This window comes from Cryptomeria japonica, chromosome 5 (genome assembly GCF_030272615.1).
Source record: "Cryptomeria japonica chromosome 5, Sugi_1.0, whole genome shotgun sequence".
NCBI lineage: Eukaryota > Viridiplantae > Streptophyta > Pinopsida > Cupressales > Cupressaceae > Cryptomeria > Cryptomeria japonica.
Window position 1 is genome coordinate 223683997 of NC_081409.1, and position 64188 is coordinate 223748184.

At 35.5% G+C, this 64188-nt stretch overlaps 2 protein-coding genes across 2 annotated transcripts; both read left to right on the top strand.

Moving 5' to 3' along the window:
• Positions 1 to 890: 890 nt before the first annotated feature.
• Positions 891 to 9311, top strand: LOC131031054 (glycine-rich protein DOT1-like). Its single transcript, XM_057962070.2, has 2 exons — positions 891 to 1124; positions 9093 to 9311. Exons 1-2 carry the CDS (start codon positions 891 to 893, stop codon positions 9309 to 9311), a joined length of 453 nt encoding a protein of 150 aa, XP_057818053.2.
• A 1800-nt stretch (positions 9312 to 11111) lies between these two features.
• LOC131031055 (ethylene-responsive transcription factor RAP2-3) lies at positions 11112 to 12360 on the top strand. The gene has a single exon (XM_057962071.2). It carries the CDS (start codon positions 11324 to 11326, stop codon positions 12020 to 12022), a length of 699 nt encoding a protein of 232 aa, XP_057818054.1. The 5' UTR covers positions 11112 to 11323; the 3' UTR covers positions 12023 to 12360.
• The last annotated feature ends 51828 nt before the right edge of the window (positions 12361 to 64188 follow it).

Here is a 64188-nt window from a genome sequence, read left to right on the forward strand (position 1 = left end):
TACTTCCATGCTTTAATCTTCCATGAAGCATAATTATGAGGAGTTAAAAGTGGAAATTTAGGAGAACCCATAGCACCAAAATGAAAAAACACAAGATAAAGAGAGGCAAAATCACATAAGACACCCCCCAAATTACTCAATCAAGAAACACACCCCCCCCCCCCCAAAAAAAAAAGGGTGATTTGCCACTCTATACTTAGTGTGTATACAATGGGCCACTTGCAAAACAAGGCAAGGACTTTTGATTTCAATCTTACAACTGTCTCAAATAGGCTATAAGAGACTCCAACAAATACTGCAAGTGATCTAATCTGAGATCCAAGCGAAATACAAGTACCAAAGAGGCCAAAAATGACCAAATACCAAAAGTATAATTTCTACTCAAAATCACTGCAAACTAATGGCAGATTATGAAAGTAGATAAAAAATTATGCACTTTCCAAAAAAATGAAACCTCAAAAGGAGGTTGTATGACCCCAAACGAAGCCTCTGAAGTTGCAAAATCGAGGATTAGATAGGTACAATCATGAGAATCTGCAAATTCTGAAAAATCCATCCATCAAAATCAGGAAATTCCTCCACCAGTGTGAAGAGTACAAAATTCTAGCCCATTTCAAAAACAATTGCACCAAAAAAGGAGCAAAAATGAGCAAGATATGGTCTTCCAAAGTTGGACTACGAAATCAAAAAGCCCAATGAGAGGGTTAAAAAAATTTCAAAATATTGCTGACATGGTGCTGATGTCAGCAAATGACGGGCTTAAATTTGACGCGCGTCTGGTCGAAAAAAAAACTTCACCTCCACCCCTGCACGACGTTCATACCATATGAACATGTCGACGTGTCAAGTTGCAAATGAATCCGTACTGTACAGAAATGTTGATATGGCATATGACGCATAGCTTACATGGCGGTCGAGGTGGGGGCAACGTGGGTGGCCGGAGAGGAGACTGCAGAAGAAAATTCACCAACTGCTGTGAAGTGCTAAGAGGCTGGGAGGGAGGTGGAGTCAATGGCGGTCAAAGCAAGGGTCAGAGCAGCGAACAGGGTTGGGCCGCCAGTGGTGCCGGAAGTAACTCGGTGGACGGGGAGGTTGCCGTCGCCGGGAGTCGTGAGCCGGTGCAGGTACAGTTGGCAGCGGTTGGAAGGACAAGCGGCCGAAATGAAGACCACGGATGGCGGTGCAGACCACGAACGACGACGGGGTTGCAGGCCCTGCAAAATGACATAGGCGAGACAGAGTATGGGGGGGGGGGGGTCTGCGGACCCCCAAAAAAACTTTTAGATTTTTTATTTTTAAATAAAATTTTACAATAACAAAAAAACTGCAATTTTTTTTTTTTAATTATAAAATGAAAATATATTTAATCCGCAGATTTTTTTATTTATTTGTGTCATACCGAAATAGGCAAAAAGTTTCTCCCTCACGCAAAATCCAATTTTCACCAAAATAGGCCGAGTTTATACTCAAAATTCATGGAAACGACCTCCTGGACTCAATCATGATGTCCAAATCATCGTAAGACGTACCAAAAAAGAGCAACACCCCATATCTGAAAATTGAAGCCTTCAAAAATGACTAATCAAAGATGCTCAACTTGCTTTTATACCATGTGAGATTTTGCCAAGATCAAAAGCTCAATGAAAAGTACAATAGAGAGACACAATAGATGATAGGAATAAACTGTATTCTATCAAGATGAAAATACTGATCAACTGGATCATCAAAAATTACATACAATGAATATGAGCCTGCTTATATAGGCAAGGCTATATGGATATGTGAGCACACAAACATGACATGTGGCTCAATAAGAAATAAGGGTAGGTAGGAGAAATGATTAAATATTCCACATGAGGTGGATCACCCACTGAAGGTGGAATGTAACAACAAAATAAGACCACAAAAAGGTGGAAATTCTCCTACACACACTATCCTAATGTGGCACAAACACCCAAGTGTCTCATACCCAAACTACTATAAAATGCATTATTTTTAAGTAAACTTAAGTAAGGTATAATAATATCCAACATGAATAATTATTTACACCAACAAATCACCTTTTTCTAACTAGCTAGTCAGCCCACTCTTTTTGAAATCACATTTTTCTAAAAAATTGATCAATTATCTGAACTATTCAATCAAATCAGTTATTGAGTCAATCAAATTCAGTCAAATTAAGTAATCATCTCCAACCAACTTGTCTCATGAATTCTCAACTTTTGATCAACTTTGTTGTCAAATCAATCTCAACCATCAATTCAAATCCAAAAAATCTATAAAATCAACATCAATTTCCTGATATCAATAACCACATCCTTTGAATTCTTGTGCTTACATTTTGTAGGTACCATGGGACTCTAAGAGCCACTAGCATCTCATGCATCGAGGAGGAGAAGAGCAATAGAAGTGGCATGCTTGCATTTGACATGGAGTTTTATTTATTGATTTGATTTGTTCATTTGATTGTTGAATTCATTTGTATACTTTTATTGTGTTACGATTGGATTAGTGATAGATTAAGTTAGTGATTTCTTAATAATCTATTACATTATGATTTCCCCCAATTTTAGTCGTATGCATAGACCAGTGTGAACATAGTTATCTTTCCTTGTTGTAAATATTAGTATCATTTCCTCCTTCCTCCATTTTGGCTTGTATATCTTTAAGACTAGCAAAGATATACTTGTTTCTATGAAAGATGTTACTAAAAGAAAATCTTATTCCACCCTTTAAACTTCTCTTTTATCTTTTTTAATTTTTGAGTTAAATAATAAATAGGGGTACCATTACAAGACATATTCCACCAATTTTCAACTAAACCTCTAAACTTTGGGCAAAAGGTCCACATAATTTCATTCCTAAAAGGAAAAAGGCGTTTCATAGCATTGTCTTCCTAGCAAACAAGAAGAGCATTATGATCTGAGCCAGAAGAGCCAATAAGGATAGCTTAGCCATAATATCCCAATTACTTGATATCAGGAATCTATCCAGTTTTACAATGAATTAAATGATCTCCCTTGTTTTCTATTGGACCAAGTAAAATGACACCCTAGCAAATCAATATCAATTATGCCAATAGAGGAAATAAAATCAACAAAATGTGTCATGCTATCAGTGAAATCCTCCAAACATCCTAACTGTTTAGAGGGAAACATTAGGGAATTAAAATTTCCTCCAAGTATACAACAATCATTTTGTATACCCAACAACCTTGTAGCCAAAGAATCCCACAACCTAGCTCTAGAAATACAAATATTAGGGACAAATATTAATAAGGTTCCATCTTTCCAAGGTAATGGGATCTTCCATTAACACCATAAGGTCATTCTTACAATAAAAACCTTTTATCCCCTTGAACCTTGCAAGATTCCACAGATTAGCAATACCATTGAAGGCTCCATCGACATCACTAAGAAAAGAGTTTGCAATAGACCAATTTTTTTTAACAATATTATCAAAAGTTTCTTCTTTCATCTTAGTTTCTTAAATTAGCAAGATGTCCACTTTAGAATCCATCAAATAACTCTTCAATAACTGTTGTTTGAAAGGACTATTTAGCACTTGAATATTCCAAAACAAAATCTTCATGATTACTAAAAGAGAAATCAATACCACCTTAACACTGACAAGAGGAACTCACTCCTCCTAAGATTATTTCTTCTTGTTTTTAGCCCCTGAGAGACTATCTAGTGTCTTTTATCTTCCAATTGCAACATCCCTAGCTATATCTCGAACATAGGTACTATGTGAGAGGGTCCACCTTGTTTGTTTTCTACTCCAACATAAGCTTTTTTCTTCCTTTTTTGTCTTCCATTAACTTGGGTCCAATCTTATTCTTGCAAGTCCTTTAATTTATTGGGAGTAGTTTAAGAAGCAATAATACCAGATCCTAGCAATTCCAAAGATTCTTACAAATATATTTTTTTGTTCGTTAGGATGTTGAGGGGATTTGAATCTCCTTTACCCCTATAATGAGAGTCTTAATCTCATCTTGTAAATTATTTAGAATAATTTCTCCTTCTTCCCAATCTTCCAACAACTCTTTAGGCCTATTAAATTCTAAGATATGTCCCCCCTTAGTCTTCATATAGTTGTTTTTAATTTGGAGATCAACATCTAATTCTTTATCATTCCCCCTTGATCAAATTCGCCTAGTCCAACCTTCTCAAAAATATTTTGGGACTCCTCTAATGACATCTCTTTTTCATTTACTAACATAGCTTTGTCCTCTTTAATAGGTTTGCCAACTTCTAGCATGTCACCAGAAACAACTTGTGTTATTTTGGAATATATCATTCCCACATCAACAACACGCCACTCAATTGCCAATCATCTTGAATTTTCAATTAGACTTGGGTAGCATCATGTTTGTATTTGAATCATTTTACACATGATTTCTTACTTTTTTGTGTGCATTATCATTTGTCTTGCATTTGTATTGATATTTGTAACTTACTTACCACATCGATATCATGGTCCTTCATATCATGATGCTAAATAACATGTAGTTGCTCTCGAGTCATCTTTTTCTATGAATAGAACACATTATCACTATAGTTCCTTATAACTTGGTGCATAACATATAGTGCTATATCAAATAAAGAGTGCTCAATTGAATGCATCATAATGACATATTTCATCTACCCCTCTATTTTCTTCTCTTATTCCTTCCTTTTCTCATCACCTATCCATTTTCCATCTCCATACGTCACCATGTATACTTCCATCCTTTTCAAGAACACACTCATATTCTCCCAAACCTACCTATCCTCTTGAGGGTGTTTTCTTATCCTCATCCTCACTCTATTCATATTTCCTCCCAGTGAGTCCTCCAAATGATTGGAGAATCTTCTATAATCTAACCATTTTCTTCCAACTATTATGTTTTAATATGCATGCATCTAAGGAGGTGGTATTATTATAGATACTTGGTACACGTGTTTACATGTTTTGATTTCAGAATTATAAGGATCAATAGTGACAAGAAAAATGCCATATGTTTGGGTAAAAATACTATGTGTCTTGCTCATACTAGGCATATTGATGTTAAGTATCACTTTGGATAAGAAATGGCTGAGAATGTTAACATATTGCTAGAGAAAGTTGACAATTTAGATAATGTTGTAGATTCTCTTATGAAGTTGGTAACCATAAATAAGTTCTTTTGGTGAAGGAAGGCCATGGATCTTGATTATTGCACAATTATTGTTATTTATGTTTACTTATGGATGCAATACAATGTTTAATTTCAAGTGGGAGGATGTTAGGATAAGGTGACATTAACCTTGCAATCCTAATTCATTTTCATGTATCTTTGTGATCCTTGAAAGGTATACTTGGATGCCTAAAGACATGTTGGACAAATATTTAATATAAAATTATTCTATGACATATTATAATTTCTTTCATAAAGGAAACATCCGATCATAAATGGTGGCGACAAAGTTTAAATACAAATTTCTCCACTTGGGCATCCAAATGTGAGATGAAGAGTCGCCCCATTGCATGTTGATTTCATGTTCTTGCATGTTGGGGTGCTAGGTTGTCCATGTTAGCTGTTAGGAGTAATGAGGTGTAAGATGTCTTGGGAGTTACAATTTTCCTATTAGGTATGGGATATGACACCTATGTGAACATTTAACTATTTTTACTAAGTTTATAGGTTGCACATGAAGAGGTGGGCATATGGTTTCTACAAGTGGTTTTGTTGCCACTTGTTTTGAGATACCATCATCATATTCTCATTCCAATTCATCTATAAATTGGCAACCTTGGTTAGTAGATGAATATGTTGTTTTGTAGGTTGTTGAAATAACAAAGTGCTTATGGAATTCTAAGAGAGTTGTATTGATATAAACTCATTTGAAGGATTAATACAAGCTTTGGATCTCTTTGGGTGTGGAGTTTTCTCTTGAAGAATTTTCTCCACGTAAATTCTATGTCTTCTATGGTGCTTTATTCTTTATACTAATGTTGATTAGTGCAATCATATAGTCTCACTGTGGGTAATATTTGATAAGTAATCTACTTTCAAATTTACACACACTATTTGAAGTTCCTATAACAATACTTTCACCTTGGATTTTCAACACATTTCATGTTTGGATAGACAAGATACAAAAATGAAAATAAAATATAGTTTATGTGTTCACTAAAGTAATAGAAAATTTCAAACATAAAAGCTATATATTCGATCTATAAAGAGCTTAGAGTGCATTCCACATAGCTCAAAGTGCATGTACACACAATATACAATATATCTGAGAGAAAATAATTTAATCTAATTAATTGTTCAAAGATAAATTTATATTTTCATAAATTAGAATATTGAATTTAAGAATCTTCTAAATTTAACTATATTTAAATATTGAATATAAATACTTGTGAATTTAAATGTGTTAATTCTTCAAAAAATAATATCCATTATACACAAGAACATAAATATCATGAATGCTTCTAAATTTAATTGTGTTAATTTTAAATATGAATGCAATGTGTGACCTTTTTCCATAACCAAAGATGGAGATTGTTATGTCCATGATTAAGTAGCAACACAGATGCACACACTCACAAGGTGGTTCCATATGTAATTAGTTTCAAAAACCACAATCATTATATAGCTTTAGAATTTCCTAGTGAGAAATATTATAGGGGAAGGTGGAATTCACTCCAAGCTCTATGGATTGAATTTTCACTTTTCACATTTGACATTTTTTGCTTTAGTGAACGTGATTTAAATTCATTGCATCAAGAAATTTGATTGAATTTTCACTTTTCACATTTGAATTTTTTTGCTTTAGTGAACGCGATTTAAATTCATTGCATCAAGAAATTTGATTCCTCTTTCAACATATCTTTGCCTCTCACGAGGATGCAAGTTATAAATCCACATCACAAGTCTTGCACTTGTCCACTAAATGATAAAATGACTATAAAGTCAAGCCTTCCTTGTTATGTCAAAATAATTTCACCTAGTGTACTAAAATGGGTGAATGAGCTATTATGCTTGAATTAAAAACGCCCTCCTCTTTTTGTAACAACACTCCTTGCATGGATATTGATCACCACTTCAAAATGATAGTTTAAGAACTAGTATTTGGATAATGAGTTGTCTTGTGTTCATTATTACCACCTAAAAAGCCAAAAAATAACTCTAAGCTCTTGGTATAAAGTCAGATTAAAATTTAGATGAAAACTCAAAATATCTTTTAGAAAACTTAAAGGGTATTAAATTAAGATACACAACTACAAAATCTTATCCCTTAAAAGAACCCTTGATACCTTACTATCTTATTGAAAAAAAAAACTTTTTGACATATATGAACATGAATAGACAAAAATAAGATCATGATATCACATTTAGAAAGCTAAGATAAAAAATGAAATAACACATATGTAGGTGTCAAATGTGAAAGGTGTGAATTCAATCTAAAGAATTTGGAGTCCATTCCACGTACTTCAAAGTGCATGGACACCCCTATACAATATATATGAAAGGAACTTGTCCATTTAATTAACTCTTCAAACATGTTATTTTTCATAATCTATAATCTCTGCAAGCTGAAAAACCCGTTACAAGGAGAAGCAAGGAAGCAAATCACAGAAAGAAAGAATACACAGGAAAATATATGCTCCAAAAGATGAGAGCTCAATAATCTCCAAAATGTATTGTCAATAATAATCCTTCTTCATACAATGAAAAGAAAGAACTCAACCTTTAATAGATCAAGAAACCCTAAAAGGGAAAACCTAGGTTTGCACATAATAATTAATTAAAATAATTAATTATATGCACCTAAAGTTAGCTTAAGTGTAAAATAGATAAAGGGAACTTAAATAATTAAACAAATAATGTTTAATTAATCAAGTAAATACCCGAATACTCTAACACCCCCCCTTAAGATAGATTTAGGGAGAAGCTAAAACCTAGAACAGCTACTGAAAACAATAAAGATGGGTCCCGACAACAAGGCCTGATCAGGTACCCAAATACAATGAAATCTCTATGAACTGGAGAAATAGAGAAAACCACGTGGGAACAAAACTCTACTCCAAAAAGAGATGGAAAAGAATATCACTGAAGCATGAAAAACCTGCAAACTCTGTCGAAGAATAATTGCTGATCTGAAGAACCTCCACTGAAATAGAACATGACCAGGTAGAGAAGACTGTAATCTGTATGAGTGCCCTCAAATGACACTACTCGAATCAGGAGGCAAACAAGGCAAACAACTGAAATCGAAAATACAGATGGCATGAAAACACCAAAGTTTGAAGAGCTGATCAATCGAACCACGGAAGCAGTAGAACCAACAGGATAAACCTCCCCATAATGCGGAAGTGGGAGAGGGACAAGAACACTGAAAAGGACAGCCAAAAAAAATTGCATGACGAAGAACCAAGAACATCAAAGGTGCTTAGACACATCATCATGAGGTGAATGTCGTGGAAGGAACACTCACTTGACAAAGGAAGATGACAAACAACAGGCAAACATCAACCCCCTCATGGCACTTGATCAATAGTGCATGTACAACAAGACACAAGATATGCAAGATTCTAAGTAAACAATGCATGATGGCACTTTATCTCAGTGTGTTTGCATAGATACAAGCTACAATGATAAGAAGACTGGAAATAGAAACGTGAACCAAAATAGAGACACCCTACTCAAAGAAGAGATCCCAGGACCTGAAACAACCACGATATCCACCAAAGTGTTGAAAAACAAAAAATTGAATAAAATATGCATGGAGTAGAATCTAGAAATAAAACTTAGATGGCTAGAAAGTACACAGCACATGCTTTCCAAAAATATAAAATTTTCAAAAAACAGAGGTCGGATGCTCATTCTATGGCTCCTGGAGTGCAAAAACTAGACCTCACTTTGACTGGAAAAAAACATAGTCAAATAGAAAAATTGGAAAAAATATACCAACACCATGAGGTCGGCCTCGGAACTAGCTTTCCGATGCCTATTCGTTTTTGAAAAAACGACTCCGTATGCCCAAGATAGAGCCAAAAAACCAAACCCCCCTGAAAAAGCCAAAAAAGGGAGTCTGGTGGCTTGTTTGGGCGGAGGTGGCCAGGGAGCGGCGCTTCGGTGGCAGCCGGGTGGTTCTCCGGTGGCGGAGAGGAGCTCTGGTGGCAACCCGGGCGGAGTGGCGCTCGCATGCAGAGCAGAGCCGTTGGGCGGCGCGGCGGTGACGCAATCGGGTGGAGTGGGGCCGCTTGGGCAGCGGGCCAGAGGGCGACGGCAGGCGGCGGTCCGAGGAGCCGGCGGGGGCCGGGGAGTCGGTTGCCGGTAGGAAGACGCTGCCACAGAGTCTAAAGAAAGGCGACGTGGGGCCCGAGGGCGGCTAGCGGCAGGCACTGTACTGACACCTGCAGGGGCCCCACGGTACCCTGTGTATCGTGGGAACCCCCCAAAACTTTGCAATTTTTTCTTTTAAAAAAAATAAAAAATAAAAACCCTTTTTTTTTAAAGCAAATTTCGGCATACATGTCGTAAAAAGGCCAATTTTTTTTTTAAATTTCGATTCGCGTGCCAGGACCGTACAACTTGGATCTAAGAAAAAAAAGCTCCCAAAGGCTCATGAACCAAAATAGGTCGAATTTTATATGACCATAGGGGTTTTCGGGCCTTCTGAGCACGATGGTGAGGTCCGTTTAGGCCCAAAGTGCTCAGAAAAAAAATATCAAACCCTAGGTACATAAAAAATTTCCTAAAACCCCAAATCTGCTTCCAAAGCCAAAAATCTCAAAACAAGAATAGGTAGCTGCAGATTTGAAGCTCTGATACCATATAGGAGTTGAGAAAATACAACACCACAGGAGCCCAAATAATCTCTGCAAGCTGAAAAATCTATTACAAAGAGAAGCAAGGAAGCAAATCATAGAAGGAAAGAATACACAGAAAAAATATGCTCCAAAAGATGAGAGCTCAATAATCTCCAAAATGTATTGTCAATAATAATCCTTCTTCATACAATGAAAAGAAAGAACTCAACCTTTAATAGGTCAAGAAACCCTAAAAGGGAAAACCTAGGTTTGCACATAATAATTAATTAAAATAATTAATTATATGCACCTAAAGTTAGCTTAAGTGTAAAATAGATAAAGGGAACTTAAATAATTAAACAAATAATGTTTAATTAATCAAGTAAATACCCGAATACTCTAACACTTCAAAGTGCATGGACACCCCTATACAATATATATGAAAGGAACTTGTCCATTTAATTAACTCTTCAAACATGTTATTTTTCACAATCTATAATATTGGACGAGTGTTATAAATACTTCTAAATTTAACTTAAATACTTGTGAATTCAACTCAATGTTAATCTATAAAAACATAATTACCATGAATACTTCCAAATTTAATTGTGTTAATGTTAAATATAGATCATAGTTTAATAACAATTTATTTTCAAGATTTATTTAATAAAGATTCTCTAGGCCCCTATCTTTAGGTTGGGGTTAGAAATCAGATTACAACAATATAGGACTACCTTGTACTCCTCTGAGGCACCCACTCAACAAGGGCTGAAGATATTCTGGCTCCAAAACAAACCTTTTGTACAACGTGATAGTGACGTGTTAGTCAATCACAGCCGTTTATTGCAAAATCGATGGTGTAAAACACGCGACTAACATGCGTGTTAGTCAATCCGTATTGTCGTTTTGGAGCAAGAATAGACGCATCCCTCAACGAGACATACATCGTACATCTCTTACCCCTTGTGGGATTTGAAACTGTGCTCTCTCTTTCAGGAATACAAATTCTCCACCACTAAACCAACAAAAAAATGATATTAATTAATTAATATTTTATTCACAAGAATACCATACTAGCCTTCCTTAAATTTAAGAGAATTAAATTGCACTATTATTTTGAGAAAACCCCTCCATAAAACCTTACTAAAAGAATTTTATTCTATCCTATCCTATCCTTATACCGGGTGGTTCCGTGGGCAATTAGTTTCAGAAACCGCAGTCACTGAATAAGTAGTTTGAAAACTTTGAAACTTTGAATGATGTGCATTAAATAGAATGTCGGTTAGGCAATTTCCCTGTCAGGAATGCACTACAAGCTCTGCGGATTGAATCGGCACTTTTCAGGCTTGGAAATTTGGGCTTTACCTGGTGAGCTCTATTTAAATTCATTGTACCGAGCTTTGAACATATCTTTATCTCTAACGAGGACGCAACTTGTAAATCCACGTCACAAGTCTTGTGCTTATCCGCTAAATGAGCAAATGGCTATAAAACCAAGCCTTCCCTATTTTGTCAAAGCATTTTCACCTGGTGTGCTAAAATGAGTGAAGAAGCTATTATATCTCAGATGAAACCGCCCTCCTCTTTTCATAAAAGTAGAGCCAATGTTAAGGATTTGTGGGCCAATTTGGACAATGTGTCATATCCCAATGGAAGCATTGGCGATGAAGTGAGAATTCTGAGGGGGGTAAATAAGAAGAAGTGTAGTAATCAGCATGAATACAGAGGCATAAGAAAACGTCCATGGGGAAAATGGGCTGCAGAGATTAGAGACCCAGTTAAGGGAATGAGGGTTTGGCTCGGCACATTTAGTACTTCTGAGGATGCAGCTAGGGCTTATGATCGAGAAGCTTTTAAGATCAGAGGCGCCAAAGCCAAGCTCAATTTCCCCATAACAGTGCCACCACCAAATTTTGACAATGGTCTAAATTCAAAGGGAAGTTTAGCAGAGGTTGAAGCAAGTTTGCTGCCAACAAATACAGATAATGGTCGGAATTCAAAGGAAAGTTTGCCGCCAACAATTACAGGTAATGGTTTGAATTCAAAGGGAAGTTTGCAGCCAACAGATACAGATAATGGTCTAACCCCAAGTTTAACCAAGGGTGTAGATGCGACAGAGGATTATCTTGAATATTTGGACGCAGTGCTGGAGCTGAAATCTGAGATCCAATGTACACCAGCTTCTAATTCAGATCCCAATTTTTTCACTTGGGTTGGAGATGAGCACAAAAAGCTCTGATTTACTCTGGGAAACAGTCCATGTAAAGGATAATAATGAGTGGATATTGAATTCATACAAGGTTGCAGAGCTGTCGAATATGTTAAACTGTTCTCAGTAAGGGAGCACAGATTTGCAAAGACAAAGTCCTCTGTATAATTGAGAGCATGTTGATATTCCAGCTTATGACGCTTGATTTTCTAGGTAGCCTGTTAAATTGTTGTATAGATAGGAATTACTATTTTGCTTCCTTGTGAAATACTGCTTATGTACATTACCTATGAGCTCATTTCTAGTAAACAATTTGTTTCAGAATTGTGTATAGTTGTGCTATTATATGTACAGAGAGTTTCTTGTTAGTCCCTGCCCAAGAAGGGATACTCAGTGTTTGACTGGTGTATATTAGTTTGTATATAAAATTATATTGAAGAGAAAATTTATTTTGGTTTTATAATGTTAATATTCATTTTAATTTTCTGGATAAGAGGTTATTTTATAATTTGTGATTAGGTTGTTGGTATTTGTAAGTTCAGGAAACATATTATATTTAAATTGAATATTATTGCAATTTTTATGAAAGTATTTGTTTCTCTGGATTAAATGGCAAGAGCCAAGAGATTTATATTAAATTTAAGGTGCAGATACATAGAAAGTATCAGAAACTTTAGAACTAAAAGTTCAAAATAAACACGGGCAGATTCCCCAAACAGACCAATTTCATCACATGCAAAAATCGAGAATGAGTTTCCAATCTTTACAGAACCAACCTAAAAGCATCAAAAGTTTTTGAAAGACGACCTAACTGCTTACAAGCCTAAAAATATCAACAAACATCAATGAAGTTAAAAATCATGTCTAACAACAAAAAACCACGCGGATGACCCCTGCCTCTGCCTGAAACACCCGAACGCCCACAACCCCTACCCACTTGGGATGCATCAATGCCTTCTCTGCTTACACTTGCAGGAGACCCTTCTTGCTTAACTTTTGGTGGGAGGAAACCATTTAACCTGGCAAAATCTCTAAATTCGTCCTCCCTGTCTTGGTTGTCAGGATCTTCACCCAACAATTTCCATTTAAGAAATCTGATTGCCATTGTCGTAAACGCCCTATGTTGCAAGAGTGTAGGACCTTTGAGATCCAGAAGGAAAGGATAATAATTGAAGGTTTCCCCCGGAATTGAGAGTAGAAGCATATCTCCTGGCCAAGGGAGTCCAGTGTCAAGAATGGCATATTTGAGGACAGAGTCTAAATCCACCAAAACATATGCGTCAAACAAATGAGTAGGCAGAGCCAATACTTCCGCCTTAGGAACCTGGTTGTCAAGCAAGGATGCAACAAATCTTGAAGAGATAAACGAATTATCTCTCGAGTATTCCTCTCTGCTCAAGTGACCATGCCCCAGAATCATTTTGACAGCCAAAATTACTAGCGACTCCAATTTTCTAAGAAGTCTTTTGAGGCGCTGGTCCGGAATGGTCATGAAGGAGACTTGACGGTTCAAACAAGACAACAAAACAGGAGTATCCGCCCCAAAACCAGAAATCGGGTGACGATAAATTTTAACTATGAAGGCAAAGGTTTCTACCATTTTCAGCCAAAGAGTAAAAGGACACACTTTATTGACAGGATATAAAAGACAGATGAGAAGGGAAGCTACAAGAATGCCACAAATTAACTAAAAATTGCCTCCGCAAAGACAAACTCAACTGCTCCCGACAAACCCTTTTCTAGCAACTATATCATTAATGAGAAGTACCTTGCGAGAAAAATCTATAGAAAAGATGGCAAAGAAACATACTCTAAAATCCGGTTTTTTTATTAAAAGAACCCTGAGGCTCCGCCATGAAGCCAACGCGAACTCATCAAGACATGATGACGACGTCCTTTTGTCTTTTTCGAGAATTTTATAATAGATTGCTAAGACCACTGCAATCCTTCTTGCAACATGCCAAGTCGAAGGCAATTAATGATACATCAGACAATCCGCCAGCTGATGAAAAGACATCCAACATTATAGAAAGTAATCCTTTACCTAAGCATGTGACCTGTCAAGAATCATTGATAACAAAGCAACAAGGGTGAGATAAACTCCAGCTCGACAACGCCAAATCAACTGACACCCTTGCATGGAGGTGGCAAATTTAAACAGATATAGCCATTGGAAGGCAATACAAGGCATTCAAATTCAAATTTTAGGAGCAAAACCCCGCGGGCAAAAAAGCATTAAAAATTTGTCACCAATGAAGTATTCTCCATTTAAATCCCTTAAGACATTTATAAGCTAAATCTTCTGCCCAACTCAACTGACAAACTCGTGGGAGGGTGCAAATTCAAACATAGGTAGCCATTGGAAGGCATTACTAAACATGACTTTCAAATTCAAATTTGTGGATCAAAGCCGCAAGCCAGGAAAATCTTTAAAAAGTAGCTGCCAATAAAGAATTCTCCAATAAAGTCCCTTAGGACATTAAGACACTAAATCCTCTACCCACCAATTGATTGCAATCCCATTAGATGCATTTTTAGAAGGGGCATCCGCTTCAAAATTGGCTTCCCTGTAGATATGGTTACAAGAAAAATTTCAAACTTAGTCAATGCCAGTGGGATTTTTTCAAGTAGGGCTTTCAACCTCCAATTGGGGGAAGTAGAAGTTCTTACTGTATTGATTGCAATCGTTGAATCCCCTTCAATTTCCAGATTCTTGATACCTCTTTCAAAGCACTCCACGAGACCTATTAGTAGAGCTTTAAATTCCACAATGTTGTTTTGTATCCAGAGGAATAGGCACTGCCAGCTTACCTTTAACAGTACCACTGAAATCCCTGATGACACAAACTTCTCCAGAAGCACCTGGATTCTCTTTTGAAGACCCATCAAAATTAAGTTTTAGCCAACCAGCTTTGGGGGAAATCTAGACTGCACTATTTCTGTTATTGCTTTTCTTCCCTAAGATTGGGGGAATTTTGATGCCATACCATCTTAATCTTGCTTTGCCATCCCAGTCAGTAAAGTTTTTTTTAAAATCCAGAGAGGGCAAGTTTACTATTAATGTTCTCCACAATGGAGGCCTCAAAAGGGGAGAGGACTAATTCTAATTTTCTTGCTTTATTGTCGAAGAGTCTCTTGTTTCTCTCCTTTCAAATTTCCCATACTAGGTAGGAGGGAGTCATTTCCCATAGGGAACCCAGGATGCCATCTTTGGGTCTAATTGGCCACCCTTGGAAGAGTGAAACTATGTCATTTGGAAGTGTCGTAATCCAACTAAGTTTAACACATAACCACCTCCAACACTTTGTTGAGAAAGGACAATTTAGTAAGAGATGGCCAACTGTTTCCTCATGAGCCTTGCAGAGGATGCATCTCGAGGGGCCCTCAAAGCCCATTTTTCTAAATTTCTCTAGTGTGAGGATTTTCTTTTTAACTGCTAGCCATGCAAAGATGCCAACTTTTGGGATAATTTGATTGTTCCAGAGAAGTTTCTAAGGGATTCCCAAATCCTCAGTAGGACCTTGACTAGCAATAATATTATAACCTTCCTTGGCACTATAATTACCCGATTTTGATGGAGTCCAAATCAATGTATGTGAACCCACTCTAAATATCAGTTGCCTGTCCCTAATGACCTGAAAAAGTTGTTCTAATTCAATGGAGGGAAGGGGAAGACCATCCAGTTTCTTCCAGGACTAGCCAGGAATCTTTAAATTTGAAGAAGATACATGAGACCTGCCCTTAGCATGGTGCTCACAAAGCTTCAAACAAAAATTACGAACATGTGACAAATCATATTGAAATGTGGTAATGCATTATAATGCGTTGCCTTCAAAGGGGCAGGGTGCATGTAAACTGAACCGCCCTGCTATGAGGCCTAGAGGACTTAAACAAAATAATCATCAATAAAATGCGAATACTTTTTTATTTTATTTAAAAGATATACCATACATTGCATTGAGCGACATGATACAACAAGATTAAGTTAATAAATACAAATAATAATTAGCAACAGTCCTCAAGGCCCCACAATGATGTTACTCAAGGATAACCACACTAAACAAACAAGAACATAAGAAACCACATAAATATGAAAGCTTTGTCCTTTACAAAAGAACATGATACATATTACATTGCTTGAGAATTCACATATGAACATCAAAATACATTACAAAGGATCCATAATGAATCCATCTCCAAGTGTACATGAAGACATATAGTACATAAATTTGCATCCATAAAAAGGTCTCCAATCTTCCACAAGCCATCACGAACATGGAGCTGAAGGAGCCAAAACCCAATGGGTGCGGATAGCACTCCACCCAACCATGTGGTGCCATCAGGTCCACCCCCTGTGCTAGGAGGTATTAGCCAAACCCACATGACAGATGCAATCAGAAAGAGTACCAACATGACAGATGCAATCAAAAAGAGTACCAACATGACACACAAGAGAACTCACAAGAGACTCACAAGGCTTAATCACAAGAGACTCACAAGGCTTAACCACCGGAGAATCACAAGGCTTAACCACAAGAGGCTCAAGGTAAAACAACCATCTTCCAGAGGCTCAAGGAATCCACAAGAGGATAAAAGATGCAAGTTACTACTAGGTAGCAATAGGGAAGAGTTTAATCACTAGGTTGTCATGAGTTACCCTGGTAGGTATTCACTAGGTCCCGGCCTCCATCTTGGGTTACCCTGGTGACCTCTCCCGACCCCCAGCCCCCATAAAAACACTAGTGGACCACATCAACCTTTCGAAAGGACAAGATTGGTGGAAGCAATTCCAGGCCCTTCTCTACTTACCTCAACCCTAAACAAGCACCTGAGGGTAAGAGAGGCAACAAGAATTAATCTGTATTAATGTTATCTAGCTACCTACCCAAAATCATTATTTTATATTATCACTTGATTACCAAACTCTCATTGAGTTACCCTAGCGACCACTTTGGGTCCCGAACCCCAATGAAAGCCACTCCCCCTCAACATGCACCTAGGAATCAAAACTCATCACAAGGTCCAAGACAACCATAAAAGCACCAAGAGTCTAGACCCCTCTACCACAGAAAGGTTGGCAGGCTTGCTAGAACAAGATAGCATACAGGGAGTAGCCAAAGTAGGCTAGGAAACACCATCTAGCTTCAATATCATTCAAGGCTTGAACTCTTAACATCAAAAGAGAAGCAAGACTATACATAAAATAAAACCATAAACTCCCCTCCTAAGCCTTTGGAATTCAACATATAAAACCTCACATCTGAGTATCCCCACCATGAAAGACAAGATTCAAGCAAGGTCTCATAACGCCAACATAAGGAGATCCAAACATAATAAAACACCGAAGAGGCCATAATACCATCTATACTTCAAATTAACATTAATAACTCAAAATCTAAACCAATATAACTCATTCTATTCCTAGAATTTGCACTATAGAACTGACATTTCAGTATTCAAACATTTAAGAAAGTGTAGATCATTCCTACAATTGCTAACATTATGTTTGTTCAACAACATCCTAAACCAAACTTACCTATGTGATTGTTTAATCAAAACATAAGGATAAATCTAGATACATTTACTCTTCTCACAAATATATATCCACTTTCCAATTAGGTATGTATTTAACGAACATACATACGTATATATATTTTGCAAGCAAATCTCTATCCTCAAAACTATTAATGTAAAATAACCAATTTTAATCCTTTATTCTATCCTTTCAAAATAAGCTACAATTTCCCAATAATAATGTACAAATATTTACCTCAATATTATGCATATACCATTGCATTTACATTTTCAAAATAAAGAATTGATATATATATATATATATATATATATATATATATATATATTAAACATGTAGCATTAATATAAACAATCTTAAAATGATAAACAAATTTATCGCAGAGAGGGAGGTGTTTACTACCATGGACTTCACAACAGACCTCTCCACTTCCCCCCAAAAAACAACATTAAAATATTTCCCAAATGTAACTCCCCAAAATGCATGCGAGAAAATTCAAATTAATAAAGTTCATTAATTACTCTTTTGTAACTCCCCTAATTTCAAATTTTAATTTTGGATTAAAATAAATGTTATTTTCCTTTTTGAATTAAATTCCAAAAAGCACAATAGAAATCAAATAACTAATTTCCCTTTAAAATAATTATTAATTATTTATAACTAGATTTTTACCCTTTACACAGTTAAATTACAAGATAAATATTTAATGCTTTATTTAAATGATTCCTCCCAAAAGATAATTAATTTAAATCTGCTTGCTCCACAATTTACTTAATAGGACGATGCAACAATTTTTAATTTATTGAATAATTAGATCATAAAAAATTCTCAAATGCACAATCAAATAATATTTTCACCCCTATTTAGAAATCATTATAAAATAAACCCGTGACTCAAACACTCAAACGAGACACAACAGACCAACACAACATGAGGGCTAACAAGGTTACCAACTGACGAGACCAGACGAACAACACAACAGGGTTACCTGACACGGGTCTCGTTCCATAGGAATGACGGTACAACAGGGTCTGACTGATATCTCCCTTTTCCACTTTACCATTGGGTTGTAGACCACGCTCAAACCCGAAGATTCGGGTGGAGTTGATACTCAGTGCCTGCAAACCTGCATCACCGAGAAACATACATATATATATCCAACATGAATAAGAACAATGATGGAGGAGAGTCGTGACAGTCCATGTCCCTCTGAAGTGGGTGACAGAAGATCATCCCCTCGCACCCCATACAGACTCATACCCATACAAGAAGACAAACACAAGAAATATTTCATACATAAAGAAGATATGTAAGTCCAAGGTTAGTGTATACACATATAATCTAGCATCTAACCATCCTTCAAGATAACATGCATAACCAATATGATGAAAGCCATCACATAAGAAAGTATCATCCAACCACCTAATCAAAAGAAAAAGTCAACCTGAGTCAAACTAGGTTAAGTAGAGTCTAATCGAGGGAGGGGCATTACATAAATCATGCAAACCATTCTCTGTATGTAGTACTTTTTTAATACTAATGCCCCTTTGAAACATTTTTATTTGATACAGTTTGTTAAAGCTAGCCATCTAAAAAGCTCTAACACACTTGGAGCCTCTGTTCTCGATTTTCCAACACTAGCACATCTTGGTTTTCAGTGCTCTATAAGTATGTCCAAGCCTTTCAGAGATCAAGAAGCCTAATTTTCTTTCTATTTCCTATCGAATCTTCAATAAACAACTTAACCTGATTCAAGGATTTGACAATTCAAATGGTTAATAAGTGCACTAGGGAGGTGCTTGCTTGTGAATTAACTGTTAATAGTGTTTGTGATGTAGAGTCTCATGTGGTAGATATTCTTGTGGATGAGGATAAGTAGAGTAGCCTCCCCTATTTTTCAAAACATCCATTCAAATAAATAGTAGATAGCAATGACCATATATGGTTGTTGAAGTTGTGGCAAAGGCAGGAGGAGCTCACAATCTAGCACAGGGAAGTAAAGGAGTCAAAATTTGATAGCATCAACATGGAGATTTTCCAGCTTGTTTGATGATATTTTGTTTTTAACTAGATTATTCTCATTCTATATTTAAAAGATAACATTATCACCCACATTTGTCATAGATGGTGGATTCCTTGTAGCATTTTTTAAAGAAAATCTATGGTTGTCATTTATGCTACTTTGTATAAGCTTGTTAAGAAAATTTTCATGTGGGATTGTAGAAGAACAAGGCTAATGTGTGAGTAATTATTTTATTTTATATATACACGATAGACATAAAATTTAATGTTTTCTAAAACATTATTCATAGTGAAGGATTTTTTTTGACTTTGCCAATAGAGATATTTCAACAAGTTCTAATGTTTTTTTGAACATATTTTAAAATATGTTAAATAGGGTCTCATAAAAACGGTTCTTGTGGCTTGTAGTGCCCCTCTCTTTTGACTTGGCATACCTTATATTTATGAGCTTTTTGTGTGTGGCTTTGACCCCTTTTTGGTGTTGGTTGATTTTGAATTTGGTTGTGATGCCTAACTATAGTTCCTGGATTTCTATGCGACCTTGATATTTCATGTTATATGGATGGTTAGAATAATGATGTTATGATCATGTGATGTTATTTGATGTATCTTCGCTCTGTGTGTTAGATGAGTATAGATGGACTATTTTTGTAATTTTAGAATTTTATCTTGATGTTCTTAGATGTATATTTGTCTTGATCTTACATTGCTTATTATCTCTGGTGTGTTTGGGTTGAAGGGGAAAAGCGTCGCACTGCTCTTTATGGGCAAGCTACGTTGCTTCCATTCATCTTTCATGATGTGATGCTATATGTTATATGCACATGTTTGACGTTTGCTTATGCAGCTGTAGGTATCGAGCATCGACTCCACCCGAACTTGTAGGTCTGAGCGTGCTCATCAACCCAGTGGTAAAGTGGAATCAAAGATATCAGTCAGACCCTAGATTCTACCCCCTTTTGTTAGGTAACCTTGAGGTTGCAATTAGCCTTGTGATGTCAGTTTACCCGTGTGTGGTGTTGTCAACCATGGTTGCTCTCTCTATGTAAGTTGGTGTGAATTTGACCTTGCAAATTAATGGCATTTTAATACTCATGTTTATTCTCTAAAGTTAATGAAATGGAAATAGTTTTAGTGAATATTAAATTAATTAGACATCAAAGAATTAATTCTAATTTATATTGCATTTTATAACTTGGTTAAATGTTGTTATGCATGTTTAAATTAGATTGGTTATTGTTTTAAGATATTAAGATTTAAAGTAAATAAATGAATATATATATATATCTCTGTGTGTGTGTGTACACACACACACATATGTATGTATGTATGTATGTATGTATGTATATATATATATATATGTACGTATGTATATATATATGTACATATGTATGTATATGTATATATTTATTTATGTATGTATGTATGTATGCACACGCACACACACACACACACACACACATATATGTATATATATAGATGGGTTTTAATAATATAGTGGTCATGGGTATCTCATTTTAAATTCTTCCTCTATTAAAGAATAATAATAATGATAAAATTATAGTGGGAAATAAATTATCTTTTCTCCCACTTTCTCTTCTTTTCTTTTTTTTTTAAATAATTAAATTAATAGAAATGTTAGTTGGGCAATTGATTGCTCTCGTGCATGTCATGAGTTACAAAAACAAATTTAATGATTTTATTATGGGGGAAGATTGTTGAAGCTTTGGATTTGAATCTAGTGGGCTCTCTGATTGGTTCCAGGTATTTTTCAGCCGTCAATCATTTCTGTTTTTTCACATCTCATTTTGGATAGCGTTTTTAGAGGTAGGGATTTTGTCCTTGTCTTGCATGTTAAACTTTATTTTCCTAGATGAAGGATTGAGCTGGATTATTGATGTAGAAGTAAATTGGGAATAATGGGTGTCGTAAAATTGAAATGGGGGTTGTTAAGAAAGATGATTTATCTGGGCAACGATTTTGATTTCCCTATTGAAGCTGGGTGTTTATTTTAAAAAAAAATTATTTGGGGATTTGTATTATTGATGAATCAATTCTTGTATATTTATTTTATTTTAATGAAGAATCTGGGGGAAAATAGCTTTGTGTATTGGAAGCAATTTAGAATTAGATTATTCTAGTGTTTGTAGATTCCTTGATTTGCAGATTTACATATATAATTTTCATTATTGATCAAACTGTCCATATATCGCATTTTGTCAATTTTCTGCTTTTTGCATATTTGAAACTCTGCCTATGTTATCTGTGTTATTTGTGTTTATATATATATTTATATATTTCCAGAAACTTCATTGTCAAATTTTATTTTTTGTAGTCATGTTCATTTATCATTGCTCGCTATTATTTTTTTTTTGCTGTGGTTGTGGAATTACACCCACAGCCATGGGGAAATACCATGACTGTGGAGTGTAATACCCACGGTCGTGGGCTTCCCCCACGACTTTGGGGTGTAATGCCCATAACCGTGGGTGTTCCACGACTGTGGGGTGTAATGTCCACAGTCGTGGGTGTTTCACGACTGTGGGGGTTACATCCCCAGTCGTGGCACCCATGGTAGGCTTTCTGCCTTGCACATATTCATTTAGCCCCTCTGAAAAATTCCATGGCTAATTTTGATTTTTTTTGTTAGGTTTCGATAATGTTTAATATATATATATATATATATATATATATATATATATATATATATATATATATATATATATATATATATATATATATATATATATATATATATATATATATATTCTTTTAGAATTATATTCATAATCAGTTTAGTTTTCAATTAAGATTAATTATGTGACTCTATTCAGTTAGTGAGAATATATATATATAATGGTTTCTTTTCCAATCGGATTATATGCATTAAGTAAGAATAATGTTTAGTCATAATAAGAAATACTTGTTTTTTTTTAATATTATCAATTTCCCTTCTATTAGCATAATAAAAGAAAGAATGTGGAAGAGTGACTTAGTCTAGTTGTAATGCCTAATAAATTTCCTTGTAATAAAACCCTTATTTTGTATGGGCATGATTAATAGAAATTGGTATTTGTTTTTGTGAAGTATTGATGTATAGATTCTGGTATGTAATAGTGTTCATCTTGGTGTTGAAATGTATCTTGTAGTTTTGACTCGCGTGATCATAATTTGAGTCTTGGTCTTTCGGTTCTTGTGGGGTATTTTTCCAGTTCAAAGATTTTATGTTCATTCCAGAGGCCAGGGAAGGGTAATTGTGGTTTTCTCTTTGTGAGGTCATGTTCTTTTCTTAGAATTAGTTGCTAGTCTGAATGCTAGTTTGAGAGATAGATGATGTTTCCTAGCCCTTCTTGTATCCTTCCGGAGTTACATTTTATTTAATTCTAGCAAGAGGGTCATGCCTTGCTATGGTATCTTAGTTTTTCCTTCAATGTGGTTTCCTTTTGGATCTTGGTTTTGACTCCTAAGTGCATTAGGGGAGAGTGGATTTCATTGGGGGTCGGGACCCAAAGTGGTCACCAGGATAACGCAATGGAAGTTTGTTAATAAGTGATAACATAATATAATAAACTTGGGAATGGGTAGCTAGTTCACACTTAACTTGATAATTGTATTGGATGCCTCTCTTACTCCCAAATGCTTGTTTAGGTTCAGGGTAAGACGAGAAGGCCTGGAATGACATCCACCAATATCATCTCCACAAGAGGTTGGTGTGGTCCACTAGAGCTGTATGGGGGCCGGGGATCGGGAGAGGTTACCAGGGTAACCTAGGATGGGGGTCAAGACCCAGTGAAGACTTGCCAGGGTAACCCATGACAACCTAGTGATGACACTCTTCCCAGTTGCTTACCTAGTGGATTTCTTGGTTGTTCTCCTTTGTTTGTCGGGCCTCTAGAATCCGATGTATTAGTTATTGTTCTTGAGTATTTCTTTGGTCATCTTTTGGTTCCCTTATATTGGTAATCTTGAGAAATCCTTGTTCTTGAGTAGCATATATTAGTGTTGCTTCCATGTAAGCCTTAATTATGTTCTTGCTTCATGATTATTACCTCTCTCATGTCTCTGGGGTCTGACTGATACCTCCTAGCACAGGGGGGTGGACCTTATGGTACCACATAGTTGGGTGGAGTGCTTTTCACACCCATTGGGTTTTGGTACGAGTTGCTTCATGATCGTGATGGTTTGAGTTGAAGACTGAAGACCTACCTTGCACTCCAATTATTGAATTTCAGACATCTTGTATTAGAAAAATTGTATCCATAAGGATCCTTGTAATGTAATTTATGATCATTTGTTTATTCATGGCTATGTAATTTGAACCATACTCCTTGAGCAGGACTATGTATTATTATTTGTAAGAGTATCTCACTCCTTCATGTAAAATTATTTATGGTTATGAGAGTTGTTTCGTTGTGAGGCCTTGAGGACACTTATATGATGTTTATGATGATGTATATGATATCCTTTTCTTGTGTGTGTTCATGATGTTCATTGTAATGTATAGACTATTTCTTCTTTTAAAAAACAAAATATTTGAATTTTATTGTGTATTATTGCTTTGTCCTCTGGGCCTCATAGCGGAGGCATGACATGGCTCTTGTGGAGCTCTCCATTTTCTATTTAAAATAAAAAGGGCAAAAAGATTGTGCCCACTCAAATATCTCTTGAGGTGAAAATTAAAACAGTTTCTAATGTTCTTCTTTTTTAGATTTTCACTTTTAAAATAAAAGTGGAATACTTTGACCATGTGGCAAAAACCAAAGTTGTTTGTAATGTTTTCTCCCAGCTGTGTTGATTGCAAGGCATGCATGGATGCTCATGCAGGTGGCCACATCACTCTATTATGGGACATCTACTTGTGTTTATAGTTTGGGTTCATAATTGAGTAGATTTTGTTGATTTTAAAAATATATTTGTTCTCAAATTTTTGTATTTATTTGGAAATTTGTTTGTAATCACAATATATAATTTTGATTATGCTATAATGGATGTCAATGCCTTAATGTAAAATTTCAATATTGTTCTAGACTAGAAGGATGCTATCAAAAGTTGTGGAGATTGACTTTATATGTTTTTGATTAAAAAAGCAACGTTAACTAGGGCACTAACCCTTTACATAGCCAAAAGGCTATCAAAATTAAACAACAACCCAAAGGCGGCAAAAAGACCAAGCAGAAGTACAAACCCCAAACAAACAGAATCAGACAGTCCAAACAAACCTATTAGACCTGCAACAACCCACCCCAACTCAAGAGTGGGGAGAAACACCCAAATCTTGACAAAGGGGGGGTTGGGAAAGGGGGTAAATTTTCCCTTCCGCCTGCGACAAACAACCATCCATGCAACATTGTCTTTAGGAACATTCTGAAAAGAAAAATCAGACGAGGAGGACCCAACAGAGTTACTGCCAGACTTCTACTACAAAATAGGAAATGATTGTTGCTATGTGACAACAACAAGAGCAAAAACACCAAGAGAAGAGCAGAGCTATGGAGCAGGAAAAACAAATTTTAGGAGCCAAAGGGGCGAAAGAGTCCATGACAATAGTAACATCCAAAAAGGCTTCATCAACAATAATGGGCATCTCGTCATGAGAGGAGACATCATCCTCTAGAGAGGATTCGACAAAAACAACCTCAGAAGCATTAACCATCAAGGGATCTTATCTAGCATCATTCCACCAATTAGCAGCACGTCTGTGACGGGAGAGAGAATAGTCTGAAGCTAAGTGACATGTTGAGAAGCATTGTCTGCAGTCAAAGGGGAGGCCCTCATAATCCCAAGATTAAGTCCAAGGCTTGTCCCCAACCATTAGAACCACATCCCTAGGGAGGGGTAGAGATATGTCAATATCAATTAATAGGCGTGCAAAGGTAGAATAACCCATAGAAGTCGTGGCATTATCAAGCTTCAAGAAGATGCCAATGGAGTTACCGATGGCCTCAAAAAAAAAAGGCTCCTATAAATGGAGGGGAAGATTAGGAAGACGAACCCAAATTGGGTGAATAGTAAGGGGGTTGAAGGAAGTTGTCCAGGGCTTAGAGAGAAAGAGAGAGTGATCTCCCCAAGCCCACAACCTACCCAAAACCAAATCAAGATCAAGAGTAGAAGTAAAGGAAACAATGAATAATCCTTTAGCACAAGCCAAAAAACTCAATGCCAATGTGAGCAACTAAAGGCTTCCAGGAATCACTCACCTAGCGGTGAAGGTCCGAAAGAGAAGGCCAGAACCCAATAAATCTACAAACCAAAGCACAGCATTGATAATACTCAACATTTTCCACCACCTCCTGACCATAGACCACAACAGGGGAGGTCTTAGCACAAGGAAGAGGACGAATTCCCTTGTAAGGAAAAGCAATAGTTCTAGCCACATGGGAAAAGCTTCGGCTTGGAGCAAAAGAAGAAGGTTTGGGAGGAACAAAATCACCAACAGTAGGGATCTAGGCAACCAAACCCCCAGCGTCAGCACCCACAACCATAGAAGGACCATCCACAGCAGCAAAAACTCTCTTTGCAGTAGAAGAAGCAGCCACAACACCAACACTCGTGCAACATCCACGAGTGGAGGAAACTCACCCTCAACGTGAGAACCAACGATTAGAACATCTACCTCACCAATGACAAACCAAGGCAAAGGGGCCACCGACTCCACTGAGGAGGAAGGAGCAAACACTGGAGTAGCAGAGGCCCTAAACGTATGCAAGGCAGATCCACACAAAGAAAGAGAGTCATTGGGCAGAGCGGGAGAGACATCCATTTCAAAACTATTGACTTTTTATGTTACAATTGTGTATAAAACATGATTTTGTAGCATATATGTTTTTTATTAAAATAAGCATCAAAACAAGGGTGTTGGTCCTATATACAACAACTCGTAGGCGACAAACTAAAGACAACAAAACAAGGAGACGAACCCAAAACAAGACAAGGTTGGACAAGCCAGAAGTCCACTATTAGAAACCTGCCACACCAACAACAACCCAAAACCCAACTCAAGAGTGGGGTGGAACACCCAAAACTTGACACATAGGGGTTTGGTCGCCTATGACAAATAACAGTCCTGGCAATACTACTATTAGGGACATCAAAATAAGAATCAATTGGGGAGTTCCCTGCAGAGTTTATGTCCGCAACAATAGCACACTATTGCAGAACAACATCCGAAGCAGATTCACTAGGAGCATATCGATGTTGCAAAATAGGAGCAACAGGTGTAGGAGCCTCAAGGTCAAAGGAAGACACATCAGTAGTAATGAGAGGACCAATAGAGGCTTCAATAGTAGTAGGAGGCACAACCTCATCCTGGGAGGAGGAGTCATCAGAATCGGAACCATTGATACTCAAGTGTGGCGTGAGAGAGAACAATCTGAAGCTAAATGACTCGTTGAGAAGCATCTCCGATAATGAAAGGGGAGTCCCTCATAATCCAATGATTGAATCCATGGACTATCCCCAACTATAAGAACCACATCCCTAGGGAGAGGCATAGAGATGTCAATATTGATTAAAATGCGAGCAAAGGTAGAATGACCCATGGAAGACATGGAATCATCAACCTTCAAAAATTGGCCAATAGAGTTACCAAAGACCTTGTAACAAGAGTGCTCCCAGAAATGAAGTTGAAGTTTAGGAAGGCAAACCCATATTGAACGCACATTAAGTGGTTTAGTAAGGGGGTTAAAGGAAGTTGTCCAGGGTTTGATAGAGAGAGAGAGAGAGAGAGAGAGAGAGAGAGAGAGTGAACTCCCCAAGCCCACAATTTTCCCAGCACCAAATCACAATCACGAGAAGAAGCAAACGAAGCATTGAAAAAGCCTTTAGCACAAGGGAAGAGCTCAATGCTATGAGAAACCAAAGGCTTCCAACAATCACTCACCCAACGATGGATGTTCAGGAGAGAAGGCCAAAACCCAACAAATCTGTATACCAATGCACAACATTGGTAGAAATCAACATTTTCCACAACCTCGTGGCCACAGACCACCACATGGGAAGCCTTGGCACAAGGAAGAGGACACATCCCCTTGGGGGGATGAGTAGTAGATTTGGCCACGCGAGCAAAGCTTCGCTCACCAGCAAAAGAAGGTGCTCTGGGAGGGACCTTAGCACCCGTAATAGGATCACCATTGGCAACGACACCAGATAGAGCAACCACAACTCCAACACCCATGGCAACATTACTAACTCCTATAGCATAACATTTCAAATTGGAGACAACGAAACCCACAAAAGACTTGGGTAGGGTACCCACGGGGGGGGGCAACAATGGTGTTTAGCGGAAGAGACCTGATAACTGTAGTCGCTAAGTGCACAAGGGTCATAGCGACATCCACAATAGACACAGGGGCATTCAAACTTGCCTAGGCGGGAGAACTGTTAGGAGCAAACATATTTTCAATTATTGCATATTTAATGACGTTTCAAGACTTTTGAATAAAATGTCTCAAAAAATGTGTACATATATTGCAATTGTGAACTTCAATAAAATGTCTTATTAGAGCTTTGTAAGGGAAAACCTTGGTAGCATATAGGTTATAATTGCATATTTAATGAGGTTTTAAGACTCCTAAATAAAATCTCTCAAAAATGTGTACATGTATTGCAATTGTGTACTTAAATGAGGCTTTAAGACTTTTCAATAAAATATCTTATTAGAGGTTTGTAAGGGAAAACCTTGGTGGAATTAAGAAATGTTGACTTATCATATTACAAATTAGAGCTTTGTTGACTTATCGTATTACAAATTAGAGCTTTGTAAGGGCATACCTTGGTGGAATTTATACAAAATGTAAAAGTGCATGCTAAATATTTCACAAAATGTCTCAAAAAAAATGCAATCTATTGACTCTAAATTTTACTTTGAAAACAAACAACCTTATGGGAAATTCAGTGAAGGGGATCTACTGCGCAGAATTCACTGAATAACCTCTGGATTTGAGAAGTCGACTCTTCCTTGGGGGTTTGGGAAAAGGGAAAAGAAGGAAACTTAAAATAAAATGATCTATACTATGGGGGCGATGTGCCAGAATATTTCATAAAAAGCGTATAGCATATAAAACCAGGAAACACACAGTTTTAAAGCCCATTCAACAATCTACATGCCCGAACAGAACTATTATTAAGATACAATTAAGACTCCTTTGGAAAAACATAAAGAAACATATATCATGCATCCAACAGATAACAAGTGCTGAACATAGTTTAATCGACAGAGTATTAGATAGATATCTCTAAAGTCATCAAAATACAAGAAAAAGCATAGAAAAGCCTATTTAAGCATCCAAAAAGAGGCAATCACAAAGGCTGCATGCACAATTTTGATTAACCTTCCTCTTGGGAAACTATAACAGCTAAAATTTATCTAAGATCCTTAATTGTTTTCCTTAAAAGTTTTGAACCCCTACAACAGGGGAAAAACAAGCATAAATAGAGCCCGCGGCTCTGCTAACAGCTCCAAAGTACGCCGAACATGCATAACCACCCTTGAATAGAAAAAACAAGTCGTGTCATTCCATGAGGTCACACCCAACAAAACGGCCCCGAGGTTGTTACCTTTGCTTGTCGGCGATGATCTTAATACTAGCCCGAACAGAAAAGATTTCGCTAACCGCAGAAGAAAACGTGGCAAGTAGGGAGGCTTCTTCTAAAAAACCTCTCCAAAAAGAAATGCATCCGCCAACGCGAAGATGCCAGGTGTCCCTTTCCCGTTTGTGCTACAAGGTGGGCCCCGAAAAAGGCCCAGTCAGCAAAACATCTCCATTTGTCATCATCGCGCTACTCCAATCCTCAAACGCAAAACATGGACCGCTGGGAGCAACGCCGAGATGACACTTGTCCTGTATGCCACGCACTGCTGGAAAGCTGAGAGAAGAAAGAAAGATACTCCTACCGAAAACTTGCCCCGAGGATTTTAATGTGAACACAATCTATAAGTGCAATAATGTTGTCAAGCTATTCTTTCTAACCTTACCTATAAGGTTGGGGACTTATGTTTTGATGTTATCATTTTTTATATTTGATATTAGTTTTAACTTGAAACTATTCCAATAGAAATAATTCAAGGAGCTCCTAATATTTAAGTAAGGGTTGTTTTTTCTAAGGAGCTTTTTTTTCATACAAGAAAAATATTGTATCCAATCGACAATTATGCTCAATAACATTAAGTGAAAATTAAAACCATTTCTAATGTTCTTCCTCATTTTTATTACATTTTAAATTTAAAATAAGCTTGGAACTCTTACCAAAAATTTAAGCCATTTTTTTTCCCCTCTCTAGTAATTACATACCATGAGAAAAAATACACGAATTAACATAATAAATGTTCTCATTTCCAGTTATTGGCATGCTTGGTTCTTGGAGTAGACTAGGCGAAGGATATAGCATATTTGTAGTTCCAGGTTCTCTTTCAAAGATCAATTCTAGGAGCCATCTGTTGGTGGTCATTATTAGGGTGTATGCTATGTGTTGGTATTTGATGCATTGTGATGTGTTGTTATTTGATGCATTGCACATCTCTCAAGACATGGTGGTTGTTGCATACAAAACAAACTTTAGTAAAAAGACACATTTTGTTTTGTTTGCTTTATGTGACTAAACTAGATTTAGCATAGGTGTTTGCTACTCCATATTTTATTTTATGTAAAAATTATTGTATTCTTTTAAATAATTTTAAATCCAAGAAAAACCTTTCAACTTCATATTTATCTATGAGGTTAATTATTTGAGTGCTTAGAAACTTTGGTATATGATCGTATCTCCATGTTCCTTGAGAGATTAAGGTGAGAAGAAGTACATGCGACTTATATCCCATTTCGAAGTAGGTATGTAAGTAGTCTTTGAGTGAAGGATGCCCTTGTGACCCAAATCCATGAGGGAGGGTTTAGGGAATAGCTCCAAGGGTTAGGGTTATTATCTCTTCTTCTTTATTACGTGTATATCTCTCTTCTTCTTTAGAATGTTTCATTGTGAGGTTGAAATTTGTATCAAATGATTGTGAGCTCATCCTTTCAAAAATATGTCCCCATTATATAGTTTTGAGCCAATAAAAGGAAACCATTGTCATCAAGCCCATTTGCTCTAAAGTTTATGGCTTCTAAATTTCTAAAATCTACTCCAATCTTGTATGAACTTTTAGAGCAGTTCTATTATTGTTATTTGTCTTGATGTGAAAGTGTGAGAATACCTCTAGACTCATTTGGACTAAAGAAACTAGAGTTTTTAAGTGTGAAACATTATAACATTGTGTCTTGGTAGAGTGATATGTAGAAGTGGTATGGGTTAGCCTCAAGGCTTTAGTGACACTTGTAAGCATACAATTCAAAATAAATAAGAATAAAGGTAAAAAATAAAATTTATAATTCTAATTTAACATGTAAAGATCTCAGAGGAGGAAGAAGAGGAGAGCGAAAATGATGGGAGTGATGAATCAGACGATAGTGAAAAAAGCCGAGCAGAGTGCAGGCACGTAGAAAAGGAAGAGTTGAAGGAGCTGATGAGAACATTCGGGGAGAATGTGTGGGAGGTCTTTAGGTGTGTTGTGCAGAACGGGAACATGACCCCTTTTCACAGAGTAACAAACTCAGAGACATGGTGGTTCTCGGCTGGAGCTACTGAAAATGTAATCAATATCGAAGAGTTTGTTGAGGTCATCATGCAGACCCTCAATGGTGATCCGTAATATGCAAAAGACCAAGTATGGCCCTGTCATTGGTGGGTGGGTTTAAAACTGTTGTCTGTTGTTCAATGGGGCGGGTAGGTAGTAGTACCGACTGCAGGTAGCAGTTTCGCCTGTGGTCTTGCTAACAGGCAGTGAAGGTTTTCTGTAAAACTGTTTTTAATTAATACAAGGGCGCTATCCCCATACTGATAGCTCTTATCATTAAAAAATTAAAAAATTAAAAAAATTAAAAATAATAATAAAAAAATTTAAAAAAAACATGTAAAGATCTAATAGAGTGCTAAAACATATGCTCTTGATTTACAAATGTTGCTTGTTTATTCGAAGAACATTAGCTTGCTTAAATTGGATAAGATTATTTAAAATGAAGAATTTTCTCAATTTGTAGGATTTTGAGGATATGGATGAGGATAAGGTGGTTATTATTAGTTAATTAATTGATATATTGATTTGATTTTTTTTATTTTGATTTTTTTCATTTGATTTATCATGATTTTTATTGAATTTTTTTGGATAATATTTTTTTATAACAAATTTTTATTTTCTTTTCTTTTTCAAAGATTTGTTAACTATTAGAATCAATTAGTTAATTGATTTAAATTTATTAAATTATTTATAGATTTAAATGATTTATTAAGTTAATTAAAAAATAAAGATTATTCAATCACTTTAATTTTGATTGAAGTGAATTAATTAATGTGATGTATTATTTAAATCAACAAAAGTTGTAAGGTGTCAAGAGGGGGTGATGGTTATAAATGAATTATTGAAACCCACTTGCATTTAATGATGATGTTGAATTAAAACATTATGATTTGATGGTATGAACAACTCTTATTTGTATGGATGGTTTGCTTGCTCTAGGGCGGTCTTTGCTAATTATGGACAATTAATGATAAGTATTATCAATATAGTATAGTGTTTTCTTTCTATATTTGTTTGGAGCTTAACAATGTACTAAACCTTATGATTGGAATATATTAAAAATATATCAAATCAGAAGTAGAGAATTGTCTAATATTACATATGTGAATTTAATTTGAGTTTGTACTTATGTAGATGTTTTAAGGTAGAAGCCATGAATTTAATTTGAGTTTGTACTTATGTAGATGTTTTAAGATAGAAGCCAACTCATGGAGGTTCAACATATTACTTACATATGTTGGATTTTGACTCCAAGAAAGTATAGCACCATTGTATAGTGTAATGGATCACATAGAAGTAATAGAGCTTGATTAACTAGACTAGGGTGTAAACTCTTATGACCATACATTTTAGATCAATGTTCGTGTACCCTCTAATGTCAAAATGTTGAACTAAGATAGATATAAGAGCTGACTTTTTGGCATCACAATTAGTTTTGAGCAAGAAACGCTACAAGCAGATAAGTAGAAGATAATTGTTTTCTTAATGTAATTTCTTCCACTCATTTTGAAATGACCAAAATTATAAAATCTATGAATTATTTATGGATAAGTTTATTATTGCTCCAACATGACAAGAGCTAAGGAGTATGCCCTACCAAAAGATAGGAGTACATGCCTCTTGATAAATCGAAGTTAATGAACATGTCATAGTTGTCTATCCTTAGGAATGGGCCCATGTCACTTGTGCTAAGCTCTGAAAGCAAATATATTGACCACTGCGCCAGATATGAAGGAAAGTCCAATCTCTTTTAGTTCAAGATCTCCAATGAATACCTGTAATGTACGTTTTGTTGAAAACTTTTGTTATTGATGGTCCAATAGTGAAAAGCCAAAATAATGTGTCGTTGTTAAGCCAGTTCGAAATTAGTGTTCCTTGGGCATGGGGTATGGCCCACCCAGGATCTTTAGTTCAGAATATGGATATGTAGAGGTTATTTTCATAACTAGATATGTGCATATATGATTTTGATAGAAACATGTGAGGACAACGGGTGAAAGACATCAAATTTGAAGAATATAGAAGACAGTAATATAGAATAATGATGAAAAACAAGATAATTATTCCTTTGCATAAGGATCATACAAAATGACATGAATATTAGTATAGTTGTATGCAAGAATTTCAAATTGTATAAGAAATTTGATCTATATGATGAAGACTCATACTTGTTCTTAAAAGAGAGAAATTCCACTTTATAATGTGTGAGGAGATTTTGTTAGTAGGGGACATTACTATAAGAATACTAGAAAAATAAATTAATATTTTATAAAATAATAAAAATTTAGACATGAATCCTCTTTGGGTGGCAAAAGAAGAAAATCAATAATAGACAAAAGATAATCAAGCTAAAATTTTAGGGGGAAATGAAGATTTAGATATGAATCTATTTGGGATGGCAAAAGAAAATTAGCAAGGGACAAAAGATTTGAAAGATGCACTTGAGGGACCATCATTCAGTTTGGAGAATAGTTATGAGATTTGTGTAGCATACACAACTTGATCATATACAATGGTATGAATAAATAAGAAAGATCACAAAAATATACGTGCAAAATTTACAATACATGAATGTGTAACAAGCTATATTATATGCTCACAAAATTGTATATTTAGAATATAAAAGCTAGAAGTAGAAGACTCTCTCATGGAGCTTAAATCGAATCACAACCCGATTTCTATGAAATTTCAATTTCAAGAAGATAAATGACATGGAAAACACAATTGGACAACCAAAGTAAACTTACATTCAAAGGAAACATCTGCTTGATAGAAGAAAATCAACAAGTCGTCATAGCAACCTTGAATAGCAAATGCAATGAGAAGAAAAAAATAAGGGAGCACTTAGCATTGTATAGATTTTATTAAGAGTGAGATGCTAATGCACACCACTTGAGAAGACCTCAACATGTGCAATACATCTAAACCTAAAAGAAAGAAACAAAAAAATAGCTTCCCAATAAACCCATGGTATGATGAAGAATGAAAAAAATATAGAGATCGCTAAAGAGCCCAACAAGAAAAAAAGGAAAATCACAAAAGTAATGAAAAATTGGTGAGAAAAAAATATGCAACTAGAAGGAAGAAGCTAATATATACATATAAAAACATTATCTAAAGAAATCTTGGAGCGAGATCTATAACAAAAAATGTAGATAGAGAACAACATAATAACAATTCAATGGTTGGAATATGAAAAATAGTTAAATGGACATGAAAACAAAAAATATACACCTCCTATAAGATCATTATTTGTGAAGAAATTTTCATGACTAAAGATATCATGCCAGGGATAGAAATTAATAACTAAGGTTGAGACATTGATAACCTACAAGTAGAGCATCTAAAATATGGATTTGAAATCATTGTTAGTGCAAATAGTGTCTTTATCTACCTAGTTAGGATATCACCTTTACAAACCTAGACCTATTCACACCTAGTTTAAGCTTACTTAGGCTTTCACATGACTTTGTCTCACCTCATGTGGTGTAGAAACATGAACTCCCATTTGGAGACACCTATTGCATCTTGGTTTTCCTCTTGCATGAGCACACTTTTCTCACAAGTGTCACACCTTTGGAGAGGTAGTTAGAGTTTCACTCCTACTTTCTCACCTTCTCATCCTTAGCTATATATGCAAGGTTGATCGTTGTATTATACACTCTTCATTTTGTACATGGCAGACATATTATTATGCTCATTTTTGTTCAATTGTGGAAGATTGTCAATTCACACTCTTTGATCCTGACTAATTTCCAACAATCCTTGCACCTCAAATCAAAAATTTATCAACAAGGCAATTTAAAATGGATTGTCAATAGAGCAGACAACTAGCCTACGCATACCTTTGTTTTAAAGTGGAGTTTTTTTTGCTAAGAACAAACTCATGAAAGAGTATGTAGATGTCTTCGCAAAAGAAGAAGTGTTTTGGAGACAAAAATCAAGAGAGATATGGATAAGTGATAGGGACAAAAAGTCCAAATATTTTCACAATGTCACTAAAATTCAAAGAGAACAAAACATAATCACTAAGATCAAATTATCAGATGAGGCAATCATTGGGGATTCCAAATAAAAAAAGAAACAATAGGTTATCTTCACAACCTCCTCAAAAATTGGGAGAGATCAAATCTGGGGGTGCACAACCAAATTTTGGGGAACATCCCAAGATTGATTACAAAAGAGAAAAATAAGATGTTATTGGAAAGCTTTTTAGAGGAAGAAATAAAAGTGGTAGTTAGGTGGCTTCACCTAGACAAAGCATCAGGCCCTAACAATTTTCTTGCCAATTTTGATCATAGATGTTGGAACATCATTGGAAAAGATGTAGTGGACACAATAGAAGATTCCCAAAAGAAGGAAAAGTTGTGTTAAAATGAGTGAACAATACATTCATAGTTTTGATACCAAAAAAAGAACATGTCCTCTTGTTGGATGAGTATCAACCTATATCACCATGCACCACTACCTCAAGATACTAACAAAGATAGTTACCAACATGCTAAAACAAATTCTTTTGGATATCATATCACATGAGAAAATGGGGTTTGTTCTAGGAATGCCAATACTGGATGGGGTAATCGTAGCCTTAGAGGTCATACAATCAATTCAAAAGTCCAACAAGAAAATCATGTTAGTAAAATTTGACATCAAAAAATCATACCACATGGATTAGAGGTTTCTATTAAAGGTTTTAAAGGTATTTGGCTTTGATAAAACTTGGATGGGCTGGAACTTTAATGCATTGCAACCCAAGGTACTTTGGGCTAATCAATGACTTCCCTAAATTTTTCTTTGAGGTTTTACATGGCTTGAGAAAAGGGGATCCACTATCCCCCTTTTTATTCATATTAATGGTAGATGCACTGAGAAGAACAATTAAACAAGCATCCACAATCCATAGGTTAGAAGGAATATGTATACCACCAATAATTAGCTAGCTACCTTGCATCAACAAGTTTCTAGTGATGCAATATTATTCAAAGCAACAAAAATTAGGTCAAGAAGTAAATGCAACCTAATTTGATATCTTCTTCTTTTCTATAAATGTAGGGAGACAACGTGAAATAATTAGAGTTATGAACTGCAACAGAGGAAAGTTGTGAAGGATATATCTGTGACTTCCATTAGCCATGAGGCTAAGAACAAATAGGCTATGGACCCTCTAGGGGAAAAAATATCTAACAGATTGGCTTCTTGGAAAGGAAGGTGGTTATCTTGAGTAGGTAGAATCACAATGTCAAAAGCAGTAATTTGAGCAACACCAATCTATTTAATGTCGCGCCTCTCCCTCTTAGTTGGAGAAAATCAAAAGTTGAATCATAAAATGAGGAAGTTCTTTTGGAAAGGCACTTTAGAAAAAGATCTGATTGCATTTGTTTCTTGGGACAAGGTATGCAAATCCAAAAATGACAGTGGTGTTGGCCTCAAAATACAGTTATTACAAAATAAGGACATTGTCCAGTAAAGTCAATTTGTAAAATATTTGAACAACTATAGTTGAATTGGGTAATAATTATACAACATAAGCATTTGGATATTAATGAGCCCTCACAAATTTTAACAATAGAACGATTATTTGCACCTACCTACAGTTGAGGTGGAATCCTTGGCAGCTATTTTGGAATAAAGACGCATCACTATTTTAGAGGGGCATACCCTAATCAAATTGAATGGAGCTAATTCAAGACAATATAACACAAGAGATAGGTATAAGGTGATAGAGAAGTTCAATAAAGGCACTAATATTTCAACAAATTTATATTGGAACAAATTATGTCTTCCAAAGTCTAGAGTTTTCAAATGGGTTGCATTACAAAAGAATATTTTGACTATCGAGAATTTCACCTTGTTGGGATTCGAAGGGTCATCTAGATGCACAATATGTTGGAATTTGGGAAGAATATGTCAACCATCTTTTATTAGGTTGTCTATTTGTACAAGAATGTTGGAGGTGGCTATGCGCTAAACTCGAGTGGATAGGAGCCCTCCCAAATGATATCATGAATCCTTTCAAGGCTTGACCAATCCTTAGCAAGAAATGTTCTTTCTCTTATTTATGGATCATTAGCCCCTCATTTTTAATCTAGAAAATTTCGAAGGAAATAAATTGATGGATTATTTAACAAAGCAAAAGATAAAATTGTGGAGATTTTGAATAATTAATAGAATTACAAATCAAAGTAAACGAGGAAATAGAATGACAAAGTGTGATATTAGAATGAGGAAGAAATAGTTTGGATTGTGTCTTACCCTTGTCAATGGATTTGTGGGAGTTGACTCCCAAATAAAGAGATCACTTATTGAATGGAAATCACTATAGTAGTTTGGATGGTACAATATGAACTTTGATGAAGCTTTAAGATGAAACTCAGGCATATCTAGAGTGAGATACATTGTAAGAGATAATTTTTGGAAAACGATTTGTAGAGCCTCAAAGCCCTACCTAAGGGGATGAACAACAAGGCCAAATTTTAGGCCTTAATCAATTACTTGAAACTATATTTAAAGCTAAACATTTAAGAATTGGAAATTGAAGGGGACTCGAGCATAGTTATAAATGCCCATAGGAATTACTCAATAAAGATCTAGAAATTGTAGGATTTTCTCAATATAGAAGTGAATCTAATCAAGCAATTCAAGGACCACATAGCCAACCATGTATAGTGTGAGGCTAATATGGATGTGAACCAATTCGCTAATCAAGAAATTGATAAAAAGACCAAACAATTATAGAATAACACTTCTAATTTGGTGACAATTACTATCACTCAATTTGTACTCCAAGCATAATATAATGCCTTGAAAAGGAGTTTTGGTACCACACAAATTTGTTGACAAATTATAGATAGGCAGATATAGAAAATAGTTTATTGTTGGTGGCATGAGACATCTTACATGCCACTCCTAGAAGCTACTACTATATTTGTAATTTCATGTGTGAGAGCCTAGGTATGAATACAATCATATTAATAATGGCTCAAACTAAGGTTTGATTACTCGAAGGACGCTCAGCTTTCCTAGCTCGTGTGACATTAAAAGGAAGAGGCCTTTGAATATCAAGGAATTTAGAGATGAGGATGAACAAAATAGTTTTCAAAATAAGTTTCTTATAGAGGTAGAGATGGATATGTTGATAAGACTTGTAAGCCCTCAACAACAGAGGGCATTTTTTGGCAATGTCACTGACCAATGACTTAAAGGTGACGCTCAAGGAACCAAATGGTTTCATGTTGGTGGTGGTAAAATTAGTGCTTAGAGAGGATTTTATGGGAGCAACAAGTTGCTTCATGGTCAACATGGATAGTTCCTCCATATTTGTGGCATCATTGTTGGACCTCGAGGAGCTGAAGGAAGTGGAGTTGGTTCCCACATGAGACTTGATCAAGAATGATTTTTTTGGGGGGGGAGAGGGAGGTTAGAAGAGGTAGAAAGAATAGGGAACAATTGTTCCATGGCTCATGTTCCTCTCCAAATTCAACATCAACACACACATGGAACATTGAAACTGATGCAGGGACTTCGCGGGGTCATAACTTTTGACTCGATTGTTCGATTGGGCTGAAATTTTACGTGGACGTAGATCTTGAGGAGTTGATTGGATTGCCGAATGAACCTAGTTCGGTAGGGCCTCCAAAATTTCAAATTTTTAGGGCCGAATTCCTTCATCTAAGGCCTCAAAATTGGCTTTTACTTTCTTTTTGGGTTTTTTTAGAAAGTTGGTTTTTTAGTTAATTTTGAGCTCGTAATCTTTTTGAGATTAGAAAGTTGGTCGTAGGAATTTTTTTTAGATTTCTAGAAGATTTCATGATTTTGGGGATAGATTTGAAAATTTTCTTAAATGGCAATTTTCAGATTTTCTAAAAATTTGCCCAAAAAGGAAATTTTTGGTGATTGTTTAAAATAGGGACTTTTTCATTGTAATGGGGGATGGTTGGAGTTGCAGAAGAATAATGAAGAAAATTTGATCTAGACTTGTGTTTATTTCTGATTATTCTTTTTTATATTGGTTATGTTGAAAATTTCCTTAAATGGCAATTTTCGGATTTTCTAAAAAACCAAAAAAGAAAGTAAAAGCCAATTTTGAGGCCTTAGATGAAGGAATTCGGCCCTGAAATTTTGAATTTTTGGAGGCCCTATCAAACTAGGTTCAAACGGCAATCCAATCAACTCCTCAAGATCTATGTCCACGTAAAATTTCAGCCCAATCGGACAACCGAGTCAAAAGTTATGACCCCGCGAAGTCCCTACATCACCCAAGATGAGTCCACAAGCTAAATATAACATATTTCTTCCGCCTATTATAAGTTCATCATAATCAACTCACTAAATTTCAATTCCCCATTTTGGATCTATTATCTCCAATCAAGGATGCCTTATAATGTGTCAAAATATGTGACTTTATTTTTCAATAAGTGTTATTCTCTCATGTGACACTCTTATGTATCATAGATTATTTTACATTTCTTATGTGTGAGGCCCAACTTTTAGAGGTCATAAATTCTGATTTGAGAAGGCAACTAATTCCATTTTTTAAAATTGAATATATTGAAAACGTCCACATTTCCCTAATGAAATTTCTCTAGTTAAGGCCCATTTCAACAATCTTTAGGAGTTAAATCCGACCTTTAGAACTTTGAAAATTATGTGTTGTATAGCCCAAAAATTATATTTTTTGTTCTTAAAATTGAGATGCAAGGTTAAGACAGCTTTCTAAAAAAGTAGTGATATTGATTTAAATAAATAGGCCTATGTCTATCTCTCTTTTTTCTTCTTATCTTTTCAATTTTCTTTAAATCTTTTTAAATAGGTTTAGCTTGGGAATAATATAGATATTTCAAAAATATTTAAAATCAGGTGGTAGTGATTTGGTTTTGTTGATGGTATTCTGTAAGAAATTATCAACTTGTATTTTGAAGGAAATAAATTAAGAAGTTAATTGAAAAAAAGATAATCCAAGTAGAATAACCACTTGTTTGTATAGGTTATAGTATAGCCAAAATATTCTTGTAAGGTAATTAATTACATGATTCTCATTTTAAACCAAATTTATAAGTAGGATTAACTTGCTTTTTTTTTTGTATTGTATATAAGGAACGAAACGCTATTACAAAAAGAGTGACCGGATTGTCTACTTGGACCATCGGTCCAGATTTACAAAAATGTAAACAGATTGTCTACTGAGATATATACATGGAGATATACAATTTTGAGTACATAAAACTATATTGCTTTGATACAAAAAAAGCCACTATTCTCATAACTATGGGTCGGATATCAAAACAATATCTACTCCTGTGATGCATCTACCCACGTAGTCCATCCCCTCAGACCCTCCATCCACACAGCTTACTTTCTGTCAAGTAGTTCTGTGAGCAGCTGGATCTGATCTTTACCGTGATCTCTAGCTTTGGCAACCTCTGCTCCCAGGCACTCCAATGCTAGGTCAACATCCTGCTTCCCTCTTATTGCCCGCTTCCATTTATATCCGTTCTCCATCTCGTGGAGATACATCTTCGTGTTTCCATCCTTAATGAACCGAAAGAATTTGTTCGTTTCAATATTCATCGCCACGGATACCTGCAAAAGAATTTGATGAAGGGTGAGTCTATGAAAAGACTCAGTAAGGGCCCTACCTATGCCCTGAAATTTGTCCTCATTTCTAAATTTCCAAATGTACCATAAAATTTCAGAAGTAAGAATATTTCAAAACAGGTTAGTATCTTTTTTCGGGTCTTTAATATACCCAATTATAACATCAAGCACAGTAAATTGGTTAGGAATAGTAATGCCAAATAATAACCAGATTTTTCTAGCAATGCTACATTTAAAAAAAATATGTCTAGCTGATTCAAGAACCCTGCAAATATTGCAAATATCACGGCTGTTATGTTCTTTTCTAAGGGACAGCCTGTTGATAATCATAAGCCATTTAAAACACTTTACTTTGGGAACAACGGGACTACTCCATAGTCTTGCAAACACCTTCTGCCATTGTTTAACTAAAAAATCTAAAAATCTGCAAACCATAATTTATTAACATGAAGAATTATTGCTTCATCATATGTTAGGGTCTTATATATATTGCTAGCTTTAATATTAGATACAGAGATGGTTTTATTCCACAAAAATTCCTTACAACAGTCAATATCATTCTTACATTTTTTGGGCAAATAAAGTTTCTCGCAAGCTTTTTCCAACATGTTATAAGTCCGCTTATGGGAGACTTGAAGGTTAAATCTAACTCTGAGGATATCCCAACCAAGCAGCCTGTCATCCTCAATAATGTCTTTAAAGCAGCAAATGCCTTTTGCCGCCCATGCTTTAGGAGAGCACCCCTGCATAAGTGCCAGGGGTTTGGAGGAGTGCAAGAGGTTCCACCAGATGGATCTACCTCCATGGACTAGCTCATTGTTGCTGACTCTAGTATTGCTGATGAAAGGCTTAATACTCTCCCAAGCCTTCCAGATAGACTTGAAGACATTCGAGCCCTATATTGAGACCGTGAAGTCCCCAGCCACAAGGTCACAAAAGGTAGGGATTTCCAAGATTTGGCCTTTTTTGGTACAACCCTCAAGATGTTATTCCTAATCAGAACCTTCCAGGGTTCACTGCCATCAAATGCCTGGAAGATCCATTTTGCTGCAAGAGCAATCCCTTGGATTCTCAAATCTTTTCATCCTAGTCCTCCCAAAATCAAGTCCTTATGACACCATTCCCATCTCACAAAATGCATCCTTTTATTACCTTTTCCATCAGATCAAAGGAAGTTCCTAATGGTTTTTTGAATTTCTAGGATTTGGTAATTAGGGAACATCCATACTGAGGAATAGTAAATGTTGTAGGAAGAAAGAATTTTTTGACACACCTGCACTCTCCCAGTGAGCGAGAGATACCTATTATCCCATTTATTAAGCTTTTTCTCTATCTTGCTTCCAACCCAAAGCCACATCTCTTTGAGGGATGGAGAGATGGCAAACAAAATTCTCAGGTATCTGACTATTTTATTGGGCCCAGGATTAACTTGCTTCCTAAATTAATGTGTCAAAAAACACATCAATGTAGACTACCACCTCAAAAAAATCATTAATAACAAAATTGTCAAATTAGAACTCGACCACCTTCCCTTCTTTGTTTAATTTGAAAATAGCAAAAAAAATCTTTAAATTAATATAGGGTAAATATCAAGATGCATCATTCTCAAGATATATATCACCAATCGACAACAATTAGTGTCAAATCATCTAAAATAAAGGTCACAATTATACTTGCTAAGAGAAGTAAAAAAAAAGTTATCCATTTATATATGTCATACATACACTTAGAAGAGAAGCTTTCTAGGTAAGACAAGTTAAGAAAGGGAAGATCATCTTAAATAGTATACTTCAAATAGAACATAAGTGAGTGATGTGTGGTATGAAATATAATAAATATGGTAATATGTAGGGTAAGATAAAAAATAAAATTTAATAATCACTGAGACCTTGGTTTGCTAATGAAGTTGAATGGTTCTTAATGAGCCCAATAGGAATCAGGTCTTGTTGAGTGCAAGGCTCTGAATTTATAAGGGATGAGGATGAGATTGTTCCTCAAACAAAATTTGTGAAATGGATACCCTTCATTCTTTGGCTCTTGGTCGAAGAGGTTTTAACCTAAAGGCTTGTACTCTTGTATCAAGTACAACTACACAAATTTATGGATGATATAAATCCTACTTAAAAAAATACAAAAAAATGTTGAGAAAAGAGATACTTTGTTGTTTCCTATAGCTTTATTGTCATGAGATGAGATGTCATAGGTGAACTAGGAAGGATAGTGAACATAATAAACTAGATAATAGGTACCTACAACCTTGGTATAAGCAATGGTTTTCCTTTACTCTTGGAATAATACATGTCCTTGCTAACATTGTTTCTTTGATAAATCTCTTTTGAAATGTATGTCATTAAATTTGCACAATGAAGTTCATTTTTTATTAATAAATGTAAATGTAAATTATATAGTTATGTTTTAAGAAAATTGCTCCTATATTTTCTGTTTATATGTATGGTAATTGTAAATTTAAATTTTTAAAATAAGTTAATGTTTTTTACTAATAAATGGTATATTTTTTAAGGAAGAATAATGGATGGATATTTTCATGTTTAAATTATTAAATTTAATAATGATCTAAAGATGTTTATGAAGATAATTTGTGTTATAGATAATAAGTGATGTCAAGATGTACTAAGGCATAATTAATCCAAGAAACATACTTGAATAAACTTAAGATTTTATACACCTTCTCACGGGAGGATCTCTCTAACTAACCAAACTTAATCATAATTGAGATTTCAATGAACTAGTAACTCCTCCAAAAATTGTTAATAAATAATTTTTAGTCTACATAAACATGATCCCACTAGGCTCATCACCTATTTGTGAATTGAGTAGGGGATGATTAGTTAAGAAGAATATGTCAAAAATAAATTAAATGAATAGATCAAAATAAGGTAAATAAATATTAAAATAGAATGTGTGCCTTAAATTATTTGGTCATAGAAATGCCTATACTATCATATTGTAAGTTGGGTATGGTTTTGGATTTCCATAATGCGTTGGATTAGCTTGAGACCAAATCATGAGAATGCAATGAAATATTAGATTTCAATAGCTATAATACAATGGAATAGGTGAGGGTTAGATTGCAAGGATACAATCAGTGTATTTCCTATTAGTTTACATTTGTATCATTAGACAAAATGTGATATAAATTGTGTATATTTGATTGTTAACAAATTGTAATCTTAACAATAATTTTTTTTTGAAATGCTTTCTCCCGCTCCTCGCATTCTGTCTGTGACTAAGCCTGTGCTTGGCTTCGTGGGCATTCTCCATTACGGGAGTGATGCACTTGTTGAGGGTTGGGTGGTTGCCGCTCCCATATTGTGGATGGTTTCTCTATTGAAACCCTTCTATTTGGTACTGCGACTACTTCAACTCCTCTTTCTACGACTCTTGTTGGTGATGCTAATGGTCCGGGGGGTCGTCCTTCTATTCATGTTACTGGAAAAGCTCCTTCCTCTGGTGTTGTTGGTGCCAAGTTCCCTGTTATCCCTCATGTGGGTGCTAAGCCCATACCTCCTTTTGCTGGGAATCATAGCTTTGCTTGTGTGGATAGATCTGTTGCCCATCCTTCCAAGGGGGTTCGTCCTCTTCCTTGTGCTCAGACTTCCCCTGTTGTGGTCTGTGGCTGGGAGGTTGTGGAGAATGTTGATTTCTATCAACACAGTGCTTTGGTCTACAGATTTGTTGGGTTTTGGCCTTCTCTTCCAGACCTTCATCATTGGGTGAGTGATTCTTGGAAGACTTTAGTTGCTCATGGCATTGAGCTTTTCCCTTGTGATAAAGGCTTTTTCGTTGCTTCTTTTATCTCTACTCTTGATCGTGATTTGGTTCTGGGAAAGTTGTGGACTTGGGGGGATATCTCCCTCTCTATTAAGCCCTGGACTTCTTCCTTCAGCCCCCTTACTGAATCTCTCTTTGTTTGTCTAGTTTGGGTCCGCCTCCCCAATCTCCCTCTTCATTTCTAGGAGCCTTCTTGTTTCGAGGCCATCGCTAACTCCATTGCCAGCTTCTTGAAGGTTGATGATGCCACGTTCTCCATGGGTCATTCTACCTTTTCTCGTCTATTAATTGATGTCAACATATCTCTGGCCCTCCCCAGCGATGTGGTTCTTATGGTTGGGGAGAGGCCTTGGACTCAGCTGCTGGATTATGAGGGCCTCCCCTTTCGCTATCGAAGGTGCTTCTCAATGGGTCACTTAGCTTCAGACTGGTCTCTCTCTCGCCGCAAAGGTGCTTCTACTTGGTGGAAGGGTGCTACTGAAGATCACTTGACTATTAATGCTTCAGACTCTATTTCGGTTGAATCCTCTCGAGATGAGGTGCCCCTACTGCTGATGAAGCCTTTGCTGATATTATCGCTACCATGGACTCTTTTGCCCCCTCGGCTCCTACATATATTGCTCCTGTGACTCTGCTTCGCTCTTCTCTTGGCGATTCTGCTCTTGTTGTTGTTCTACAACAACATTTCATTGTTGTTCTGCAACAACAGTCTGGCGGTGTCTCTGCAGGGTCTTCCCCGCCTGATTGTTTTTTGAATATTCCTAATGACAGTGGCTTTACTGATGGTTTACAAGCGGGATCCTTTGTGCTTGGTCATTCCCTTGATGGCCCCGAGAGTAGTATTGCCTAGACTGTTGTTTGTTGCAGGCGGAAGGGGAAGTCCTCCCCACCCCACCCCCCATGGATTGGGTGTCCATACCCCTCCCTGAGTTGGGTTTGAGTTGTTGAAGGTTGGACAAGTTCCTTTTGTTAACCTTGTTGGTCCCAAGCTTGCTCCGATGTGTTGTTTTCCTGCTTGCGGGCTTTTCTTTTTTTTAGTCTTTATCTTTGTTAAGGGTCAACGCCCTAGTTAACGCTTCTTTTTTAATAAAAAAAAAATTGTGATCTTAAATATGTTTACAATCCAAATCCAATTGATATCTCACACTTCAAATTGGAATCAACTAAATTGAAAAGATATATCATTATATAAAAGGTAATATACAAACAATAATGTGACACTGATTGTGCTAATTGACTCAATGAATGGAAAAATGTTGATGTGATGATGTCATAGAGTGTAAACAATTCTTTAAAAGTTTTAAATGCTCATTTAAAAGTTTTTCATTATCTATTTTTTTGAAAAGATTTTTTTTTTCATGAACAATTGTGCTCTAATGTTACACCTTATTATGGTCACGGTGAATATGAATAAATTTGTGTAGGAAAATAAAACACAACACCTACCAAAGATTGCTAGGTGTATACTACAACTCAATAATCTTTCAAATCCAAGAGCCTAAATGTTGCTAAGAACAAATTCAAATTTGAAGAAAGAGAAAGGAGTATAAATAAGGCTAAGAAGTGGCTAACTTTCAATGAGAGGGAAATGATATGGTGACGGTGGATGGAAACCCACAAAGAAGGGAGCTATAAGTTAGATAGTGTGAATTGTAGCACGATAATGAAAAAGTTTAGTGTCAAAAAGAAATCCTAATTAGTTCACCATATCTAGATATTTTTTACATATAGACTTAAGAATCAATCACATTTAACTAAAAAAGAAAGAGATGTTAATAATCATGAGCCGTGATTGTTGGAACTCTTGAAAAATGGATGCCAATCTTCTTACATATTTTCCTTATTCTTGAACCATTTGTAACCAAAAACTACTCCTAGTATTGAATGCTTGAGTAATAAAAATGAAGTGAGAATGTAGGTTCTTCCACCATTTAATCCACTAGCAAATTGTTCTTTATGACCTCCATCTCTTAGTCTTTCTATGGGATTTGACCTTTTAACTAGAGTAAAGGTTGTGTCAATAAAATATTTGGAATTGTATTATCCTCTTCAATATGGGTTTAGAAAGTAAAAATCTAAATAATTTGATTTTCTTCATATGGGTTCAAAAGATAAACCAAGTATGATAGATATTAATACATGATAATGTACATCTATTAAAACTATATATCTAAAAACTTATATTCCTATATGTCCCTAGAATTCTACCTTATAATGGGATGTTATCTTTCATCCAATATGGGTTTTCCTAAGGATTTAAAGTGACTTATAAGAGAGATGGAGATAGAATCGTTTGGGTCCAAAAGTGATAATGGGAATGGTATAATGATAAGACGTTAGAAAGTTTACGATAAAAGGGTAAATAGTTCTAAGCTCATAAGTGACTAAGTTATGTTTATGTAACTAATGTTGTTGAATTATAGTAATAGGCATGGGTTTTTATCCTTAGTCAAGAATGATATGTAGCATCCAAATTTTTCCTTCACTAAAAAGGTGCAAGAAGTATGACTTTTTAAATTTTAGTGAATAGGGAAAAACACAAAGTCATAAATATTGATTAAAATATAAGAAAGTTTAAACAACTATATGGTTAAATGTTAGAAGGAAAAGTTGGTAATAAGTAGATAGGCACTAAAACATTTGACAAAAATATAAATAAATCCCAAACAAGATATGAAAAAAATGAAGAATACGAAGTAAAGGGAATACAAAATAAGGACAACTTAGTTAATTTGACAATAAGTAAGGTTTAACATGATAAATATATTGAAAAATGTAAGTAATGGGAAAAAAATACAAGTAATTAACAAAAGGACTTAATAAGGTTGGAAATAAGTGAATTATTACAACATATTAAAGTTATGTAAATACAAAATATGAAAATGCATACCTAATAGAATAATAAAATTGAGAAGACACATGAGTGCTTACAATTTTCTTATAAATTTGTACATACTTTATCAATGACGTTATGTACCTTCTACCCCAACTATTATGGTAAGCTAAATAAGTCGACAACTTGAAATAGAAGATGACTACTAAAAATAGAAGATGACCATTATAGAAGATATTAATATTATTTTAACACCCTTCCTAAAGGTCATCGTACTCAATACCCTACAGAAAACACTGCAGGTGTTATGATCATAGATGCAAAGAACACTCTGTTGCTACGGAGACCCTCCTAGGATCTGCAGAATGTAAATGACCAAGAGTACCAAAAGCCATCCAAGTGAATGTAGCCTTCACACACGAATTAGAGATCTAACACACGCGAATTACTGATACTTGAAACAATGATTTTGAGGGAAAAATGAGCAAACCCTTTTACAAAAGAGTACCAACTCCAAAGCTGACTGCAAGATACCATAGTTGCAGATGTACGCCTTGGCAGGTGCGACCCAAACTGACAGCAACAAAGCTCAATTTTTTAGGAGAAAAATCAATCAAAACCAAAGAACTTTGCGAATCACAAATCCCACGCGAACTTCGCGTATTACAGATGATTTTTGAGGAAAAAATCGTAAAAACCAGCACACAATTTTATTTTTTTTAAATCGAGAAAACCTGAAATCCCACGCAAGCTTTGCGAATGACAGACAATAATTTTTAAGGAAAAAAAATTCGAAACCCTACGAACAATTTTTGAGGAAAAAAAAGTGAAAACCAAGATAACTAAAATCTTACGCGAATATCACGGATTACAGATGAGATAATTTTTAAGGGAAAATTATAAACCCTACAAACAATTTTTGAGGAAAAAATCGTGAAAACCCTCCCAAGATTTTTTTGTGGAAAAAATAAAAAAACCGACAAACAATTTTTCAGGAAAAATTGTGAAAACCCTGGGACCTATAAGACAAGGTCTGGCCTAAATCAATTTGATCAAGGCAACGATATTCAGATATCGTGAACATGCACTGTTTCCAGGTGTTGTGGTTGAGGCCACTGAACTTTTGACTGTGTTCCAACATGATGTTGCTCAAAGATGCCATCACGAAAATGGAGGTTGAATGAGGTAAACCTAGTGAAAGCATGAGACAGAAGAATCTGATTCAAAAATCAGAATAGAAGCAGCTACTGAAAAAAAATGAAACCCTGGACAAGAATTTTGGCACAAATTCCAAGACACAAATTTCGAGGTTTGGAAGAAACCCATAAATTATTTTATGTTTTGGAAACTTAAAACAACATAAATGGTACCCAAAAGACAGCAAAATTCTCAACGTCCACAGAATTAGTAGAAATTGCAAATTGTTCTTAAATTCCAAGGCAAATTTGTTGGCACAAAATTCAAGGCACAAAAACGAGGAACCCATAAAAATATGAGACCAACCCAGAAAAGATCTTGAAAAACCCACCAAGAATCTGAAAACAGAATGCAGATCCAATAGCTCAAAAATTGAGGCACAAAAAACGATGCACCCAGAAAAATATGATGACGACCCAGTTGAGGTCTCGAAAAACCCACCAAGAATCTGCAACTAGAATAAAATTTTGACTTGAACTAAAGGGTCAAAATCCTAGTCAAAAATTGCAGAAACCTTAGGAAAAATTTCAATCTGCAAAAAAAAACCTCCAGGTGCACGAAAACCAGAACCCTAAAAAAAACATGAACTACTGCCCAGCACAAAGAAATTCGCCCATGAACCAAAAACCCTCAAAACCCTCAAAAAACTTTCAAAAAAGAAAAATCGTTTTTTTATTTAAAAAAAACGATAAAATTTTTTTGGAAAATATTCCAGAAAGGTCATAATTTTTTATTAAAAAATTCGCCAAACTTTAAAGAATCCCATCGACCCGCTCTGATACCATGAAAAATAAATTGAATGAATGATTCAATAATCAGATAATTACATTGAACGATATACACACGTATATATAGAGGTGACAAGATGATGTTCTATAATTAGAACATAGCGGTAAAGTAAAAGATTAAAGAGCTAAACGCTAAATTAAGCTTAAAAGCTAATTAACTAAAAAGAAAAAGCTAAATGCTAAATAAAGCTTAAAAGCTAGTTACATAATAAAAAGCTAACTTAACAAGCTAAATAAGTTGACAACTTAAAATAGAAGATGACCACTAAAAATAGAAGATGACCATTATAGAAGATATTAATATTATTTTAACAAGTTCTACATGTGGCTACTTTGAATGATAATCGAAACTTGTTGGAAATCAAAATAAGAAAATCAATAGTCAGTCTCCCAACTAAGAGTATGAATTCTATCATGGATAATATGATTGATTGTAATGTGTTAAATATAGATTTTTAGTTGTGATCATGTGTTGATTTTTATAGGCATTGTTGAGTTGCTAAGAAGACAATCTAAAATGGCTATGAGAAATCAATACAATGGTTGTATGTTCATCAGAGCAAGGATTACATGAATTCTTATTGAAAGGAGCAAGGTCATATATTAAAACATTTGAATCATCATTATAGTGTATAAGATCAATCATTTTGACCACTTGGTTCAATATTTACTGTTGTGCATGTCTCTTAAGTGCATCTCTATATCATATAATCTAGATGTGTTTTACTTTGGTAACTATAGATAACCTTAGTATCTATGTTGCATTCATTATATATTAGTGGTGGATTAGCCAAGTTATCATTAAAAAAATTCTAAGAAAGCTACACAATTGTTATAACCTACTATGACGGTGAGTTTGACCTCTGCATTAACAATGAGAACATTGACAAAGAGATAAGGAATCCTATGCTCAATAGAGCATCTCATCAATAATTATCTCCTTTATGGGATTTTTCCTAGGTATATTTTTCTTAGTAGTGGAATTGATCTCGATTAAAACATGTTTAGCTTGTTGTTCATTTTTAAATCATACCCACACAATGTGGTCATTTTTATAGCTTTAGATGAAGCAACAATCAATGACTCCTTTGGCTTCTCACATTTAAGTAATTTTTTCATGAGAGAAAATTATTAAATTCGAGGACTATCTATATGGTTGTAATGGTTTGATTTTATTAGGTTGTGGTGGCATATTATGTTGCACTTATAGTTGCGCTAGTTGTTGGGATATCTATTTTGTGTATGACTAGAAAGAGGATTATAATAAATGCCAAGGCATGGTTCTTTAGTGAATAGCTTCACATTTTATTATGTTGATGTATTTTTTAGTGAATACTAAATGAAATACATTCAATGTTGGTAGAGATAAAAGACTACAATCAAACAAATCTTGATCATACAATGTGCAATAAGTACATGAATGTGACCCTTGAAATTTGTCATGTTACAATAAATCCATATTTGTGATATATAGAGAAGATTTTGACCTTAAATTTCTTATATATTTTTTAAAATAATCATAAATGGTGGAGAACGAATAAAATCTTTAGCTTACCATTATTTCCCTATTTCATTTTTAGAAAATTAGATGTTAAGAACTCTATTGGTCTTTACATATATAAACACGTTTTATTTAGTTAATTTGTTGAGTTTTGTCATCATTGAACAAATCTTTGAATTAAACTTGATTGTCTTGAGTTGGTAGATGGTTTCAATTTGTATTTTGTGGAATGGTATGATAATGTCAAAAATTATTCACATTTACCATATTATGAAGTTTATAATAAATGAGATAAAACCATTTGCATGTGGTTTTTCATTATTCTTGTACTCTGGATTTTATAAATAAATATGTTGTTGGGTGAGTTCATGATCGTTTGTTCCTATGGGCATTGTCTTAAATGTGTTTTGATCAAAAGATATTAAACAAATAATGTTCTAGGCTTATGTCTCCTTGAAAAAAATGTGTTATAAACATGTAAAATGATATTTCCTTATATTTTATCATGTAAGGCATGTGTATGAGTATATAAAAGAAGCATCCTATAACTATTATTTCTTCATTAGTGTAAGCGAATGATTAAATTATTGTAACCATATAACCTATTCTATGAGATAGAGAGAGATCATATGACCATAGTCTATTCATTCAATTATTATACAATAGAGAAGTACAATATGAGTTTTTATGTGCTAATTATTCCATTTTTTAAGGATTGTGTGTGCTCAAAATTGTTATTAATCATGTTTTCATTTTCTTGAGAAAAGCTTAGAAGAAGCCATTGATGAAATCTTATGGTTTTTTTAAGAAACCTTGTATGATTTGATTTTTTGTAGAAAATAATTATGTAATTTCATGTTTGATTTCATAGCAACTAGCATCTCTTATTTGATTTGGTCATAAAAAATACGTATTTATCAATTCTATAAATTCTCACGAGGTTTTCACCGTCTTTGATTCCAATAGATATCTCTTCAAAGTGAACACATTCCCTCACTTCCAACCACCTTTTTCTATGGACACCTAGGGAAAACCACTTCTCACATTGTGTTGCAAGGTATAAACCTCATTTTGTTTTGCGTACTTCTATTATTAATTGATTTTATGGTTGCAAACCTTCCATTGTAGCTTACCAGTCTACACTAGAGAGGGGAGGGCTATCTTGGAGATAAGTTGGATGGTCAAGAATCCACTTTATTGTGATGAAATCTATGATTTTACCAATAAAAGGGTGTATCCTTGATTTTGCACAAAAACTATTTCACTAATTTCTATTCTATAAGCAATATATTTAGCAAACTGTATACATTTTATATTATTTGTCGTATAATTAAAATTTTGACTACGAAGACATTCTCTCTAATAGACTTATAATACAATAAAAATTAGACCAATCAATCCAATTGCTAGTTTTGTATGTAAAAGGTCATTCTAACATTTGTTTCACATAGCCTCATGATCAAGGTATTTTATTTTGGTAAACTCCATGTGATAATTCCTAGAGTCTTTACAACTATAAACTTGTTTGAGATAAACCATTGTGTGGATGATTGTGAATTTTGTTGAGTACTTTTTTCGTATGTTAACGTGGGGATCGAAATAGATGGTATGTCAATTTTTGTTATGTGAAAAGAATTTTAGCTATTCAAGTGGTTTTTCTTTGAAGTCTTCATGAAGTGCTCTTGGCCCTTAGCTTGGTCCCATGGCTTTTTCTAGACTTATGGTGTAATTTTTGTATATTTAGATTTGTATTGTAATTTAGGTTTCAATAATATTTTTGAAAAGTTTTAAGTGTGATATTTTGATAGTCTACTTATGTTTGTGTTTAAAATTGTTATTCTTCTGAAAATTTGAATTTGTGATATTTTGTTTTTGATTAGTAAAGCAGCGTTAACTAGGGCGTTGACCCTTAACATAGTCAAAAACTATCGAAAGAAAACAATCAACATCAAGAGAGATGATGTTGGCAAAAAGGACAACCACCCAAAGGCTGTGACAAACAAACACAATCAAACAGGCAAGGAATCCTATCCAACCGGAGGACAAAAAGACCCCACTCAAGGGGGGGCAGGGGGGAGCCACTCGAACCCCAACGAGGGGGGGTTAGGGGCAGGGGTGAAGAATTCCCCTTCCGCATGTGAGCAACCACAGTCTAGGCAATGTTGTCAATAGGTCCATCAAAAGAGAGATCAGCCAGAAGGGACCCGACAAGGTTACAAACAGAGGTGTCAACATAGTGCTACAACAGAACAACAAGAGGTTGTTGTAGAGCAACAGCAAGCTGTGACGAAACAACAACAGCAGAAGCAGATCGAATAGTAGGCGATCATGGCAGCAAAACTGGAGAAGCAGAAGAGGGGACCTCAGGAGATGAGGCCACAAAAGGAGCAACATGAGCATTAGTAGTCATGAGGGGCACAACATCGACATCATCCTCATAAGAGGAGTCAGGAGACACAGAGTCAAGGGCATTGACTATTAAGTGATCAGCAGTAGCATTCTTCCACTAGGAAGAAACACCTTTGTGGTGTGGAATAGAGCAGTCTAAAGCCAGATGATCGGTAGAGAAGCACCTCCTGTTGCGAAAGGGGAGGTCCTCAAAGTCCAATAGTTGTGTCCAAGGTCTATCCCCCACCATGAGAACCACATCTCCCGGGAGAGGAGAGGAGATGTCAATGTCCACAAGAATGTGGGCGAAGGTAGTGTGGTCCATTGAGGACATAGCTTTATCAACCTTCGGGAAACAACCAATAGAGTTACTGATAGCCTCATAACATGAGTGCTCCCAAAAATGAAGAGGGAGATTGATGAGTCGGACCCAAACTAGACGCACATTAAGTGGCTCAGTGAGAGGGTCAAAAGAAGTAGTCCAAGGCTTAATAGAGAGGGAGTGCACTCCCCAAGCCCACAACATGCCCAAAACCAATTCCTGATTAGCGGAAGAAGTGAAGGAAGCAACAATAAAGCCTTTAGCACAGGGAAAAAACTCAATATTAAAAGCAACCAAAGGCCGCCAAGAGTCACTTACCCAACGATGAAGGTCTGGTAGAGAAGGCCAGAGCCCAAAGAATCTGCACACAAAAGCACAGCGTTGGTAGAACCCAATGTTGTCCACGACATCCTGCCCACAAACCACCACAGGGGAGGATTTGGCATAGGGAAGAGGACGAACCCCCTTCGAGGGTTAGGCGAAAGATTTGGCCACACAAGCAAAGCTACGCTTCCAAACAAGTTTGAGCAAAGAACCAACAACATCAGCAATAGTCGGCAAAGCCGCAACCCCAACAGCCAGAGAGACGACAGTAGCAGTACCCATAGCCGAAGAACTAGGGAGCGTTGGTGTTAAACCAGGCAAAACCCCATGGGGAACATGGGGGGCCTCAACAACAACCACCTCAGGAGCATCAGACCAAACAAGAACAACAGCATCAGACAGACCGTGGATCATAGGAGCAGACGCCCCCACGCAAGAAGGAAGGGGGGGGAAAGTCCGAAGGCGAGGGAATGCCCCAGACATCCGTAGCAGAAAACCCATGAGAAGTAGAAACCATTGTTGAACCAGAGAAACCGACAACACCGTTCAAATGCAGAGAGGCAGGAGAGCCATTGGGGAGAAGCGGGAGAGCCATTCGTTAAATAATTTGTGAAATTTTGTTATTATTTTGTCTTGTATTGATAAAACGTCTTAATTATATTAGGTGTTGCTTGATAAAAAAACATTATTAAACCTTTTAATTTTAAAATTGAAAAAGGTTTCAATTGATTGTAATCACTAAAAACCTTTGATAAGGAACTTGGAAAATAGCTCCGCATGATTCAATATTTGCAAATGATCCTAAGAATTTAATATGAGCCATGTCGTCTTCATTGCCATTGAATATAAAGGTAAGTGTAATCATTCTTATGATAGGATAATATGTATGATGAATACTAAAAGGGGGGGGTGAATTAGTATGCCCAAAAACTTAACCAAACTCTTAAGCAATTTTACTGCAGATCGGTATAATAGTTTAAACAACAAACCGGTTAAAACACTGATAAGCCAAATAGCAAATAAAGCATTCACCCACAGAAGCACAATCACCATAGCACACGATATTTTGACATGGAAACCTAAATGGGAAAAACCACGGTGAGTAAAACTCACAAGTCAACTATCTGCAGAATAGTAACCATATCGGTTAAGGTCAGACCGGTTAAGGCCTTACAAAGTTCTTCACCAGAACAGATCCTGTAGGAATCTAGATCTCTGTTAGGAGATAAGTCTTGTTAAAGAATACCTTGTTAAAGGATTTCAGATCCACAACTATGAACCACCATGTTAGAGGATTTTACAAAAGGCTTGACTGGGCCTACTCGATTAAGGGTTTCAGACTTGTCAAAGAGATTAGTAATCAACAAGTGAATGATCTAGAAAGCAGCACAGAATGCTTGATTAGATCCTTGACTGTTCTCTGTTAATGATTTGCAGCATTACTTTAGTCTTCTATCCTTTACATGTTCAGTCTCTATCGCATGATGCTTCTATAACAACTTCTCTCTTCAATATACACACACGCACACACATACATTCATCGTTATAAAACCCTAGACATGATGTCCTTAAATAGGAAGCTGATTTCATGTCGATCCAATGAGATTGGATTACAATTTACTAGGTTCAACGCATCTAGACACATTTGGTAACACGGCATAGAAGCACCGCCAAAGTGTCGATGGATGATAACTCATCACACATTACAAATTTACCGGTTTAACACAGTATACCGATTACCGATAAACAAAGACTGGTAAACTAAAACATAGTGTTCCGATCAAAAAGATTAACTGCCGCTAGGGGTCCACGTTTCGCTTGAGTCTTCATACCGCTTGAGGTCTTCAGTCATGCTTTGACCAGTAAGCATCTTCTACAAAACACCGATAGTCTTCTATAAACAAAGACTATACATTCAATGGCATGTAATACTGGTGTGATCAATACAACACATATTACTGGTTGAGAATAACTTATACATAAAATAAGTGTCTATCCATCAATGACAATCACAACTAAACATCATCAAAATACCGACAATGTATGGTGATAATAACTCATTTGTGATCTTTGAATGAAAAGATAAAGATGACATGTATGGTGATAACAAGTGTTAGGTTGGAAAATAAAGAATGAGGGAAGATATGCTAGAACAATATAGATTGTGAAACAATCAAAAGAACAATTCATATAAAGAAGTTAGCAAGTGGTAAAGCTCAAGACATTGATAGGTTGTAGATAGAATTTTACAAAATGGGGAGTTGAGCTCCTAGCCCAACACATCAAAAGTATCTTTAACAACATCACACAAAGCAACTTTCTACTGTGGATAACTAGTCTTGTTATCCCTCTTTACAAAACTGGTGGCATCAATAATTCTTCCAATTATCATACTATTATGGTGAACCCTTTTTGTGAATTTTTTTTGGGGAGCATGATAGAACAAAAAATCAGTAGTTAAGCAAAAAAAAAGGGAAAGGGGCAAAAGGGCAAACTATTTTAGGCCAAAGCACTCTACCATTGATCAGTACATCAATGTTAGGCACTTCATTGAAAAGGTTTGGGAGACCTAAGGTAGAGAGGTTTTTTTTGCTCCACTGATTTCAAAAAAGCTTTTGACACTATTCCTAGAGACGAGCTTTGTAGTGGAATGGAAGAACTTGAGAGATGAGTATAAAGCGGTTGTCTATAAGCTTTATAAGCAGGTTAGAGCTAAAATCAAAATCAAAGAGGATATATCTGAAGGCTTTGGTGGTGACATTGGAGTCAAACATGGGTGTCCTCTTTCCCCACGTTGTGTGGCTTATGTAAATATTTTCAATTTTCTATTCAATGAGCAAGATATATAATGTTATTGTATTTTTCATGTAATTGTCAATTCACTATATAATAAATCTGATTATTATATTCTATGTTGCAGGTGGAGAGAGAGCATTAATAATTTCGATCATTCTCGAACATCCGTCAATCGGTATATATATATGCAAGCAAGGGGATCAAGTAATACCTTGACCGATCATGTCTATTAGACATGGCCGATCAAGATATTACTTGATCGTGCCTTTTCAAAACCATAATCGTACTTTACTGATACCAATCGGTGTGAATGTATTTAACAAATACAACCAATACTAATCGGTGTTTGTGCATTACGAATTATGATCGATGATAATCGGTGATGCTCTGCAAAATGGGGCAAAGATTAGACTAAAGCCTATGGTCGTATAACACACAAAAACACAAGAAATTGTTAGTGTTAATCAACCAAAAACTAATCTAAGCAGGCATATCAAAAGAGACACTAAAAACGCGATAAAGGATTTAACTATGGAAGTAAATACCACAAGACATCTCCAAATGTCTTTTAACATGCTCTTAGCTCCTTCTCCTTTGTTCCTCTCCTCTCCAAGTTCCAAATTAGTGTAGCTCTCAACAGCTTTTTGCACTATGGATGCTTATGGAGGTTCAAGATTGGCATGTTTTAACTATGCTATGCAAGTGTAAAACAAATTAATTAGACATATTATGAAATGAACTAAGATTTATTTTAGTCCAAAATGACAATATATGTGATTTATGTTAAATGTTCTTTCTAAAATTCACTATAGATTAAATGCATACAAGTTTTCAAGATTATGACTATGAATGCTAAATGCTTGAGGATTTGAAAATGAGGAATGAGAGCTCTATTTATAGTGAAAATAGGGCAATGGATGGTTGAGATTGAGTAATCTCAACAAGGGTCAGGATTGAATGGTATTCAATCCATGTGATGGCTTTCAACCCAATCCCAGGATGACAAGTGTCAATATGAGATGGGTTGAGAGGAGAGGGAATAAGCATTAAATGCTTGACATGACCTGAAGGTTAACTTGGAAGTTAAAGTCAAGGTTGGGTTGAGTGAATAAATTCTTTATTCAAAGAATAAAGCCTTATCCAATGGATAAACTCTTGTGCAAGGGTTAAAGGGCTAACCATGGTCAAAGCAATAAATGCTTGAGGAGACACATGAGTCACATGAAGGTTGAGTTAGGGGTTAATCATAAATGGTCATGTAAGAGCCATTAATGGTTTGGAAGACTTTCAAGGGTTAAATTGTTAAACACACAAAGCATTAAATGTTTTTCAAAGGCTTAGAAGTATTTGAGAAGTGACTCCAAGTTGCTTAGGAATGTGACAATAATTAGGGGATGGATTAGGTTGAATCTAGAAGGGGGTTTTAGGAGTGCAAGTGGATTTGGTGGGTGAAGGAAAATAGATTTTTAATCAAAATAAAATTAATTTATTTCAACTTGTGGTTGCAACTTGCATTTTTAGGAAAATGCAAATGGAGGGGATTTAATGATTTAAATGTATGTTTTATTTAATTTATTTAAAAGAGGAAAGGGGGCTAAAATGAATAAATAAGATTTTATTCATTTAATTGAATATGAATTTTGGTTTAATGAATTAATTAAAATAAATTGAATAATTTATTTAATTAATAGGAGAATGTTTGAAGATGAATTAATTAAATATTAATTTAATTAACTGTTGGTTAGTGGGTTTTTAATCAAATAAATAGCAAATATTCGTTTAATTAAAATGGACAAATTTATGTGACTACAATCGGTATTTATGCATTGGTTAAGAACCCGATATTAATCGGGATTTGTTTGCAAGGTTATATATATACAAATCAAGGAATACGATCACAACAAGATCATATATGTAAATATCAACATAAGTTTGAATGATCATGCATACGATCATCATTATTGGTATAAGAAAAACCGATAATGCAATAACATATAGAAGAGCAATTATAATAATCATCAAACAAAGGAATGATAAATGAAGTCTTATCATAGTATATCGATGAGATAGATGATTGAATGAGAGACTTCATTTATCTCTCATTCAATCATTTATCTTACCGAAGCTATCATGTATCAACACTCCCTCTTAGCTAGGGAAGATGAATGAAAGACAACATATCTAGCATCACATTTCTCATTATGGTCAGTATTCCTTATGTAGTCTTGTAATCTCACTCTCCAGAGGATCATATCACCTAGACATGTGACATGAAGTATCATCAATCATATGATACAAGAAATCACATCACCTAAGCATGTGACATGAAGTATCACCTAAATATGTGATACAAGAAGTCATATCACCTAAGCACGAGATATGAAGTATCACCTAAACACGTGATACAAAAGTTTATCACATTAACTTGTGATGACAAGATATTGCCTAAGCACGTGATATTAAGTATCACCTAAACACATGATACAAAAGTTCATCACATCAACTTGTGACGACAAGATATCACCTTAGCATGTGATATCAGTATTGCAAAGTAAGCAATACTAAGGATAAATACATTAGAATAATTAAATTCTCATTTTATCCAAATTGTGGTATGTGCACTGACATTTCCAAATGTCTTTACCACAACATAATCATGGCACATCCATGATATACCAGGAATCACACATGATATTTGGTTTGATCATTATAAGATCGTCAGCCTATAATGTCTACATACAAGTGTTCATTATCTGAGAGATTGTCACCTCTTAGAAATGTACACAGAGGGTGGAGCCCATAAAAGTCATATCACGACAAAGAAGTTTACACATTAAACATCTTAATAATATAAAAATACAAAGCAAATTAAATTTCAATCATACCAAGACCTTTTCTGAAGTGCTCAACTTTCACCCTGGAAAGTGGTTTGGTAAGAATATTTGTTGTTTGATCTCCTGTACAAATGCATTCCAACTAGATCACATTCCTGTCTACCATGTCTCACACATAATGATATGGAATCTCAATATGTTTGGATCTGTCATGAAACACCGGATTCACTTAAAGTTTTATACAACTCTAGTTGTCGCAATGAATAACTGTAAGTTTCATTGGTTCACCGAATAACCCCACAAGCAACTTCCTAAGCCATACTGCCTCTCGAGCAGCCATGGAAGCTGCAATGTATTGGGCCTCAATGGAACTTTGTGCTACCGATGACTATTTTTTGCTGATCCAGGATATCATGGCTAAACCTAAATTGAAACAGCATCCTGAGGTGCTTTTCTTGTCAGTTACACTTCCAGCCCAATCTGAATCTGTGAATCTGTGTAAATCTAGTTCAACTCTCTCATATTTGAGACCAAGGTTTAGGGTACCTTATAGATATCTCATGATATGTTTTACTGCTACCAGGTGTATCTCCTTTGGTTCACACATAAACCGGCTCAAGGCATTAACTGCATAACAGATATCTGGTCTCATATTTATCAGATACATTAGGGACCCAATCATTTGTTTGTATAGAGTAGGATCTGAGGGTTGTGATTTTGTTGCCGCTTCCTTAAGTTTATGAAGGTTTGTTTCCATTGGAGAGGTCATGGGTCTGCAGTTTAGCATTCCAAATCTCTTCAAAATGTCCAAGGTATACTTACCCTGGTTTAGTATAATGCCATCAGAATTCTACCATACTTCCAAACCTAGGAAGTAATGAAGTAGTCCCAAGTCCTTCATGTCAAATTCTTTAGCAAGGTCTTTCTTACACTGATCTATGAGGTGATCTTTTCCTGTGATTAACAAATCATCAACATATAAAATCAATATCAGCATATCACCTTGTCTTGCTTATAGTAGAGATTTGGATCTGCATCATTCTTTGAGAAGCCTAGCCTTGAGAGATAAGTGTCAATTCTTTCACACCAAGCCCTGGGAGACTGTTTAAGCCCATAAAGAGCTTTCTTGAGTTTACACACATGAGACTCTACATCATGAATCTCAAACCCTTCAGGTTGCTCTAGATATACTTCTTGTGCAATCTTTCCATTAAAAAATGTTGTTTTTACATCCATTTGATGTACTTTCCATGCTTTTGTTGCTGCAATGGCTAAGACTGCTCTTACTGAGGTATATCTAGCTATAGGTGCAAAGGTTTCTTCATAATCAATTCCTTCCTTTTGTGAGAACCCTTTGGCTACAAATCTAGCCTTGTGTTTCTCAATGCTGCCATCTGCAACATGTTTGACCTTGAAGAGTCATTTGGAGGAGACAACAGATTTTCCAGCTGGCCTAGGAACAATCTCCCAAACATCATTTTTCATAATTGATTGGTATTCCTCGGACATAGCATTCTTCCATAGTTGATGTTTAAGTGCATCTGATACAATGGTATGTTCAACTTTTGAAAGATCATTCATGAGGGCAACATAGTTGGTGAATTTGTTAGGTCTTTTGCTTACTCTGAAGGTTCCTGAAGGGGCAGCATAATTCTGAGCTTCTTCTACAATTTTGGTGGCCCATAGTGGTCATTTCTTGAGATTTTCTCTAGGTGAGTTTTGTATTTCACCTTCATTTTCTTCAAGATTCTTCGTCTGAAGCTCAGGGGTAGGATCTTCATCTATGCTAGGGGCAGGAACATGGACTTCAGGTTCCATGGAACTTTGGGCTCTTTTGAAGGCTAAGTCTTCCTCAAAAATTACATCCCTACTAAGTTCAATATGCCTCTGACCAGGTATATAGATTATGTAAGCCTTGGAGGTTTCACTATACCCAACAAGTAATCCCTTTTTTTTCCAAAAGGCTCTAGTTTTGATCTTTTCTCCTTAGGTACATGAAAATAAACAGGTCACCCAAATATCTTAAGATGGTTGATATCTGGCTTTACTTTAGTAATAGCTTCCTCTGGAGTTTTATCTTCAAGATGAGAGTGAGGACATCTATTTTGTATATACATGGCAGTGTTGGTAGCTTCTACCCAAAGATTGGTATTGAGGTTTTGATCTAGGATCATAGCTTTGGGAGCTTCTACAATTGTCCTATTTTTCCTCTCAACTACCCCATTTTGTTGAAGATTGTAAGGTATAGTAAGCTCCCTCTTAATCCCAGCATTTTTACAAAAGTCTTTAAACAAATATGAGGTGTATTGCCCCCCATTGTCAGTTCTTAAGGTTTTAACTTTATTTCCTGAGGAGTTTTATATTATTGATTTAAATTCTTTAAACCTATTAAGGATCTCTTCTGATTCTTTACATTTTAGAAAGTAGATCAAAGTTTTCCTAGAGTAATCATCAACAAATATTACATAATACAAGAATCCCCCTAAAGATGGTACAGACATAGGTCCACATACATCAAAGTGGACTAATTCTAAAACATTACTTGTTTTCCTAGTACTATTTTGAAAAGAACCCTTAGTATTTTTACCTAGGGCACATCCCTTTTATGCCCCTGAATGATACTACTTTAACTTGGGTAGACCTGTGACAAGGTTTCGCATTGATGATAAAGCTCTAAAATTTAGGTGACCTAGTCTTCTATGCCAAACTTCATTAGCATTTGCAACTTCATGGATTAAGGCTATGTTGGGCTCTGTGCACAGCTTATATAAGTAGCCTTGTCTTTGACCAATGGTTTTAGCTTTCTTAATGGATGAATTCCTTGGCCAAGCCAACACTCTGTTGTCCATGAAGGTCACTTTGTACCCATTATCCTCTAGTGCTGAGATGGAGACTAGGTTTTTCTTGATGCCTGGTACATATAGTACTCCTTTAACCTGCAATGATACGTCTGACTTCAGTTTGATGGTGTAAGTTCCAATTCCTCTAACTGGATTTGTATAGTCATCTCCAATAGTCACTTCCTCATCATTCTCCTCTATCATGGAGTCTAGCACTTCTCTAAACCCTGTAATGTGTCTGGATGAGCCACTGTCGATCACCCATGAGTTAGCCTTGTTTGATGTTTGGTTTGTAAGTGCTGAGTAGTGTACATACTTCTCGGAGTCATCTCCTTTGATATTCCAGTCCTGGCAAATGTGGCTTGTTGTTTAGCTCTTTCCAGACATTTAGCAACATAGTGCCCGAATTTGTCGCATCTGTAACATTGAATATGAGAGAGATCCTTCTGGGAGGTATTCTTGCCTTGACGACCTTTCCTCTTCCTAAATTGTTTCTTCTTGCTTTTCGTATTGGACTTTGTATTTAGGACTTGGAGATCTTCATCTATATTCTTTTGTTTGATCCCTTTCTTATTTAACCTTGATTCTTCTTGGAGACAGTCTGTCCTTAGCCTTTCAAACTTTGGATATTGAGCCCTTGCACTGATGTCTTGAACGAACGTTTCTCATATACTAGGCAACCCATCTAGAGCAATGAATGTTAATTCTTTGTTTTGGATCTCATATCCAAGGGTTGCTAGCTCATCCCTTAGGGCTGATATCCGCATGAAGTAGGCATTGACTGACTCCCCTTTGATCATAGCTATATGATTTATTTATCTCTTTAAAGCCAAGGTTCTACTTGCATTGGATATCTCGAATGCATCTTCAAGTGCTTTGAACATGTTGTAGGCCATTTCATGTTTCCTTATGATGGGCATAATATCATTTCTCACCCCATCAACTATGATTTTGATGGCTTTTTCATTTCCCTCTATCCATGTCGCTTTGTTAGGTTCAGTCTCAAGTTATGTAGTTTCAGCTTTTACAAATGATTCAACTTTATTTTCTCTTAGAATCATCTTAATTCTGAACTTCCATGCTGAGAAATCGTCGCCTCCTCCAAGTCTATCTTTGAATATGATAGTGTTGGCCATTTGGAGAAATGTGATGTTGGATATATTCTTGACTTGAATTTTACACAAAATTGAAAAGCCATAAGTTCGATTTTACCATAGCTCTAATACCATGTAAATGTTTTCAATTTTCTATTCAATGAGCAAGATATATAATGTTATTGTATTTTTCATGTAATTGTCAATTCACTAAATAATAAATCTGATTATTATATTCTATGTTGCAGGTCGAGAGAGAGCATTAATAATTTCGATGATTCTCAAACATCCACCAATCGGTATATATATATATATATATATATATATATATATATATATATATATATATATATATGCAAGCAAGGGGATCAAGTAATACCTTGATCGTGCCTTTTCAAAACCATAATCGTACTTTACCGATACCAATCGGTGTGAATGTATTTAACAAATACAACCAATACTAATCAGTGTTTGTGCATTACGAATTATGACCGATGCTAATCAGTATTTATGCATTGGTTAAGAACCCGATATTAATCGGGATTTGTTTGCAAGGTTATATATATACAAGTCAAGGAATACGATCACATCAAGATCGTATATGTAAATATCAACATAAGTTTGAATGGTCATGCATACAATCATCACTATTGGTATAAGAAAAACCGATAATGCAATAACATATAGAAGAGCAATTATAATAATCATCAAACAAAGGAATGATAAATGAAGT

Excerpts from the sequence above, each read along its gene's own strand:
- LOC131031054 (XM_057962070.2), top strand. The coding sequence starts at position 891 with ATGACGCATAGCTTACATGGCGGTCGAGGTGGGGGCAACGTGGGTGGC. Across the intron at positions 1,125-9,092 it reads GGAGTCGTGAGCCGGTGCAG|GGAGCGGCGCTTCGGTGGCA; the intron begins GTACAGTTGGCA and ends GGAGGTGGCCAG.
- LOC131031055 (XM_057962071.2), top strand. The coding sequence starts at position 11,324 with ATGAGTGAAGAAGCTATTATATCTCAGATGAAACCGCCCTCCTCTTTT.